At 44.6% G+C, this 70,601-nt stretch overlaps 3 protein-coding genes and 2 long non-coding RNA genes across 13 annotated transcripts; 3 read left to right on the top strand and 2 right to left on the bottom strand.

Annotated features, from left to right (window-relative positions):
* Positions 1-644: 644 nt before the first annotated feature.
* Positions 645-24,471, bottom strand: LOC101175601 (protein FAM160A1). Its single transcript, XM_004079630.4, has 21 exons — positions 24,379-24,471; positions 21,786-21,842; positions 20,886-21,100; positions 19,761-19,953; positions 19,461-19,682; positions 18,752-18,914; positions 16,848-16,959; positions 14,261-14,362; positions 13,951-14,007; positions 13,785-13,871; positions 12,661-12,828; positions 12,498-12,577; positions 12,241-12,413; positions 12,063-12,174; positions 10,323-11,587; positions 8,138-8,316; positions 7,947-8,067; positions 3,711-6,490; positions 2,825-2,902; positions 1,849-1,917; positions 645-1,196 (listed from the first exon to the last, which is right to left on the bottom strand). The coding sequence occupies exons 3-18, from the start codon at positions 20,988-20,990 to the stop codon at positions 6,246-6,248; spliced, it is 3,384 nt and encodes a 1,127-aa protein (XP_004079678.1). The 5' UTR covers positions 20,991-21,100; positions 21,786-21,842; positions 24,379-24,471; the 3' UTR covers positions 645-1,196; positions 1,849-1,917; positions 2,825-2,902; positions 3,711-6,245.
* Positions 8,005-8,433, top strand: LOC111949267. The gene is made up of 2 exons (XR_002875285.1): positions 8,005-8,096; positions 8,189-8,433. It is a non-coding gene; the product is annotated as an uncharacterized LOC111949267 (long non-coding RNA).
* On the top strand, positions 18,373-24,522 carry LOC111949266. Its single transcript, XR_002875283.1, has 6 exons — positions 18,373-18,649; positions 18,764-18,931; positions 19,012-19,085; positions 23,550-23,605; positions 23,678-23,764; positions 24,436-24,522. It is a non-coding gene; the product is annotated as an uncharacterized LOC111949266 (long non-coding RNA).
* A 2,841-nt stretch (positions 24,523-27,363) lies between these two features.
* LOC101175352 (SH3 domain-containing protein 19) lies at positions 27,364-62,944 on the top strand. Of its 9 annotated transcripts, none has more exons than XM_011487245.2 (17): positions 27,364-27,848; positions 34,939-34,975; positions 37,345-37,385; positions 37,901-37,964; positions 39,068-39,200; positions 40,691-40,823; positions 40,900-41,958; positions 42,723-42,800; positions 43,185-43,368; positions 43,528-43,759; positions 43,832-43,999; positions 44,072-44,130; positions 44,199-44,443; positions 44,681-44,709; positions 44,800-44,965; positions 47,875-47,969; positions 48,046-49,118. In XM_011487245.2, exons 1-17 carry the CDS (start codon positions 27,758-27,760, stop codon positions 48,151-48,153), a joined length of 2,922 nt encoding a protein of 973 aa, XP_011485547.1. In that variant the 5' UTR covers positions 27,364-27,757; the 3' UTR covers positions 48,154-49,118. The 9 variants fall into 9 exon arrangements, with proteins under 9 accessions (XP_011485547.1, XP_020567142.1, XP_020567140.1 ...); XM_020711483.2 differs by lacking the exon at positions 27,364-27,848 and adding an exon at positions 30,769-31,552 and having other exon boundaries at positions 43,838-43,999; XM_020711481.2 differs by lacking the exon at positions 27,364-27,848 and adding an exon at positions 30,770-31,552 and having other exon boundaries at positions 43,835-43,999.
* Positions 55,808-67,892, bottom strand: LOC101174867 (tripartite motif-containing protein 16-like). Its single transcript, XM_023966097.1, has 2 exons — positions 67,059-67,892; positions 55,808-57,045 (listed from the first exon to the last, which is right to left on the bottom strand). Exons 1-2 carry the CDS (start codon positions 67,698-67,700, stop codon positions 56,023-56,025), a joined length of 1,665 nt encoding a protein of 554 aa, XP_023821865.1. The 5' UTR covers positions 67,701-67,892; the 3' UTR covers positions 55,808-56,022.
* Positions 67,893-70,601: the final 2,709 nt, after the last annotated feature.

Genomic DNA, 70,601 nt, shown 5'->3' with positions numbered 1-70,601 from the left:
CGGGTCCAGGCAACCCAAAAACCCGTACAGGTCAACCCCTGTACAGGTCTAAAAGACCACGGCTTACGCCAGCAATGCTTGCATGAAGTGCGTAGTGCATTTGTCCACATGATGCATAAGTGTCTGTGGGATGTCCACACAAAGATCTATCTAGTTGTGACAAAGACTTTTAAAACAGACTCAGGTGATGCAAGTACACCTCTGAAAAACCCACCAATCGTCACAGCACCTGAATACTCAACCACTAACCGCAGTTCTTGTACACCTGCTCAGTCCAAGAGTTGATAACGTTCCGGTAGACTTAGTTTTGGATGTCATTATCTTCATTTTATAAAGCAGACTTTTTTTTTGGCCTGTGACCATTAGAAAACAATGCTTGCCACAAAGTTCTGGACTTGTAAAATAAGTTCCTCATATTGTATTTGAAAGGAAAGGTCAGTCTGTCGTCTCTGATCATCCAAAATGGATTGTTTTGAATCCAGTTGAGAATCTTGGGTTTAGTTTGTGTCTTGGAAGCACACCAAAGGGCAGTTAGCAGTTCTAACAAGTGAGTTGTGTTTTTTAATCTTGTTGGGTGATGTTAGCTTCTCCTTTTTGCCGGCAATGTAGCACACTGGTGTGAAAATCACACTTTTAGACTTTTTATGTAATTCCCTTTTTTATTTACAGCTTCTATAGCAAATGTGCTTAAACAAGTTAGTAATTGAACAAGACAAAGCAAATGCTGAACAATAAATAACATTTAATGAAAATGCAGTTGGTTGCACGATGGCGCAGTGGTTTGCGCTCCTGCCTCGGTTCAAGTCTTGAGTGGGGGACCTGAAACAGAACACCAATGGGGGACCTTTCTGTGTGGAGTTTGCTTGTTAGGTTTTCTCTGGGGACTCCAGCTTCCTCCCACCGTCCAAAAACATGCTCCATTGGTTAATTGGTTACTCTACATTGGTGTGAATGTGAGCGTGCACGGGTGTGTGATTGTGGCCCTGCGACAGACTGGCGACCAGTCCAGGATGTCCCCTGCCTTCGCCGCGAGGGGCCGGGATAGGCTCTGGCAGCCCCATGACCCCGAAGGATTGAATGACAATGCCGTTTTTCCTAATGCTATGCTAGCAGGTACAAAGCGGCAGAAGCATAGAGCACGCAGATGTTAGCTTGGTGACCATCTCCAGCTGCAGCATTTTTAATCGGGGAATCCTCTGTTTGGAAAATAAAACACAAGAAAACCAAAATAAGACTCAATGAGAAAACAATGCGATAAATAATGTTGTAGCCTAAACTTGAAAGAAAATTGCCTTGAGAGTTCATTTGGAAGCTAAAGTACATCTGCTACCTATGGATGTTGTGAAAAAGTCAGTGGATGTCATACACGCATTGTTTATTTCACTTCACATGTTATAAAGATAGGAAGGGGATAGAGAAACACCCGACTTGGTGTTTTCCTTATAACGGTCTCAGGGTGTCTTACTTATTGGGGCCAAAAACTCCAAATTCTAAAAGAAAAACCTTTTCAATGTGGCATCAATGTCTGTGGGTATAAAAAGCTGATTTAGCCAGTCAGTCATTCCAAGTTCATCATTCAAACAAGCACGAACACCGATGTTGTATGTTCTGTGTAGATTTACGAAAAAATCTAGTCTTGCTTAGTTATTGTCTGTGGTTCTGAGACATGCCCAATTCAGCTTAAAAAGTTGTTCAGCCAGTGCGTCAAAGATTTTCACATAGTGTGACACCGTCTACATATTTCCATGTATCTGGATACATTTTTATTTTAGTTATCAAAAATATATATGGAGGAGGGGAACTATAATATAATAAAGCATTCAAAATACCACAAGTGGCAGCGGTTACCTGTATATTCTCGGCCGCTACCGATGTGTAGATCTTCATCATCACTGTTCTGCATGTATTCCAGAGTAACTGGGAGGTTAACACAATTACACTGTTATAGTTAAAACTGTAAAATACAAACAACAATGTACAGATTACTTCTTTCATCTGTGTAGATTCAGTTTTTCCTTCAACAAGGAGAGCTCTCACCGGTAAAAGCTGTTACAGACGTTCTTTAAACTACCGGAACTCTTTGAATGTTTAAGCAACTAATGTAATTCCTGTGGATTCTGACGCACATGATGATTGCAGCCCACTCTAATTGTGGAAGAGCGGAACGCCTCAGAACAACATCATGATGCTGGTGAGGAGCAGGAGACGACGTCGTCAAGCTGTCATTACAGCAAATGGTGGAAATACCCGTTATTGACACGATTAATATTGGGCAATCTTTGTTATTGTCTTAATATTTGGGGTGAAAAATATCAAACTAATGAAATCTGTGTTTCTTCTCATTCATTATTGGTAATATCAAAAGAAACTTGAACAAATGTCGTCAAAATTCAGACCAAATAGGAAAAACATTCATGTAAACATCAATGTCCCAACTTGTATATATAGTGTATGTATTTCTTGAGCTGTAACAAAATGGGGTTAATCCATAAAGACCCCAAACACAAAAATATGCCAGATGTCATGTAAATTACATGTAACTGTTAAAGACCTTTTAATCATAAATCTTTAGAGATATAATTTTTTTATAGATGTATAAAAAAATCTAGTCTTGTTTAGTTATTGTCTGTGGTTCTGAGACATGCCCAAATCAACACGAATAAGTTGCTCAGCCACTGCAGCAAAAATGTTCCCATAGTCTGACACCGTCTACATATTTCCTTGTATCCGGATACATTTTCATTTTAGATATCAAAAATGTGTAAGGAGTAGGGGAACTACAATATAAGAAACCATTCAAAATACCACAAGTAGCCGCGGTTACCTGTAGTTTCTTGGCCGCTACCGCTGAATGGATCTTCATCATCACTGTCCTCCATATGTACTGGAATGACCACAGTAACTGAAAGGTTGACAGATTTAAATTCTTTTAGTTATAAATGTAAAATACAAACAACAATGTACCGATTACTTCTTTCATCTGAGTAGATTCAGTTTTTCCTTCAACAAGCAGAACTCTCACCGGTAAAAGCTGTAACAGATATTCTTGAAACCACCGGAACTCTTTGAATGTTTAAGCAACTAATGTAATTCCTGTGGATTCTGATGCACAGATAAATGTGTTTCCAAAGTAAGTTGGAGTGAATGGACAAATACCTTCACTGATTGTCTGTTTGCCCTTTTTCAAATTCAAATAATTTAATATTTATTTGTTTGAAATCTGCTAATGAGCTGTGTCAGCTCAGTGAAACACTTGTCTTCCTTAGGCAGCAGTTTCATTCATTCATATGTAGGTTATAAAGAAAACACTAAGATAAAAAACAAGAGGGATAAATATTAGCATTGATCGTTAATTTCATCTTGAGCTCCCATTTTTGCTGCCAGCTCAGTGAGTGAGTCGGTCATTTTGATTCAAACCAGTTTGGATTATTTTTTGCATTTGGTTTTGTGTGAATTTTAGCATCCTCAGCCTTTTAACTTTTAGTTTTTAAAAATTTGACTTGAATTAACAAACACATGCATTTGTAAAAATGAAACTGTGACAAAGTTAAGACACGAATCAGTCAAAAATGCTAATAATAATTATAACTAAACAAAAAAAATGTTTTTGTTGTTTTTTACGATCTTGTTCTTCGGTCTGGAGCAAAGACGTTGAAAACCTATCATGCGCCCCCGCAGAGTAATGAAGTGAAGCATTTAGGAAGACTTACCCAGAGCCCACAGCAGCAGAGAGACCTTTAGCAGAGCCATCATCACCAGCTTCCCTCTGCAAAGTCCAGACGAGTGTCTGTCTTTGCGTGCACGACCCGGAGGGCTGAATAAGTACGACGCCGCGACAGGAACCAGGCAAACCACATGTGCAAACACATTAGAATCTGTTCCAGTTTACATTACTGCTCGACTACCGGTACATGTTTGACCTTTTCTCAAGCTGACACTCTCAGCTGTTTGATGACAACGTGCATCAATCGCACAAGAAAATCAGAACGAGACCAAGTATGATGATTGGGGTTAAAACGGGGCGTTTATTGCAGAGGAGAAGTTGTCTGAGCCGCTTCAATCAGCAGCAGCACGGCTCACATGTACCGGTGGGCTGTTCACAGATGATGTAACAGTACCTGCTTTGGGTTTTCACGCAACAGGAACACAAACAGGAAGACAGCGCCTACCACAGCATCTGACACTAAACAGGTCTTAGCCTCATGTTGAGTTCACCTCAAATCTCCTTGATTTGGTGAGTTCAGACATCTGACGTTGCTTTTTGACGTTTCCTGCATGTTACCAGTAAAACTAAACTAAGAATTGTTTTGCAATAACCTTGTTCTGTGGAGCTGATAAACAGCCGTTAATAAATTTGAATCTCAATCTGTATAAAATGCAACTGTCAAAGAAATTCAAATACATCAAACCACATAAGATGCAGGAATCTCCCTTAGGCCACAATGTCTAAAAAATGATTAAGAAATGATAACAAATTGGTTTAGAAGTGTCCAAATCAAAAACATGCCTACACTTCTTTAGTAATAAAGTTCTTTTAATGCGTTACCCAACATTTAATTAATGTCCCTTCAGTTCAAGGACATTAATATTCTGCTCATTGATGACTTTTGTTCAAACCAAAACTTTTGTTGAAACTAAAACTCTACATGATGATCCATAACCATGTAAATTTCTGACACATGCTAAGGTGGAGATTTACTGTGCAAACTTTGTGGAACTTCCTCAGCTTAACGCAGGAATATAGCTGAGACTACGGTCACATGTCCCAAAATGCCACCGCGAGCCAACCCAGATGCGAGTTTTTCAGCAAAAGGCATTTGTTGTTGGGGGGCGGCAGTCTCGTTTTTACAGCAGAGGTTTTAAGTAAAAGTTTTAATTTGACGGCGACCGGATAACTTTTTTGTCTTATGTCATTAGCCACCCAGGCACATTTGGAGGTTGCGGAGAGGCAGTCCAGGGACAGGGGTGGCAGGAAGGCAGAGGCGTGTTAAATGACTGATAGGAGGGTCTCCAAGGTCCCCCAATTGTTTGATGATCGGCTCATTTCAGAATGCCAGCCCCTGCCCCTGTGCAGTCGTCCCACTGCCACCTTCCGATTGTTAGAAATCGTACGGTAGCAGCGCAGGCGCTCGACGATGGCTGTTGACGTGGCCCAGGATCCCGGCCACCGTGGGTCCAAATGGAGAGATGACATTGATGCTGCACAAAAGTCATCATGGCGTTGTTAGCACCACAGCGACTCTGACACCTGTGGATTGATGAATTGATGCTGAGAAGAATACGAAGAAGGCAGAACTTAATGATTTCTTGGGAGACACATCTAACAATGTGTAAATCTTTAAATTGAAAAGATTAGATTGTAATGTGTCAAATCTGAGTTTTCGAATGACCAGTGGTTGTTCACTTTCAGATGTTCAAACTTAAAGAGCTTAGCTGTCTGGACAAAGCAGGAAGACTTCTGACCTCCTTTGTCCTACTTTTTCGGGGCAAGAACACGGATACTGGGCAAACATACAGATAATTTTACAGTTAAGTGTTTTTGTTTTTAGGTATTTCCATGCAGACAGTACCACTGTCTCTTGGCTCCATTTAGCAGAAAGTCACTTGCGTGTTTCAAAAGTTGGTTGAGTTTTTTGCTCAAATGTTCATTTGGAAGCAATAACATAGCAACGTTAAGTCAACCCCGTAACATCGGAGCTTTATATCCAGTGTTGACATTCTTTGACTATTGTAACTCTTCAACCGTTTAGACAACAACCTCAAATCCAGCAGATTCTGAAGCAGAGAAAGAAGCTCTGCGCTGATATGCAACACTTTACAATAGTGAAGCCTGTTACCTCTTACGGTAGGTCATAGAGGTTGTGTTATTTTGGCGTCACCGGCAACAGTTTAGGTGTTAAGAGGCTTAAGCCTTAGTCTGAACTGCCAAAATATCAAACTTGTAGACCACTCAGTGAACCCGTAGAGAGAAAATGTTCATGGACGGCCATACTGCAGGCAACAGATCTTAGAAAACACTTAAATAACGCGGAAGGGTAAGTAAGGGTGAGTTCGGTGAGACGCAGGAGTGTTGTACAGAGTTGAACTTTTTTTCAAGTTTTTTAGAAAACAGTAAATGATTTGCACTGATCCCACAAATACATAAAAACTTTAAAATAATCTCACATTTCATAAATAGAACCCAAAATCATGCAGGAAACATCTTCAAGTGGTGCCAGGAACTTTGGGAGAGTCTTCAGTCATGATTAGTCCCCCGACTCAAACTCCTCCCACCAGTCCGGTGTGATGCTTTGCTCCTGAGCGAAGGCCGCCAGCTCCTTCAGGAACTCGGCGAACATTACGATGGCAAACACCCGGCTCTTGGCATGTGGGGGAATGCTGGGGCAGGGGGGCAGGACACTGGGGGGCGGTAGAGGCAGGGCCTTCTTCAGGGAGCCGTTGGGAAGAGATGGACCCAGTACGATAAAACTGCCCTGAGACTCCAGGCACTCTGTGGGTCACGGGAGGAAGAAGACGAGGTTAGGAGGTTCCAACACCGTGCTTACACTAGACAGCAAGTCGGTGCTCCTTTATAGTCACTGTGTTGCTAAAGTATTTGAAGCCACGCCCATACACCCAGCAGATGTGGGACTCAGATAGTTGGACTCAACATCAGTCCAACTCTAGACCTTACTTGAAAAATGATTCAAAAACAAAGTAATTTTTTTTACATTTGCCAAAAGCTTGACAGTCTTAACATGAGGTCAAAACTGCTTTGGTCGACCATCTGTGGGGTTTCTCTAAGGACTCCGGTTTCCTCCTACAGTTCAATAACATGCTAGATAGGCTAACTCTAAATAGTCTGTTAGATGTCCATGTGTGTGACCCTGCAACAGACTAGTGACCTGTCATGGGTGTACCTATTGACCGTATATGAGAACTGGAGCGAGTGAGTGTGACGTCACCTTTAACCCTTGTGCTATCCTAGATGACACCCCCCCCCCCCCCTTACATTGACATGTTCTCCCTACCATGACAAAGGTGGAAAGATTTCATGTAATCCATGGACACCAGTGAGGATCGCAAATCATTGAAGAAAAAAGGTTCAGAGCACTGTCTAGTGGGTCTAGATGACCCAACTCCCAATGGTAAAGTGTCTAGGATACGATAACGGCTAGGAAATGGTTTACTTCAGACTCCAACCAAATGAAATCAATTGAGTCACCTTTTTTTTTTCCACAATACGGACGTTGCCGTGTTGGAACCAGAATTTGTCCAAAAGTGCTGCTTGGTCAGAGTCTGCGTTTCTAAGACAACCACTCTCACCAATTAGGAGTGAGCTTGTTGGAAGGCCACACCCCTACCACGTGTACCGGGCTACAAGTAAACTGTCAATCAAGCATTTTGAATGTTGGAGGTGGGGGCCAGCAGGCTCCACCTACTTTTATTGAAGCATCTGATTGGTCAGTTCATAACTTCAGCTACAGAAAAAGTATGAAGAAGAAAAAAGGATTATCAAAACAATAAGGGCAGCATATATAGATAGATGTCAATGGGATGTTGGCTTCTTGGAGCCAGCAGGTACTTCCTGCTTGGAATGCCAGAGGGGCATGGGTCACTCAATGGTTCCAGAAACCCCGTGACCCTGAAAGGGATGTATGGACGGACGGTCTCCCATCTTTTCGTGAAGAATGTTTTTCATTACAATGTGACCAATAGTTCTGCTCCATTCTATAAATATAGTCTAATGTGAAAGTAAGAGTTTGAAGTTATTGTTGCCATAAACTGTTGTTTTATTTGCGTGACTTCAGTCCATCTCTACATTGTTGCTTTGTGAGCATTATTCTGGATATGATTGAATAGCTGTCCTCTTCAGAAGATGAATTTATGCAGCATATAGTCAGAATGCTGATGTGAGCATTTTTTTCCCTTTGCTGCTCCTGTGTGGTTTCCCTCCGTTTGTTTACCTCTAAATTTGCAGTCTTGGTCTTTAGCCAGCAAGAACCTCCAGGCCTGAGTGACCAGGGCGGGGTAGTCCGGTCTGTCCTCCACATAACGCTCGATCTGAGCATGCACCGACACCAGCACCTACCATAAACGCACGCGTCATTGCACAGGTATCTATGGTTTACCGGAGGCAGGAGGAGCCGCGTGTTACCTGGTGAAGCGTGCGCACGCTGAGCTGACTGTGCGGCTCTGTGCTAAGCAGGAAGGACCGCAGAAGAGGTTGCGGGTACGACACCAGCTGGACCAGGATGCCCGTCAGCAGCAGGTTGACCGAGATGGAGTTTTCCAGAAGGTTCTCCAACCGGGACAATAGGACGCTGATAAAAGGACCTGAAAGACAGATTTACCCTCAGGTGATTTTCTATGGGTTCACACTGATTGAGAAAGTATTGCAGATTTTTTCAAACATTTGTATGATATTTCAACATTAAAGACAATCAAAATGGACTGTTAAATTTGATAAAGATAACCTCGCTAAACACAAACATTTACCTTAAAAGGAAATCAGCAGAGGTCTAGTGAAAATTAATAAAAGTATTTACCCTATAAACCTACAACAATACCAGCCCAGCCCACAACTCAAGAAGCAAAATTCTAGTGAACTTAAAACAGCATCATCATCTTTATCAGACCACTGGGAATGGTTTAAAAATAGATCAGAAGATGATCGCAGAGGGACTTTAAAGTTTCTGAAGGGTCAGATTATGTCCAGAAATCTCTGGTTCCTCTCATGATCTCCTAGATGAGTGTTTTGGCAGTGATCGGTCACTTATTGGGCGGCTCGATTCCTCCTCTGCCCACCCATGTGTGTTGTAGTGTGTACTGAACCCCACTCCCCACCCCATGGCGGCTCTTTCACCATCAGAGTATAAGTATCTAAAGCAATTTTAAGCCTTAAAGACAGCAGTAAGAAGCTAAAAGATGCTTATCATCTTTGTTAGTTTGTCTGACATCTGCCGCTAAAACCAATGTTATTTATCAGGTCTGATGGTAATCAGGCTGGGGTGTGGTTAGTGAAAGACTATAAACATATAGTTACCACAGCTCACTTATGATTTTTTACCAGGGCAACGCACATGGAGTCACGCCCATTAAAACTGTTTTGCGTGTTTTTGGTCTAAACTTTATTTGGATTGTAAATGTAAAGGCAGGAAATTTAAACCTTGTAAAGAGATAAAAAATTGTTTTTCCAGCTCTTTTTGCCGCTTTGTTATTTTATTTTTTACTATCCCAACTTTTTTTTTTGCCTCATCAGAGCCAGGGATGTCCCTATCAGGGGTTTTTGGCCCCAATCCAATTCGAGTCATTTGATTTGGAGTATCTGCCGATACCGAGTCCTGATTCAATACTTTTGCAACACATTTAAAAAAATTGAGCAAATGTAACAACAGATCCAGGTTTTCTCTAATTCTTATTTTGTCAACTTTCTTTTATCATTCAACACGTAAACAGAGCACTTCTGTGAAGCAGCTATTTGTTTTTTAATCCTGTTTTCCCAGAGCTTGCACTTTGTAGACGGCCCCTTGGCGGCCGTTCTCTCTGCCGTGTTTCCGCCGGCATCAGGAGACGCCGCTCCCATTAAAGACACAAAAACCAAAAGTTTTTTCTTTTAAAAAAGCCTTTGCAGGTCGTTGTTTGAGTTCAATCAAACCAATAGAGACACTTGCTGTCAGTTGAGAACCTTTATCAAGAGTATTTGAGCCCCAAAGTCAGAATCTTTCTGTGCGCCTCCTGCTCAAACTAACGCCACGTTCTGCCGCGTTATACGGCATTAAAATGTCGTGATCTGTTCGTGATATCCAGACTTCTAGTAGAGTATTTATCTGTATTAATAGGCTTTGACTAAATAACTTATCAAAATAATGAGAATTCTATAAATATCCAATCCCTGATCGGGATACAAAATCCGATTCCGATCAGGTCTGAAGCCATGTGGTCCGGCTGATCAGACCGGGGCATCCATAACCGGAGCTGTTGCTGGCGACCTCAAAATGACACCTGCTCTTTGAACTATTGTAGCTCTTCTACTGTTTACGCAATCAACGTAATTCCAAACAATCAGGACTTAGTTCTGGCTTTAAAAGCTACTTTTATTTGAGTGAGAATGTGTTGGAATTCTGTTTATTGCAAAAAATGGTCAAAGAGTAACTCAAAGAATGGCAACAATAGCACTAAAACTCCATTGTTAAAAGGTTGAGTCAAGAACACATTACTTATAGGCTTAAGGAAAAGATGGAATAAAAGGAACTTTACCATTAACTAGATCCTTTCCATCTTTATTACAATAAAGTTATGTTAAATTTTTGATTATACTTTTATCATGTATTCATACAGACCTGTACATGGAACTCCGTGTGTCCTGCTACCATTGGCAGAGCTACTCCTCTCCTCTTCCTTCTCCTCTTCCTCCTCCATGGTTTCTCCTTCCTCTTCCGCTTCTTCCCACAGGAAGTCAGTGCTAAACTCGTCCTCCTCCTTCAGTTTTTGCCTCAGCGCTTGGACACGCCTCTGAAATGTCTCATGATGGTCGTCCATGTCATCACAGTCTGGCTCCACCCCCAAAGAGTGCATGAGCTCACAGTACTGAGACAGGAAGCTGCTGTTTTTCGTGGCTTTGCTGCCGGGCGGATTTGGAGAAACGGGTGGGGTTTGTGGCTCACAGTGTCCGTTTGGCAAAGAGTTGGTGTCCAAGCAGAGATCGGACTGCGTGTTGTGGTTTAGCCCCATCTGCCGGGTTGTGTTCTCGCTGTTCTGCTTTAGCTGCTGTCTTTCTTCATCACAATCACCACTTTTGCCGATGATGTGATTCTTTACATTAAAGCTGTTTGTAAAGGGAGGTGGCTCCACCCGCTCAAGTATCGTCTCCAGTTCATCGTTTGCTTCATCGTTCCCGTAACCCTCACTCCTGGTAGTTATCTCATAATCTGTACTCTTCCTCCTCTCATCTCTCCCTTCATCTTCGCTCCTTCTTCGTGTCGACATGATACTGTTGACCGTCTCCATCACCGTCTTACCTTTTGTCGTTAACGCTGTTGATATTGTTGACCCAACATGGAGTCCTTTGGAGCTCCTCCCAGAGGCTTTCTGATTGGCTGCCCTCATTCGCTCCAAAACGGCTGACTTTGCATCCTTCCTGGCAACAAGGTCATAAACCTGAACGTCGTCCTGAAACTCCGACTCCTCCACGTACGAGCCGTGCACCAGCTTGGTCGCCGTGCGCTGCATCTCCTGGATGTATAGTGGTAGCACCTGCGGAGGGGTGGGGGAAAGCTTGCTCCCGCCAGACTCAGCTGCTTCACTCCCGCTGGGTAAACTCGGGGACGGCGACAAACACAGATCTTGACCTGCAAATATGTCGTCCCACTCCAGCTCCGAGGCGGAGCTGGCTCGTCCCGCCCGGTTGGAGACGGCTTCCAAAGAGGATGGAGTTGGGGAAAGAGCTGATGGTGGAGAAGTGATCACCAAAGAGAAGAGGGAGTCGCTCTTGATTCGGTGGATGAGTTCATCTTCATCCTCTATGTCGTCTCCCGGTGTGTCAGGTCGGTATTCTTGAGCCGGCGGGTCGGTGCCGTCATATGGAGCCGACCAGAACCGACAAGCTCTGGACACAAAAACGGCAAAGACAACCACTGAAAACGTTTCAACCAAAGGGCCGCACCATCATTTCCATTTCTAAAGCCCAGTCTGTTCACCATTTAACCACTAGGTGGCTCGTCACACTGTCAAGTCAATTACCAACCAGTTCAGTGTAAAGAGGCCAAATATAAATAGATACGTCTTAAAAGATGTCCATCCATCTTTAGAATCTTCTGACTCCCATTTGGGGTCATGGGGTTGTTGGAGCCTATCCCAGCTATTGTTAGGCAACAGGGCCACACAACCACACACTCTCACATGCACACATAGGGCAACTTAGAGACACCACATGGAAAGAGCCCAGCTGGGATTCAAACCAGAGCCTATTTGCTCTGCAGCAAGAGTGCTAAGAGAGCAACTCTTTGACCAAAACTATAACAAGGTAGGAACGAAACGAGACGGAGGGGTATTTGGGAGGGGTATTAGGACATCACGCTCACCTCTGAGCATTGGCGATGGTGTGGTGAGCGTCCCACAGGTAATGGAGGTAGTTGACGTCCATCAGGAAGTCGGAGGCGCGGCAGAAACCCACGCTGTCGGACACCGACAGATCTGAGGGGCGAGAGTTCAAATGAGCGTCTTTCTTAGGATCTACAGGTGTGTTTTGCCGGTTCTGACCTGCTCCTTTGGGCCAGTGAATGTGCTCCGACTGTGCGTTGGTGCTGTGGAGGTAAACTGGGCACCAGGAGGGCATGAGGAGCAGGAAGGAGGCGGCGCTGGACGAGTAGCAGTCCTTCTGCTTCAAGGAGCGGCGCTGCCTCCTGCTCAGGTGGCTGCAGGGGATCAGATACCTGCAGGGACAAAAAACAAAATGTGGCTCGTTGCTGCCCCCTGCTGGACAAAAACAGATGTTTTTCAAATGCTGCTAGGCTGACCTGAACACCAGCTGCAGCATCACATCTTCACAGAAGAGACCGATCAGAGTCCTGAACAGAGCCAGCGACACCGTCCCCAACTGCCAAGGCCACACACGAGTCAGAGGGCGGGGGGCCGGACGCGGAGTCACGCCCAAATGTCAAAATGTCACGGCGGACGTACCTGGAAGGGAGTGTTGACCCTGCTGATCAGCGTGTCCAGGATGTACACGTTGTCGTGCGTGTGCAGCAGGATGAAGGACAGGAAGGTCTGCAGGAGGGCGGGCTCAGAGATGGAGCGCAGGAACAGGTCCAGGTACGCCGTGGTGGTCATCACCTCCTCCACCGTCAGCTGAGCACACAGAGACTTTTTCAGTCTGAGACGCCGCGTTTATTAATGCTTTATGACCGAACATCAGTCAGGAAAATAACATCAGAGTGACCTGAAACCATCCAGAAAGAATAGAATCAAATGTTTTACTGTCATCAAAATTAAAGGTGATCATCATATCAAAGTGCATTAAGAAAAAAAAGAAAAACAAGATGACCATAATAAAAGTAAAAAATAAATGTATATACATTTCAAAATGCTTTAAACATGTATTTAATTTAAATGTATTTATTTCCTGTTTAGGTAAAGAAATTTCTAATAATCAACATCTATTTTTATGTTTGTAAATAACATTTTGAATTGATTTGCTCAGCTTTAGTGACATTTTGTGACCAGCAGGGTGCGCTGGAGACCACTAAACACTCTAACATCCGGCCTCCCAGAGTCCTCCTGTCGCACCCAAACTTTGAACAACAACAACACTAGAATGAATCTGATATTTGAACAAATATCAGAGCAACACATTTTTGTTTGTTTTTCGTTAAAATAAATTCAGAAGTTGGACACTAAAAAAAGGCAAAAGCTTAAAACGTTCCAAAAAAACAGCTTCCCTCTTTGACTATCGGAGAGTCAAAAACTCTAGAAATAATCTTTCAAATATGTATACATTTAAAAAAAATACTTGAAAAGTATCGGGCACAAATTCTGAAAATTCACACAACCACAAAACAGAAATGATTACAAAGAAGAATTTAGGACATATAGACAAAATGTTTTTTTCTTTAACTGCTTTATGTTTTCTAAAGGACATGATTCTTGGTGAGAATCACCGTCTCACCAAGTTCATGACGGGAGTCTCACCAAGTGAGACTCCCGTCATGAACGCTGAGGGTCTGGCTGAGCAAAGACGGAACGGAAGGTTCCCGCCTTTTTCTTTTTTCGTGGTGTGGTGCTTTCTTTCAGAGGAGGTGTGGTACCTTATGCAGGGCGGGAGCGAGCACCGGAACCAGGAACCCGTCGTAGATGTAGCCCAGTAGCTGGGACCGGATGGAGGGATGAGCCACCTGGTTCAGGGTCACAACAAGGATGGGCTCAAACTCAGAGCTTCATGGTGAAAAGGTGAGCTAGTGCGCCGGACGTTACCTTGGTAACGGCACTGCAGAAGTCCAGCGAGTGCAGGAAGTGGACCAGAGCTGGAACCTGTCGACCCAAACTTCTGTTACCCCCCATGAGTCACAGTCTAAATCCAGCTGTTATTTCTTTAAAATCCTCTTATTGGAGAAAAGCTTCTAAACTTTTACTGACTGTTTTTAGAAGTTGATATTAAAAAGATTTTTACTTCGACACATAAATATAAAAAAAAAGAACGACACCTCTACAGCTTTAGCAGCACTTTTGCCCAGACACATAAATACTTGTTGGCCCCCTGGAGTGACAGCGTCACCATGGTTACCTGCTGCCAGTCAGCAGGGTCCAAGCAGTGCCAGTCCTCACTGTAGACCTGCAGCCTGGTGGGGAGAGACGAGTACAGACCGGACAGACCTGTGGCCAGCACCTGTCCACAAACGCACACAAAAACACACACATTGTTCATGTTTTAGATTGAAGGGACTAAATGTTTGCTGAATCTTTAGTCCTGGTTCACGTCCCGTTTCTGCCCCCCAATGATTTCCGAGTTCAAATATCTGAACCTGGGGAAAACTTTGCGTTGCATCAACTAGTCAGGATATTCAGCTTTGTTTCACAGACACATGGAAGTACCGCTGATATTCATTCAGACGGCGCTCCTGCAGCAGACGGTGAAGCTCGCCGTACTGGGAGAGTCTCTGAATGATGACATGAACCCACATAGAATGCGTGATGTTTTTAGAGCTCTTTAAAATAAATAAACCTGATCTCCCAACGTCATCCGTGTTCTCGTTTGGCGGTAGCCCCTCCCACATGCGGTGGCAGCAGCAGGTTTATAAATACGCTTTTGGACAAACGTCTAGCAAGCGATTTTGACGGCCATCAAAACCGAGGCGGAGGACACAAAGTCTCTCAATTCCATTAGATGTGAACATAGCAGAACCTTTATCCTACTTGAAACATTAGTTTCATTTCTAGTTGGTAACTGAAGGGTGGAGACCAAACTTTGAGCTCTACCTGAAAACTCAACCTGAACTCATGACTTGAGCTGGTTTTGCGACTAGAGACTTGAATTTATAATTTGATTCTCAAGATCTGACTCAATGTATGAGTGACAGCAAACAAAGACTTTTCCTCGAAGGGCCCATATCATTCTATTCTGAAGCCTTTTAGAGTCAACTATATCTCTATATATGATCATATGTTACCTTTGGAACACTAGAGAACAAATTTTTATTGTGAAATATTCACAAATGTTTTACGAGTCCTTTTTTTTTCTACCCAGAAGTAAGACGATTCGCTCACTGAGGCTCCGCCTTCCGCTCCATGTGGGTCCCGCCGTAACATAAAGTTAACCTAGAGTCGGCTTGGCAGCGTGTCTGCGTCTCACCCACGAAAACAAACAACATCAGAACTTTTGCAAAGATGGATGTGCGAATTATGCAATGAAAGCATTTAGCCGATCACCGCTAGCTCCACGGAGAGAGTGGGCGTATGTGTTACTCTGGGGGCGGAGCTGGCAGCGTAGACTCTTCCTGGAAGGGGCGGTTCCTCACTTTGTGACGTAACAATGTGAGAACCCAGTCGTTTCCGTGGGTTGGGTGGGGCTGGTGCTCAGAGATCAGATTTTTAGAGGAATGTTCAGAAATGAATGGATGAAAATATCACTTTGGGGTTGTTTTGTTGTGAGGAATTTACATTATTTATGAAAGAGTACTGAAGGAAAACACTGGATAAAGGCGTGGTCGAGCATTTGAACCTTATTGGTTTGAATAAAAGCAGATATGCAGTCCAGTTGGTTCTGGTCTGGTTCTGATCCGTCTAGATTTAAGCTTCCTTTGGCTTATAAAGGCTGGACGTTTCATCGTCATCGGGATCCTCTCGGGTCTGAACAGCAGCCGACCGCATCAGCTGACTTAGTGGTCAACAGCTGCAGTCTGGACTCTCATCACGGGCCGTCCAATGAGGAGCGGCGTTGTTAATCCCTCTGCGAGGACGGACCAGTCTCACGCTGGTTTACTAATCTGCTCTCCTCTGACAGATTGAGGTCAGGCAGTGTTTGTGGGTTTAGGGCCGACACGCACAGGTGGCACGTGCTGGGCGCTCTTTCATCTCCCCCACATGTGTCCTTTCAAACCCATGACTTAACGCAGGGGGGCGGGGCTTAAAATTAAACTGCAACAAGGCCTCTTCTTCTTCTGCTTCCAGTTTAGAAATCCTGCTTTCATTAAATGCATGATCTTTGCGGAACTTCTTTTGTTTTGCTCTTGCAGGTTATGCCAACGCCCCCTCATAAACTCAAGCCTTTGTTACATAACATCCCATAATAGGATTAAAGCACAGGGGGCAGATGAACGGGGGGAGGAGAGGAGGAACCTCATACATCTACACCAGGGGTCTGGAAGTTCTGAGCCACATGCGTCTCTTTGATTAAAGAAAAAGAAAATGTTTTTCTTTTTAAATAGTAGCATAATTTTCAGACCATGTGGAGCATCAAGTGAAACATAAACCTCAAATAAGTCCAAATTTACTCAACTAACAGTTGAATCACAGTACGTATCACTCCACCAGGCTCCTGACTACAGTACCCATGATGCTCCAGCAATCCATCAAGCAGTGAGGCTTCATAGTTCACCCATTGACTGTATCTGTTAACTGGACCGAAGGAGCGTGATGTCATCAGTAGAAAAAGGTTTAAATAAAGTCCATTCAGTCTCCATTTTTTATGATGCGGATGCCGCCATGTTGGAACCTAATAATAACAATAACATGTTTGCAAAGCTGTTTCGTACTGTGACTGAATGAACTCTGTTTATACAATTTATTTGTGGTCAGGTAAGATTGTAAAAGCTGAGAATAATGAGCAATGATGTTCCCATGATGCAATGTGGTCAGGAGGATGGCTGGCTCACCGGGCAGAAGTAGGTGTTGTCAGCGATGTGCTGAGCGACTCGTTGCTCCGACGCCGACAGAGACATGATGAGCAGCAGAGCCTCTCTGGCCTGATGGCCCACCAGACCCTGGCTGGAGCAGAGAGAAGACCTGTGACCCCACAGAATGCCTGGACCACCACCTCACAACCACCGACCCAAACTAAGGCTCCTCAGCTTTGGGCTGGTTTCGGGAATTTGATCACTTTCCCTGCAAGTTTGCCCCCAAATTCTTCCTATGGAAACTGCTGGAAGCAGTTCTGGGACTGGATACTGGAGGAGGTGGAGGACTGCCTCATGTTGGGGGTTGTTGGCTGGATGGTGGTACTTTCACAAAGGCTAACATTGTGAAAGACTGTCACACAACCACTACACACTTATGCAGACGACAACTGGTCCTACGTGAATATTTACGTGGAAAGAGTGAGAAAAGATGCATCATGAATGAACCACGTGAAAACCACGGAAGTACAAGTAAACCACGCAAAGAACACGTAAGTTGACGTTAAAGCCACATCTGGCCCAAAATTCCTGCTACCGCTACAACATTTGAACGCGATATGTGCGCCGTATCCCTTGTGCTATCTTCTGGGGTCCAGATGACCCCACTACCAACATTAATGTGCCAAGACATGTTAACTTTGGGAATGGGGTCATCTGGACCCCACAAGATAGCTTAGACAACGTTATACAGCGCGAAAAGTCTGTTAGACTTTAGTAGAACGGCCGTGGAAAGCCACAAATTTGTGTCTGAATCTCACAAAAAAGTACGCGCAACTGCGAAAGATTTATGTAATAATTGTGTATAAACTACATAAAAAACACGTAATAATGAAATAAAGTTCTTAGGGTCTGTAGTTACTAACTGCCTTCGTGGTTCTTTTATCAGACACAGGTCATGCTCAAAAATCGCTGACATGTTTCGACGGACGCGTTCCGTGTCGTCATCAGGTGGTTGTGTGTGACGTACGTAAAAACAGTTGATTGTCACTGAGGGGAAGTGACCTGTCAGACTTTGTCAGGTGACTCCACCCCTTTCGGTACACCAAAAAGACAAGTTAGAGCAAAGCAATTAATGCAACGTCATTTACGAAATCCCACGTCATACCTGCAATACAACATGCATCGGAGAAACGGGACGCACCTTCATCACAAGAAAAATAGAACACTAGAAGGAATGTAAAAAGGAAACAGGGAAGAGACAAACAAGAGGAAGACGTCAACAGGCAACATGAAGTCAGCCATAACAAGCCACTGCAAGCGGGAAAACCACATCATGGACTGCGAAAAGGCCAAAGTCCTCAGCACTGAAGACGACAGACACCGCAGACGGATCATGCAGGCGGTGGAGATACCAAAGCCCATACTTCCATGAACCGTGTTAAGGGGCCTTCCTGCTCTCTCACACCTGGAGCAACATCCTCCAGCAGAAAACGGACATCAAGGGGCGGAGTCACTTGTCAAAGTCAATTGTTTTATATACGTCACGCACCAACCACCTGATGACGACTCTGACGAAGACGGAAGACGTCCGTCAAAACATGTCAACGATGCTAAAACACAACCGTGTCTGATAACAGAAGAAACACAAAGTCAAATACAACTTTATTCTCAAGCGGCCAAAAATGTTGAACAACTCAAAAGTGAATTCAACTAAATTCCTGTCGGCTGAAACCCTCGATGGAAATCTGCGCACATCGACGAATGACGAACGAAAGAAACACTCGTGCATTACGCATGGATCACGAAAGAACGACATTTTATACGTGGAAAATGCTCAAAAGGTACGTAGTGGCTGTTTGACACGCCCCTAAGGTAGAGGATTCCTCCTTAACAAGTAATCTGTAATGAATTACTGTTTGGAATAGGAGTATTTGTGTCTGTACCGGTGGATGTAGGGTATCAACAGGGAGAAGAGCAGGAAGTTGGCGGCTCCCTGGTCCTCACTGCTGTGGAAGAACAGCTCCAGCACCGACGGGTCTTTGACCAGAGCCGCACACAGTTGGTTCAGCAGCAGGACGAGCTCCGCCTCCACCACGCTGCCGCTGTCTGCAGGGAGGAGACGGGTGAGGTTCGCTCGCATCCCGGTCAAACAGAAGCACATCAAAACGACGGAGCTCTTTGGAAAGTGTCTGATTCCCTGCAGGAGGAGGACGGCTCACCGCCGGCTAAGGCTGGGCTGATCGATCTGAGTCTCGGAAGTATCAGTACCAGAAGGAAGTATGGATACTACTGCTTTTGATACTTTTGTTGCAGTAAAGACCTTGAATTTAACTACAAAGTTCACCAAAGATCAGCGTCTGTCTCCTGTGTTGCCAGATTGGGCAAAAAGCAGCCCAATTTCAGCAACACCATTTAAATGTGACACTAGTTATTGTTTCCTTTCTTAATATTGTAGTATGTTATTATTAACATACATGTTCTATGTTTGATGCATGTAATTAGATAACAAACATCTCTGTCTTGTGTTTTGTAATACATTTAATTAACAAAAAATCCCCAAAGTAATCAAACATTTCAAGAAAAAGTATTGGCGATACCAGGCCGGTAACTACATGGATCGATACCAGAGTTCCCAGCCCCGCCCACTCCTACCGGCAGCGGCTCCGGCGCAGGAGGCGAGCAGCATCATGAGCGGCCGCAGCACGGGCTTGTGGTGCAGCAGCGGCTGCTTGGCCTGCGACAGCAGCATCTGGTACATCCTCAGCTGCTCCAGCTTCATGTCCTCGGTGAACTGCCTCCTCAGGCTCCACAGGAACAGCCTCTCCATCACGCCCTCCAGAACCACCAACTCCAGGATGGGACCCATGGCTCCTCCTGGGGGCCACAGAACCACAGAGTTAGGAACCCGCGGCGGCCAGAACCCGCGGAGAGGCCGGCTTCACCCGCTCCCACCTCTGCCCGCCTCCTCCTCCATGAGCAGGAACAGCATGTGTTCCACGTAGTTTTGCACGGCGCTCGCCTCGTCCGCCGGGATGGGGCCGAGACGCGGAGCCCCGGATCCGCCGCCGCCATGGTGACCGGAGAGGAAGCTGAAGGCGCCGGAGCTGCAGCGGCTCGGCTCGTGCTTTTCCAGAATCCTGGCAACCTGGTCCAAAGAAAAACCTCATGGCAGCAGTTATGGAGACGCAGGAAACGGGACAACCGGGACGCACACACACACGGACACACACACACACACGGGGAGAAAACACACACACATGCAGAGAGAAAACACATGGAGAGAAAACACACACACAAACAGAGAAAAGACACACACACATACATGCTCTCACGGAGAAAAAACACGCACACACACACATGCAGAGAAAACACACATACGGAGAAAAAACACACGTGGAGAGAAAACACGCACACACACAGAAAACACACACAAACATAAAGAGAAAAAACACACACACACAGAAAACACACACACATGCAGAGAAACACACATGCATACACAGGAAAACACACACATACGCACATTGATGTGCATATAAAGACACAAACGCACAGACATGAAACACTTGTGCACATGGACGAGCAAACACACACACACACACACATATAAACACTACCCCACACAAACGCACATACTTGTGCGCATTCACACACAGAAACATGTTTATATGCGGACACGCACATACACACAGAAACACGCACACATACACACTCACATGTGTTCATATGTACATTTATACACGCACACATATATGCAAATACACACATAAACACAGACATGTCCATGGAAACATACAAATGCACGCAGTCGCAAAAGTACATTCAAAAACACATGCATGCACATGTATGTGCACAAACACATGCAAATAAACACACACATCCAAACATAGCATGAACAAAAAAACACACATACTTACGCACACAAATGCACAATTACATGAACACACATTTACACAACAGACACTGCACCCACATGAAGACATGCATAAACACATATTTTACACACACATATTATGCTCCCATAAAAACACACACATCCATTCACACGCATGCACACACACTAAGGTGCACCGTTACCTGAGCCCAGTGGTTCCTGAACACGATCATGCAGGTCTCCGGGTCCACTCCTCTTAAGGTGAGGGACTTCTTCCGGTTGCCCCCGGCAACCACAGAGGCCATCATCCTGGGAGGCTGCTAACGCCGTCTCCAGCTGTGTGTGAGGCGCCGTCCTCAGATGCTGAGGTCACATGGCTGTCCCAGTCCAGAACTGATCCTGATGGACAGCTGTCAGTCTGAAAGACAAAGTCCAGACGTCAAAGTGTGGACCTGAAACTTTCCCATCAGGCCTCGGGGGGCAAATGTCCCGCAGGTGTTAGCTGCTAAACCTCCAGCATCAGCAGCATAAAACATCACGGGAGGCCTGAGCCTCAACCAGAAGCGTTCACCGTGAGGGCGGGGCTGCACCGCGGCACTGATTCCGACACAACGAGGCTATTTCTGCCCCGCGTCCTTTGAGCTTCACTTCCTTCCAGGTGGCTGCAGGTTTTCACTTTGTTTAATTCATTCTGGAAATCAGCTTTGCTGCTGCAGGAATGTAATCCCAGCAGAGACGTTCATCTGATGACTTTCTTTAAAGAAGTGAACTTTGATCCAACAAGGAAAGTTGTCAAAGTTCAAAAAGGAAGTTTGATGACTGCGTTACTTTCTCCACAAACACACACTTGGGATTGTGTTGCGTTTGTTTCAGGTGTGGGGCGTTTCATAGATACTCTTTTAATTCTGAGGGATTATTTCCGGATTAGCTGGCTGGCGTGCGTCCCAGCGCGGCAGCGCTTTGTGTGTTTGGAAGTGGAGCTGCAGGAGGAAATGAGGCTTCAGAGCTGCAAACAGGAAATCATGGAAAGGCTCCTTCCTGGGCGTTCCAGGAAATTCCAGGATCCTCCTGGAGGTCCTTGAGGCCTGTCTGCAGAGTCTTACCTCTGTGCTGCTGCTGCCGCTGCGGCGCCATGGACACGCGTCCTGCCGCCTCTTGACCTTAAACGAGACAGAGGCGGGTTTCAAACACTGTTCCCACTGAAGTCTGCAGCTCAGATTCCTGCAGAAAGCTGGAGATCTTCATCAGGAGAGGAAGACTGTGACCACAGACTGATAACAGGATGATGACTTCCTGAGTGAGAGGAGGAGCTCACAGACGGACGGCTCCGCTCCACAAACACACACAGTGAATGGAGACGATGACCGCTGCTGAACTCTGAGTTCAAAAGATCAGATCAATGTGGAGAAGCTGAGAGAAAGAGAGAGAGAGAGAGAGAGAGACAGAACGCACGCCGCCTCACCTGAGACGTCTGGACCTTCAGGCTGTGTGTGGCTCTATGTGTGTGTTTATGTGTGTGTTTATGTATATTTGTAAATGTTAACTGTGTGTGTTTATGTGTGCTTAAATATGTCCGTTCTTTGTGTTTTTGTCAGGTGTATTCATGCGTGTACTGTCTTAAAAAAATGTGTTTGTGTATTTTTTATATGTGTGTGTGTCTTGTGTAACACTTTTTTTTTTGCACATGTTGGGATGTTTGCACATGTTTGTTTGTGTGTTGTGTCACATGTGTGTTTTGTCCCAAGTGTGTGTGTTATGTGTGTGCTTTGCGTTACATTAGTGTGTTTTGTCACATGTGTGTGATTGTGTTTTGGCATGTGTGTGTTTTGTGACAGTGTGTATGTGTGTGTTATTTGTGTGTGTTTGCGTGACATGTGTGTGTTTTATTATACGTGTGTGTGTGTGTGTTTCTTGTTACCTGGGTGTGTTTTGCGTTGTGTTACATGTGTGTGTTTTATGTTACGTGTGTGTTTTGTGATATGTGCGTGTGTGTGTTTCGTGTTATATGTGTGTTGTGTAATGTTTGTGTGTTTAATGTTGCATATGTGTATTTTGTGATGTATGTGTGTTGTGTTACATGTATGTGTTTTATGTTACGTGTGTGTGTGTTTTGTTATGTGTGTTTTGTGTTACATGTTTGTTTTGTGATATGTGTGTGTTGTGTTACGTGTGTGTGATTGTGTTGTGTTACATGTGTGTGTTTTATGTTACGTGTGTGTGTGTTTTGTTATGTGTGTTTTGTGTTACATGTTTGTTTTGTGATATGTGTGTGTTGTGTTACGTGTGTGTGATTGTGTTGTGTTACATGTGTGTGTTTTATGTTACGTGTGTGTGTAATGTTGCATGTTTGTGTTTTGCGTGTGTGTGTTACGTGTGTGTATTTTGTGTTATATGTGTTGTGTTACATGTGTGTGTGTTGCATGACATGTGTGTGTGTGTTTTGTGTTATATGTGTGTTGTGTTACGTGTGTGTGATTGTGTTGCGTGACATGTGTGTGTTTTGTGTTTCGTGTTACCTGGATGTATTTTGTGTTAAATGTGTGTTGTGTTACGTGTGTGATTGTGTTGCATGTGTGTGTTTGTGTGTTGTCCTCATCGTCCGTCCACAGACAGAAAAACAAAGGTGTTTGTAAATCAGTGGATAATCTGAGACGACGTGATGTTTAATCCCAGACGGCTGATGACATCACAGTCCAGGATTAAAACACACAGATTGACCTGAAATCCTGAACCATTCCACTGGAACATGATGGAAAGGAGGCCGATGCTTTTTATTCCTGTTTCATGTTGTTCTAATCTGTCAGATGAACTAAGAAAACCTAAAATCGAGGAATAAAAACGTAAATCATCTGTTGGTTCTCCTGCAGGAGGAGGAACCTCCCACTGCTGACTTGTTCATTGATGTGTTTCTGCTGTTGAAAATGTAGGAAAACATATTTATATATTTGTATTATCACTACAATTCTATGAAGTTCTGCTGATGTTCTTCCCACAGCGGTCCTGTTAACGTTAACGAGGTGGAGACGTTCTCCAGGAACCTGCAGGCCTCCAGATTTCATCCTCATGCAGTCAAAACTCTGAGGTGAGCTCTGACTTTTATTTCCTCCGTGTGTCTGCAGACTAAACATGCTTTTGTCTGCAAAACATTTGTCAATAAAGTTTGCAGAAGAATTTTTGACAGATCTGAGCGTCAGATTGGAAAGAGTGGTCGGGATGAAAAAAAAAAAAGCTAAAAGTTTTGATGTTTGGAGAAGTTCAGAGGTCAAAAAAACCCGATTTTACGACAACGAGGAAGTGTTAAAAGCATCCCTGACAGTAAAATCCAGGATTTGATCAGGTTGAAGGGGGGGGGGGGGGGGGGGGGTCTGAACGCAGTCCAACCTTTAGGTCACTGGATGCTGCAGCTCCGAAGCACAGCGGACCTTTCAAAATAAAACACTTTCTATTGTTTACTTATTTCTAAAATCTGCTGCTTTGGGGATTTTTTAATGAAAAAAACTTTCATTTAGCAAAGAATTATTTTCTAAATATTTAACTGAAATTAAAAAATGTCTTCTGGTTGTTTTTTAACTTTTCTCCTAATGTTATTTTGTTTTTTATTTTTAGTAGCAGACCCAGACTAAACTGCGTTCGTGACATATTTTTCATATTTCTGAAGGGCTGGTCAAACCAGCAGTGGGATTACAGGTTTCTTACCTCTGTGGCTCTTTGGACCGGAGGTTCGAACCGAACTTCTTCTTTTTTCTCCCGCAGTTCTGTGAAAAAGCTTTAAATCCGGGCCTTTAGCTGGTTCTGTTGGACCTGTGAACCGGATCTTCAGAGCGCCGACCTGTCCCCGAGGCTCTGAGCGGCTCAGCTGTCAATCAGACTGCCGCTGGCCCAGAGGCCCCGCCCCCTGTGTCATTAGGCCCCGCCTCTGTCGGCACAAGGCCCGCGTGAGGGAGGAGAACAGCTGATCGCTGTAAACAGGGGAACTGATTTTTCTTTAACAATTTTTTATACTTTTAAAAAAACGTTTTGGTAAGTTATTAATTATTCCTCAAAATAAAAGCCTATTAAAACAAAATAAGGAGAAATATTCATTTTATCACAAGTTGCCTGTTTTAAGAACTGTTTCATTTAAACAAATGTTGCTCAAATATAACATACCCCTTTAAAATGCGATTCACACAAAAAAAACGTGTGTACTTCCAGTAGTCTGGAATACTGTTATGTTCTTACATAATTACTATAAAATATTCATTTTAGGATAAAGATGTAAAAACACGTGACTTCAAACAAGCGTTGTTTGCCACATAGATTCAGGCCCCTCTTTAGTACACACAGTCCAACACACACACACACAAACACCACACAAGGGAGGTGGGACCTCTGATCTTCTGTCCTCTACCCCATCCATGGAGGGGGGGTACCGGGCCCTCGGCAGTGGCGGTGTCCCTTGGGTGCTGGCTTCCTGGGCCCGGCAGCCCTCTCTATGCGGGGAGAGGGATCCCTGAGATCCCCTGAGGGGGTCCGTGTCCCTGTGGGTTCTGGTTCTGGTCCTTGTCCTCGCGCGCTGGGCCTTCTCCAAAATCCCAGCAGTGGGTGAGGCTGGCCGGGCCACCTTCACAACTTCTTGGGGACCCCCACTTCTCCCCCTGCCCTGCTCTCTCCTGCACCCCCCGCAGGGTGGGTGGCTGCCTGGAACATGGGGCGAGTCTCCCCTGGGGCCTTGGCTCGTGCCTGTGGTTGGGTTGGGGGGATACTCAGAACTCCTGGGTGGTGGTGGGCTGCTCGTCTGGGGCTGGGGGGGGGGGGGGGGGGGGCTTTCACTGAAATGCCTCACATGTGTTGGTTTAGTATGCGTGTGTGCTGCAGTTGTGTTGTGTTCATGTTGACATGTTTGCATGTGATCATTTCTTAAGCCAACAGGGATGTTGGTAACACACAGTGTGTGGGCAGGCCACGCCCCTTTTAGATCAACCTTTACTCCTAATGATGATAAACTTACAAATATATTTAATATGAATAAAGTTTGGTCTAAATTACAAAAGGGGTTTATTCAAATATACCTCTGGTGTGTCAGAAGATTCATAACCTCCTGTTGTAACAGTAAAATAACACAAGAGGCCTTCAGCTCTCATCTGTACGCTCAGCTGTTGGACAGGACCAGTTTAGAAAAAGAATTATTTTTAAATGAATATTAATGATGTTTATTTTTATTTGTTATTTCTATACCCTCAATTGGAGAGGGCCTTGAGTTTGTTCATTTCATTTTAATGTTTTTGTATTTACTTATTTATTTATTTAAAATAATGAATGTGGCATCTCCATCATTTATTAATAAATTAACCACTTTGATTTCCGGAGACGTTCAGAATGTTATAAAAAATCAGCGGCAGTGACGTCATGCTAAATACTGTGATTGATTCATATCAGGAGGTAAGTTGTGTTGCTTTTTTGACGCACGTGGTTCTATTTTTATTTTTCAATTTAAACGTCCATCTGATTCTTTGTCAAGGGCGACCACTGGTGGTCGAAAGTTGTAACTACATATACATGTCTGATGACCTTACACGGGGTTCAAATCCATTTGACTACATTTAATGTGTACTGTACACAGATTAGCCATAAATCACACTTACATGGAATTCATTTATTTAAAAATCGTATGGATATTTCTGTAAGATATTATAATTTCTTCATTTTCTAATTAGAAAGTTTCTTCCTCGAAAACCTGAATAAAAGCCTGCATGTTTTTAGTTCCATTGTTGTTCTTTGTTTGGTTAAGAAATCTTTAATTCTAGATAAATGAAAAGTCGTTTTTTTTAATCTAACACTGTATTTTCTGAAAAAAATTTGGGTAAATTATCTCCCCCCTGTTGCATTAGTAGTGGAACCTTTTCTGTCATTTAGGACTCTGAAAGTCATTCCTCTTGAAATATTTTGCAAGTTTGTGCAGCTGAAAGGTGAGATGGAGCCGGAGGCAGCTGCAGGTTTGAACTTGACCGGTTTTGAACATTCTCCAGAGAGTTTGACACAGTTTTGAGGCACATGTCGGCTGTTTTAAAAGACGCCACAATCTGTGTTTTGTTAACGTTTTACTAAAATAAAAATAATAAAACTAAACATTTTTGATCAGACCAAACCTTCACATAGTTTTTTCTTTTCCAGAATTTAAACCAGTGTGTTGCAGTTCCTCAAATCACCACTGGAGGCTGGTTTCTAAAGGAAGCAATTATCAGTTGACTCACTAAAAAAAAGGGGGGTCCTCCCTGGTTACCAAACTTTTTTTGTGTGACTAATTTGGTCGGAACCGGAAGTAAGGTATTTAGTCTCTAATCTATCTGAATTTAGTTACAATATGGACCAGAATTTAGTATATTTCCAACATTTCTTTGTTAATTTTTTACACTTTTGTTAGTCCCCTCATTGTGCGTTTCTTGTCTCTAATACTTGCTGTTAACATTATATTAGTCATAAATTCTCTTCATTGTTTATATTATAATTTTCTTTTAAGCCAATTCAATAAGCATTTGTGGGATTTTCTTAAAACTTTATTGACTACAAACACAATTACAAAACATAAGTGGCTCCAAAGCAAAAACAAATTTCTTACATGGAAAAATACTATAAGTTTGCAAACAATGAGAAGAAATAAAGACAAGCATTTGTTTCCCCTTATCTCTTTTATTTCGTGACGTCACAGAGACGCAGCGCGTGCGGCGTTGTCGCGAGCTCGCGCGTCCGAAGGGAATCTTGGGAAAGTCATCAACAGGACTCCGGCGCAGTTTTTTTTCTCCCCTCCGTCCCGCGTTAGAAACTCTGGGTTTTTAGGCGGATTCGCGGTTCGGTAACGTCCAGCCCCGAACCGTGAACCCGTCTAACCGGAGCTGGGAGACGGTAGTCTGCGGTTTTAAGGCGGAAAAGTTGAGGCGGTTTCGGTCGCGAACTTAACTTCCAGAGAAACAGAAACCGGAGGAGAAATGCTGCGGCGGGTGTCGTAAAGAGCTGCGGGCGGCGTTTCACTCTCCCGGACACGGCGGAGGCAGACCGGGGAGTCACGGGGGAAACCGAGGAGGGGACCCGAGCAGAAATGGCCGAGGCTCGGACCGACGAGGAGCAGGAGAGCCTGAGGAGGGAAAGCCGGGAACAAGTGGTCCGACGGCAGCCGGGAAGCTCCGCAGGTAAAACGCAATTCTCCGGTTTGTTTCGCCCCGCAAACACCTGCTCTAGTTTGGGATTCAATAAGGGTCACGTAAACTTTCACTGGAGATTTAACCTAAACTGGATTTATAAAATAAAAGTCTCAAGGAAAAGTTTTGAAATATTTGAAATGTTCCTGTGAAATGTCCCACCTTAGTGTCAAAAGGTTCAAATGTTCAGGTTCAACATAGAAGTTCTGGAAGTTTTTTTTTTAAGTTCAGAAAGTTAAAATTCAAACTAGATTTAGTTTCAAGTTTGTTTAAAAATCCTCAAAGCGATGAGCTAACTGTGATAAAGCAGCACATATCTCCGTTTTAACATGGAAACATGGCGTCTCTTTCACTTCACTTTCTTGTTTATTTATGATCAGTTTTATGTAAGAGTCTCCTTCATGGAGTTAGTGGTGGTTTTGAGGGCAACCACAGCTGATGGGTGTGTCTGTGTGGGTCAGAGGTCACACAGCTGATGTGCCTACTCTGTGGGTGAGTGGAAGGAGGGGGGGTTACCTGAAGACTCTGCCTGGTGACGAAGGTGTTTTCCTACACCTACAGGAAAAGGTGGCGTGCTCCTAAACACCGCCTGGACGTGTTGTTGTGGCGGCTTCGTGCCTGGAGCCTCCAACCACAAATGACGTGAGGAAAAATCGGAGGCTCCGGAGCCACATTTCACCCTTTGACCCCTCCGCTTTGGCTCAGCGTTCCTTCCAGTTACGCTCTGAAAACAACCCTCGATGTAGACGTCCTCACTACACACTTTTCCTCAACATTGGCACAATCTCATTTCTCATTTAAACTCTCAAAGTTCAAACCTTTTATGTCAAATTTGGCCAACCGAAGGAGATTGATGTTCTGGATGCAACGATTCACTCTCCCACTTTTGGTTTAAACCTCAATTGCTATTTATCTGGGGTCACGGTTTTGCGGCTCTCCGGGTCACTGAGCCGTTCGTGACCTTGATATTTCCCCGTACAGGTTGGCCTGTTTTTTGTGTTTAGTAAACACATTTCATCCATAAACATTCAGATCCGTCAGAAAGAAGAGCTGAAAGTCTTGGATTCAGTTCTTCACTAGTTGAGTTTAAGTCCAAGGAACTAAAAATCCAAATTCTTCCCCCGTCCCTCCACTAGTAGAAGCATTAGGAGGGATTGGGGCTCCAAAAACCAGGTTTTTCACCTGGTTGTGCTCTGAAGCACAGAAGTTAACATCTTAATGTAAGTCATGACTTTTACTCGCTAATGGCTAAGATTTTGGAGCATCAAACTCCACCGAATAAGTTATTTTTATGGCGTCTCTTTACCAAAACATTCAAACGCTGTTTACCGCCAACAAATAAAGCCAAAGACACGCATGAAAACTGTTCTGTACTCATAAAAATGTTCTATTTCCTCCAGCCGCATCCTGCTGATGGTTTATAAAAAGCGCCTGTTTTTAAATTTGCTTGTTTTTGTTGCCTCCCGGCGTTTCAGGCCGTATCCTGCGGCGCTGCATGAGAACTCGATCTGGTCCTGCAGACAAAGAAAAGCCTCAGAGCTGCAGAAACCCGATCCGGCGTCCAAACAAAGGCGGCGCAGTGTCAGCTGCTCGTCAAAGCAGCCGCTTCAGATCAGCTGGACCAGTTCAGAGGCCGTTTGCATAGATGGACGTAAAGACGACCGTAAAGCTCTTCCTCCACACGTCGTTTTGGCTTGAATCAAACGAGGATCTAGTTTACTTCTGGTGGAAACATCTGCAAAGGTTGCAGTATCTGCATGAATAATGGCAGCAGCTGAGCGTCCTCCACGCCGCCATTAGACGGGTGGAAACCAGCACTTTCAGGCTCTCGGCGTCAATCCCTTTGTGGTTGTTTTTGTTCAGCTCCGACATGATGGCGGGTTTGAGTCACGCCGCGGTTGTCTGTGGAAAACACGGCTCGAGCTTCACTCACAAACAGTTTCAGAAAACAAACTATCATTATTTCAGGTAAAGAATGAAAATACATCTAATATCGGATCATTTACTGCATTATAAATACTCTGCAACACAGATGTCCCTCATCTGTCGCCGTAGTTATGTTCCAAATACAACCACTAATAGACAAAATCTTTTCTTTTTTAAATAGATGTTTTCCGCTTTCTTCAGACTGTCATAAACATTTTCACACCACAGGTCCCCCTGCATAATGCAGTACCAGTACAGATTCCCACTTTGTGTGACATCATCCACTTTGTTTCAGGAGACTAAAACTGCGTTCACACCGAACGTGATTTACGTCATGAGCGTCCAGTTGAAATGTTTAGTCATTATACAGATGCGATCAGAGGTCCTGTGGTGCATTTAAGAGGCTCTAGCAGCAGTGCATTATGGGCGACTAGGTCTTTGGCATGGACGACAGCACGGAACGTCAAAATTCTGACGCTATTGTGTCAATCAATAATGAAATCAGCTTTTGGCCATGACGGGACTCCAAACCAACATGGAAGACAATCTGATGCTTCACCTCATCAACCGTTTTATATTTTCTTCTTCGCATTTTTGGTAGGGGGGACAGTCGACAAAAATAGGGGACAGTCGACAAACTTGGTCTCAGAGACGGAAGTACCGCTGAAAGCGTCCATCGTTCTGCAGCAGGAGGGAACCTTTTCCGTCTGAATGACCCCATGACCCAGACGCTTTTATACCAACGCTTTTATAGAGCTCTTCACAATAAACTAACCTGATCTCTCAGCTTCATTCGGGTCGGTCATGATGTCATGACGACGCTAAAATCTTTTGACTGTTGCTCCTCCCACACGGGGCGGTACCGACAGGCGTAAGGCAGCTAACTCTGGGCGAACGCGTGACGTCACTGCGACAGTCTTTGGCTTCAACTTTAAACTTTCTACAACACCTTTGAAACCCAAAAAAAATCAATCGTTTACTCAAACTTTAGTAGGTGAAGACTGTCTTTGATGACAAAACTCCACAGATTCCGGTATTTTAGCTGATATTTATGGAGCTTCTATCATTCCCCTAATGAAGTCGTTCAGTTCCTTCTTCCACCAACAATCACAGTTGACTTATTTATTCTGAGCTTTTAGTTCTCGCAGAAACTCACTACAAAGTCAGAATTTCATGGAAAGTTGAGCCAAAGGATCAAACAGTCTTGTTGGAGCTGAAGTTCTTCGGTCAAAGAGGTTTTTAACTTAACAGAAAAGCCAAACTTGCATAGCAAAAACACACAGACCTGACTGTGATGCAGCACATATTACTGGTTAATCTTTGTTTACCCAACTACTAAAGAAAAAACATGGACGCTTTTTAAAAATCTCCACTCCTCTGACCTCCTTTAAGCAAAGACGAAGCGCGGCGGATGATGCGAGCGCCCTGAAATGTGCCGTGCATCTGGATCTCCTGCTCGGAGCTCAGAAAAACATCTGGAAGTGTTAAAACTGTGATGACTCCAGCAGAATCCCCCAACAGCCAACCGCGGCCTCGCTTCCTGGACGCTCTCCACCAATCAGGAGGCCGGCCAGAGCGGACGGGCGGTCCGAGCAGACGCACAGAAAGTGGGAGAAAGGAAGGAAAGGGGCGAGCAGAAAAGATCAATCCTCACGTCTGTAGGAGAAAGGAAGAAAAAGAATATTTTTCAGGACGTTTAGTTCTGGACTGCAAACAGGGCCGAGCCGACCGGGTTATCACTGTGGACCGAGAGGAAGAGGAGGAAGGAGGTAGGAAATGGAAAAAAAATGGCAGATTTACAACAGAAGAACTTTAACTTCATTTCTGGATTCTTTCTCCTCTTTTTAACCATTGAAACAAAGTGGTAACATGTTTCTAGTTCTTAGCCTTTTATCTTCTGCTCGCTGTTAAACATGTAGATAGAGATTCAGTGACCTTCTTTCTTTATGAAGGTTTAGGGCCTTGAAAAAGATCCTTGGGTAAACATTTTTCAGACAGTTTTATCTCTTCTTTGAAAGTCATCTGCAGATTTCTTGCTGTCTCAGCTTCAAGGAATATAACTGACATTGGCGAGATCCATAGTGGACGATATCAACACAGAAGCTTTTTGACATTTTTAGCATCAGTGACGCCCTAAAAACCAGTACCTTTGGAAACCGTCAACAGTGAACATCGTGGACCTAAGAGTTCACCAATATCTGCTGTTGGTGACTCACCCCATCACCAAGTGTTTTGTTCGACATTGAAGATACAAGCGGACAACAACTGGACCTAGCGTGAGCTCTTCGGTCTCTCCTGCACTAAGTCCTGGAAACTTGGTTCAAAGTGTCACGTTGACCGTTTATTTCCTACTGCGTGTTCTCTATAGTGCTCCAGGGACTGAAGTGGAGCGTCCCACATGGAAAAACCATGAATTCATGTCGTCCACGGCGTCCACTTCTGCTGCCTTTAACTGAATTTACTAGTTTGTTAATGTTTCTTCAATAACTGTGTCTCCATTCACTATGAAATTGTGCAAATTGGATTTGCGATTATAAATTCGTCTAGTGGGAACAAGACAATTTTGGAAAAAAAATCACATTTATCGAAAAAAGTTTTTGTGCTTGGAGGAGGGGGATTTTGAGGCGTATTAAATGTAACCAATTTTGCAAAACAGACTTTTTTCAAATTGAATGAGTCATATGACCAACAACTGGATCCCACGCTTAGTCAACAATAAGTACAGAAAGCCAAGAGAAATGGCGTGGCGTGTTCGTTGAGCGTGTCGTGTGGAATTGTCGGAGCCACGGCTCCTCTGTAAAATCACCAACCACCATTTGCCAAAGTGGCTTCATCCGTAGCCCCTCCCATTTGTAAGGAGCTCGCCGCTCCACGGCCTGAAGAAGCAGACGTCTCCTTTGATAGTTGATGATGAGGCAGAAATGTGAATGTATCTGCTGTCAAAGTATTGTCCACATCCGTCACCATGTTTTTGAAGGTTGTGTCCATAACTCCACCCCAAAGGGAGTGGATGTTGGAAATGACATGATTGGTTTGTTTTGTGGATATTCTCTGGAAGTGGCAGAAAAAGTTTAAAGTCTGGGTTTTAAATTTAAAGACGTTTTGAGACATTTTCTCAGTTCAACCCAGGATGAAGGCGGCAGGGATCCAGACGTCTTTTAGTACCACCTGTTGCTGTTTTTAGGGCCACAGGATGGTTGGATTCTACCCAGCTTCTGTCGGGTGGAAGTGGGCGTCACCCTGAACGGTCCTCCTGTCCGTCACATGGCTGTGGCGGTGACGCTCAAGCGTTCATTGTTTCAGAATTCTCCCTCTGCGTCTTCACAGCCATTCCTAACGTTTATGATCTTGCCGCCAAAACTAATTATTTCAAGTTCAAAGTAGGCGTGGACCTTTAGAGAAAGGGACTGGATTTATGGCTGGTTGCTGGTATGTGAAACATGCTCATCGGATCTGTGGTTACTTAGCAACAAAATGGTTTTTGGCAACGTTTTAGACCCAAGATGAAACTGTAGAGAAGAGAAGAGAAGCAGCTCTGGATCCATCATCTGGAAGCTGTTTTCTGCTGAATCTCCTGCAGAGACGAAGGGTTTGGGAGGTGTGCCTCCTCCTCCTCCTCCTCCTCCTCCTCCTCCTCATCCACTCCTGCTGACGAAGCAGCAGAGAGGCAAATGACTCCTTCAGTCTCCACTGACTCTCATAAGAGGAGTTTAGATCTGTGACAGAAACACAAAGGAAGTTTTCATGCCAGTGCTCTGATGGAAGATGCTTTGCATAAAAGGGAGAAAGAACAAAAAGTTCCTCCAGTTTGTTTGGTATTCATAGAGAAGTCTTCTAACCAACAGTGTTTTTGTTTTATGTCATAGTTGTCTGAATGCAGAAACGTACTTTTGCTAATCTTGACTGATGTTGGTAGTTAGCCTTGTTGCCCTACCACTAACTCAATGGTACCTACCACTCTACTCGGGCAATTCCTTACCGTTCTTGAGAAAAAAATGGGGATCAACTTTGTAAATGTACAAAACCTCAACAGAGCAGCCCGACCGTACCAGGTTCTTAACTACGTTGCCTAAATAGGTGATGAATGACCTCAATAGGTTTGACACCAGTTGGTCCACAGGTGCCGCTGCCTTTAGCCTTTTATCCCTAAAACTATTGTAGCTAGAAATTCTCACGTGTGTCGCTGAAGTATGTATAACATTTAAAAAATCTAGCTTTCTCGTACCGGCTGACTTGAAGAGACTTGTAACTGGACCTGTTTTGATTGTATGCTTTAGTCACAACGGTGCGTACAGGTGGGCACAGGTGGGCCGTCTTTGGGCATAAAATGGGCAACATTCATTTTTCCACTGATGTGCTGCAGGCGACACGTCGTGGTGAGAAAGGATGAAGTGGGCGTCTAGATGCAGGCGTGTCGTTCACATTTTTCTTTCTTCCAGCCTCCTATCCACAGCCTGCAGAAGGACCCTGTTAATACTGTTCACATGACACGTTGTGTGGAATTATAGTTTAGGAAATGAGACTATCAGTAGTTAGTGTGGACACCCTAATGCTGCCTTACGGATGCACACATGTTCCATTTGCATGTGTAAATGCCTAAACTCTCACACCTGGAGCAGGGATGTCCAAATCCAGGCCTGGAGGGCCGGTGTCCTGCATAGTTTTCCAACCAACCTGCTATTGAAGCTCCTTATTGGCTAAACACACCTGATCCAGGTAATCAGAAGCAGAAGAGGCGGGGCTTCTGGAAAACCAGCAGGAGGCCGGCCCTCCAGGCCCAGAGTGTGTGCTGCTTACCTGACGAATACTTCATGATACACGTAGCACACACATGACAATGTGGCCGTACAAGCAGGACACACTTGTGCTGCCATGAAGATGCGGCTGCACCTCCACGACCCTCCAAGGGCCAAACAACCACTAAATCCTGTCTGTCACAAAGGAAATGCACTATTAGGTTTACATTAACGGTTGTTTTTGTATTTCAAATTCATCAATATTTTGAAAAAAAAATACTTAAAAAACAGCCTTTATTACATTTTTTAAGAAGATTTTGGAAGATCTTCAACTTTTTTCTGTTGATTTATTCTGACTAAAGACGGAGCGTTTTCTTCCTAAAACATCCCTTTTTATCTCTCTCTCTGTCTGTCCTCAGGTCGCCCGGACAGACGTAAGCCGGAGCAGCGCCACAGGTGAGACGCACCTTCCCTCTTGGTCGTTTCCACGTGTTCGCTGTGAACTGAGCGAGTTTTGCTGAACCGTTCAGACTAAACCAGCAGCTAAAAGAGGCAGAAAAAGCAACTAATGAGGACTTGCTGGTTCCAATTCCGCCCCCCTCTGCTCCTCGCGCCTCCCTGAAGGAATTTGGCTGCTGCCTGGTTGGCATGGCGACGCCCTGCAGAAGTCAGCGGGTTTAAAGAGTGTTTTTATGAGGGGAAACAAAGACTCATCTTTGTCCAGCCGCCTTTCACCTTTTAGAGGGAAACACCAGAACCGCAGGAGGAACCTCTCTGCCTTAGATCCTCATCAGGAGTCAGAATCCAGAGCAGATTCTCTAGACTATCCTGGTTTTGGCTCCTGTGGATCCTCTGGGCTGAAGAAGTCCCTCTGGACGCTGACAGCAGAGTAAAAAAGTCTCTTTTGTTGGTGTTTTAAACGTTAGTTTTCCCTTGGAGTTTTATGTCAAATCCATCCAAACTGCTGCTCAGAGTTGTGGGGAAAACCATCTTTGTTTGTTTTTTAGTATTTAAAGTAAAAATGCAACAAATGTGAACCATCTGGGCTTAAAAATACATTTAAAACATTTTACATTTTCAGATGAAATCTGAATCTGTGAATCACTGTTCTGCAAAAACGGGTAAATCTGTTGGCTAAAAATAGATTTTCTGTTCATTTTTGATGTAATAATTCGGGATGTAAATTTTCCCAAAAGAAAAGCCTCATTTGTACTTTGGTGGGGGGTTAAAGTTAGACCAAATGCTGGCGTTTGATGCAACGACCCAATCAAATTTGGACTAATCAATGTGCATCGATGCTCTTTCTTTAGTGTTGGCAGTGTGGAGGCATTTCATAGACCCACTCCAATGGAAATGAGGATTTTAACAGAACATTTATGAAGAAAAATTAGACTTAAATTTGTGTTTCTGAGTATTTTTTCAATAATTTCTCTTTTCAAGTTGTGAATTAGGAGCAGTTAGAAACAGAAGTCATTTGAAAAGCCTTATAGCGGTGATGTAGAAGCTAAAATGGGCGGAGCACCAGCTCCCTGCTCTGCTCCATTCTGATCATCCACTGTCAGACAAACGGATCCATGAACGTCTTTGTTTTCCTTGTCGGAGCTGGAATCTGGATCAGAACTCTACGGCTGGATAGCTTCAATATTTATCACCATTTTTGTTGCACCAGTAATGTTAAGTTGGGGTTTTGAGGGGCTGTAAGCTAGCAGGAGACAGCATAAACACTTACTCCCCTCCCACATATCAGAGGCAGATTTCACGTGAACTCCTGCCGCTTTGCATAACAATTATTAAAAAAAAGTGAACTTTTATATTTTAGATTCAGTATTTAGCCAAGTCTTGTAATCTTTAGTCAGTTTTGAGAATCCAAGCTTTGTTTTTACCTAGAAAGTTTGACTTTTGTCCACTTCATGTGACTTTTATGTGAGAACTCGCTTCATAAACCAACAACAGATTTCAGATGGAAATGAGACCAATGACTGATGTTTAATGGACTCCTGTGAATCACAGATTCTCTGCTCTGCTGAGTTTAGGGGGTTCAAATTCTCCCCAACTGTTTACGTTTATTTATTCATAACTGCAGTTAAACTGGAGAAAAACAGCTTCTGAGAGAGAAGTTTGTATGTGGAGAACTGCAGCCAGAAGGTTGAACTTCTGCTTCCTGCAGGCTGGAAGTTCTCCATCTAAGCACAAAGACAAACTCCACGTTTGTTCCTGTATGACTTTAAATGTAGCGTTTGGTGGAAACGCTCTGACGTGCAGAGTTTCTCTGTTCCAGTCACAAACTCCCTGAAAAGATGCAACGCAGCAAACGGAAAAGAGTTCAACTCCTGCAGGAGCAGAGAAGCACCTCTCGTCTGCTCACCATGCGCCAATTCTCTGCCCCTAATCTGCCTAGCAACTGCTGTGCTTGCTTTTTAGTTCTGCTCTTATGTTTATCAGCACACAGAGGTGTGATCGTATACAGCGTTTCCTGCATTTCTCTTCTATCTGCTGCTGGTTTTCATAATTTTAGAAAATAAGATTAAAGATGCAACAACCATCATAGAAATACGGTTAAAAATAAATAGAAATACAGTTACAGACGGTTAAAAAAAAACTATTTGACCACAAAGAAAATTGTTGTAAAACTGTTTACATTTTTCTGAGGGATTTTATATTTTTCTATCAAACTCTTCCAGTTCTGCAGGGTCCAGTTGTTTTGTAAAACCCCTTCCCTCTATGAAAACTGCCCCCTGGCTCACGAGTCACACGGCAGTCCCTGCTGTGAACCATCGGCATGTGACCAGCTTCATCTGATGCTTCTCCTCTTCCTCTCTCTGCAGCCAAGGTCCTCTGTCATCCATCAGAGCCGCCATCAAGAGAAGTGAGCGCCGCCGCCACAGCAGAACGTCCACATGAGCGTGGAAACGCCAGAACCGGAAGTCCAAATGAGAAGATTCATGTCTGTCAGAGGAGAAGAAACTCCTGAACATGTTTATGTTTGAGGCTATAAGTACAAAATAGTCTTTTGGTTTTAGACTTAAGGTCCAGAAAAAGCTAGAAAGGAGGAAGATGAAGCGTTTCCATGGTTACGGTGGTCCATGCCACCATAACCAGATGTAGAGAGCTCCATTGTTGCTAGAAAAGCTCCTTTTTTTAAAGTTTGATAACATTTAGAAGGATTGACGAGAATCAGATGACGATGTTTTAGGGGGTTTGAGTCATCAAGGGGGGAGGGGCCAAACAGCAGAGTTTCAGGTGAAGGTGAGCTGTCCCTGTTGGGTTGGAGGAAGTGCAGATCTTCCTCAGATCACGTCATGTCTTTACCACGGTTCTGTTTGTGGTGGTTCTGATTTACCTGGATCTGTTGTTTTTGTAACCCTTGGTTCTCGCCGCCAGGCTCTCCCCGGCCCACCTCCCTCACAGAGACGCCCGCGGACCGAGAGCGCGACAGAAACCGCAGGTAAACCTGCACAGACGCACAAGCGGGTCGCATCCAGGAGATCAGCAGACACTTATCTGATGGTGTTTACATGAAACACGTCCTGGTCCTGCAGGACTCAGCTGACCCACTTTATCCTGTTGACTCTGATCCATATCTCCAATTCATTCTTATGTCGCCTCTTTTTATCAATGTTTTTGGACACATCAGATGTTCCTACAGGATTTTTGCACATTTAGGTGGCGCTGCATTCACTTTAAATGAGTAAAAGCGTATAAATCTTTGTTACAAACTAAAATCCCCAAATCTTTCTTTATGACTCAGAGTTGTTGTTTTTTCTGTTGGGAGATTCAGTTAAATGTTAAAGATGGATGTGGCCGGCGTGTGCCGCCTGCCCTCGCCCACTCCACCCTTACTAACCGAGCTGCCGCTACACGCCCCTCCCCCTCTGCCAGCCTGGTCAGAGCTGCACTTGATGGAAAAAACCAAAGACTTTTCAAAATTCCAGCTTTCCTGGTGGTTTTATCTCCATAGCAACCATTTCGTTTTTTGGTCGCCTTGGGTTGACGGGCAGGCCAATGTGTTTTTTTTAAAGAATCAGCAAAAGTAAACTTTTGGATTTCCTTGACGACGGCGGCTTTCGTAAATGTATTCATGTTGTCTGTTATATTGTTTTGTTCAGCTTGAGCAAACAATTCATGTCTTCAATTTTTACAATTGTGTTTTTGAGAGTTCACCACACAAACACCAAAAATCTAAAACTTTTTTAACCCCAGGTAGTTTATGGTTGATGGTCGAGGAATTTATGAGGCGATAGGTTAAAATCCTTAGGAGGAGTTTAAGTTTATAGCTACTACAAAAGGGGATTTATTTTTTTTAAGATGGCGGCCTTTTCCCAAGGTCAAAGGTCAACTAAGCTTAAATTGTGGTTGTAGACGTAACCTGGTGGAGCGTGTGTACGATTGTGTGAAGATCGCTCGATCAAAAATTGTTTTCTTTTTAGAATCCATTTTTTAATTTGCCCAAAAAGGTTCGATCAAATCATTTTTGCTTAATGTAGCTTTTTTTGGGGTTCATTCAGTTGTTTCTTGATTAAAACGTTCCTCTTTTTTTATTTCTTCCAGACCACAGATCACCATCTTGTCAGCGGAGCCGCTTCCCTCCACTTCCTGGTTTCCCGGCGTGGCAGCGGGAATCCCGCCCCCGCCTCCGCCCGCCGCACAGATCTGGGGAGCCACCATCCCTCCATCCATCCAGGTGAGGTCATGTCTGCATTTGATCCTCAAGCACTTGGACGCTAACGTTTCATGTCACACTAACTTTTGGTGGATTTCCAGTAAATGGGAAAAAGTCGGAGTGCACGGGGGTGGAGCGGTTAGCGCTCTCGCCGCATGGCGAGGAGTCTTGAATCTCAGCTGGGTTCTGTCCGTGTGTCCAGGTTCTCCTCATTCATGTGTGGTTTTTCTAAGGGATCCCCGGGTTCCTCCCACGGTCCAAATACATGATTCACAGGTTCATTGGTTAATCTAGTGTATCCCCAGGTGTGAGTGTGCAGTTGTCTGTGGCCCCGCCCAGAAAGAGCCCCGCCTTCCATCTATAGGAGCTGAGATAGGCTACAGCAACCCAGTGACCCCAAAAGGGATTTAGTGGGATGTGAAGATGGATGGATGGGTTTTTATTTTAGTTTGACCCTTTGACCGTATGTCAGAACTGGACTGAGTGGCCCCTCCCCCCCAGCGCACCAAACAGGAAGTACTTGCTGGTTCCAAGAAGTCAACAGAGAAATAAACAGCTGTTACTCAGTCATTCTATTGATTAGAAGAACCATTCTGGCTCTTGATATTCTTGATAAAACTCTTTTTTTCATATTTTCACTGTAGTTAGCGATTCAACTTATAAACTGACCAATCAGATGCCACAATAAAAGTAGGCGGTCAAACGTTCAAAAGGTTTGACACATTCTGCCGATCCTAGTTTTAAGTGGTAGGGGTGCGGCCTTCCAACAAGCTCACTCCTGATTGGTGAGAGTGGTTGCCATAGAAACGTAGACTCAGACCAGCTTGGACCAATCGCTGCTCACTGACTATGTATGGTTCCAACATGGTGAAAAAAATGGCGACTGAGTCATTTGGTTGGAAGCGTTTTCTGTGAGTGACGTCACAGTTGATAGGAGAACCTGGTTGTTCATGGAGTTGAATGTGAAACGGTCGACGTAATGAAGAATTCTCTGTGGTTGTGAGTCGGTGAGACCAAACGCCATCATGGACGACGGCGACCGCGTCTGTTTCTGACTTGACAAGTTGTGACGTTAAAACTGGAAATCAGACGTTTAGATTTGATGTAGCAGCTTTCACTTCTCTGTTCATTTGCTGCGTTTTCTCAGCTGTGAACCTGAACTGAACCGAACTGAACTCACAGTTCGGATCATGTCACGGTTTAGAGTCACGGGTCGGAATATTTTTCAAAATAAGAAAACAAATCCTACAGTTTATCTGCGGTACACGTATGTGCCGGACCGTGGCTAGTGATCACGGATCAGGGGTGATCCGTTGGAACCCCCCGGAGTGAACCAGCTGATGTTGGGGAGGCGTCGGCTTCCTGCCGGGTTTTCGTCCGTGTTCTTCTTCCTGGTCTTTGGTTGTCTTTGCTGCCAAAAACCTTTGACTTGACAGGGCGGTCCTTAGCTTTGTTCCCCTCATGTTCATCAAGCTTCTGTTCAAACTCCTCCTCATGCTTCTCCTCCTCAGCCGCCTCCTTCTTATGAGGAGGTGATCAAGGAGAAGACGCAGGAGCAGGTACTCCTTCCTTCTTCCTCGCCGTTCCCTTCAATAAACATCGCCACTCAGACGGAGGCGGGGCCTGAACCTGAGCAATCTGGAGGTGGGAGGAGCTTGTCATCTTCAAAAGGTTTTCACCTCCTCTTCATGTCTGAGGTGGGGTTGTTCTCTGTGTGCAGCAGAAAGACCAGGGAGACCGCCGCGGCCTCCGCCCCCCGACAAATCCACCGGTGACATCACCGTCCCCAGCAGCCAATCAGCTCCCTGCTCTCAGGCCCGTGTGGATACGGACTCTCGGGGCTGCGCCCTCCCTGAAACGAGTTCTCCTCCAAGCGCCACTTGTGCGGCTCAAAGTGACCTGCTGGATCTGTGCTTTGCAGCTCCTCCTCACGACGGGGCTGCGGGGCGCCCCAGGCCCCTCCCCCGCTCTAGAGCCGGACTTCAGCCGCTCAGGAAGGAGGTCAAAGTTCAGACTTTGGTGAAGCTTCGGGACGACGGCGCCGCCACATTAGCCAGCCGTGCTGAAGGCTCCGGCTCGCAGCAGGAGGGGGGCCAGGGGAGGTATCTGCAGGAGCTGCTCCAGGCGTTCAGCTCAGACGACTGGGGCTTCCCCGATCACCACGGCGACGGCGGAGAGCCCAGCCAATCAGACAGTGAAGAGAGAGAGGAGGACGAGGAGGACATGGCGACCCTGAAACTGAGGATCCAGGCGTTCGAGCAACAGCAGGAGGCAGAGAGACCTGAGCCGCGACCACGCCCCCGTCTCCAGGGGCAACCAGGCAGGTCGGTCCCCCCCGTGATCGCCCCAAAGCCTAAAACCTTTTCGCCCGCCCCCAAACCGTCAGCCAGGGTTTCTCTGGACGATGGATGCAGGTCTGCGGATCAGGGTCAACCAGAAACCGCTGAAACCAGCAGCCAGGAGTTGAACCCGAAACCCCAAACGGCTGCAGAGGCATCAGCCTCTGGTCCTTCCTCATCAGAACCGGGCCCCATCAGAACCGATAAGAAACCCTCTTTAGCTCCGAAACCGCGGTCCGTAACGGAGACCCCCTCAGCCGCTAGCCCCACCCCTGTTCCTGCGCCGAGGCCGCCGCCCCCCAAGCTCCCCACCTCCTCCCCGCTGAACCCCACACCCCCGCCGAGACCCGCGGCGGCTCCCAGAGCCAGCGTGGGTGCTTCCCCCGCGGATAGGAGAAGCAGCGTGACTCCGGGGGGGTCTCCAACCAGCGTCCAATCAGGTGAGATCAGGGAGGCTCTTAACCCTTTAACACTGGAAACGTCACCGGCGACGGCAGAAATAAAACACGCTCTTTGAACCACCGTTTATGCATTTAACGTCATTCCACGGATGCTGACGCGGAGAAAAAACGCTTTGCACTTTAATGCAACATTTTACCAAAGTTAGGCTGGTTTATCTTGATAAAGTTGATAAAGTGTTGTATATCAGCTCAAAGCGGTTGAATCCGTAATTTACGTGAACGGTCAAAGAGTTACAATAATTTTAAGAACACTGAGGTACATCACCGGCGTTAAAGACTTGATAATGTTTTTATGCGTAATGCTATTTTTAATTGTCATGGTATAGAAACAGGGTGTGAGAAGGTTCTTTGGAATCAGATCTTTATATTTGTGGAAAAAATATACACAAAAACATACATTCTTGGGGAATGATAGAACCGTTTACTTATTCTTGCAAAACAATGATGGAAATGGATTTAATTTGGTGTCTAATCTGAGATTATTCAGGTGATTTAATCCCTTGGAAGGCTTTCAGAGTTGCATGTTTGTGTCGTTAAACACAGACACAATCAATTAAACAGCCCATCATCCTGATAAATTTGTGTTAACTGCAGATCCATGTCTGGACTTGAAATTGAAATTTTGAGAATTTTAAGCCTCAAAAACTGGAGACAAAGTTTCTTTTCTTTTATTGTGATGTGAAGCTGAATTCATGAATCAAAATGGATTCATTTCTGATTTTTCTGTCTCCTCCTCCGCCCAGCGGGGGTGAAAGCAGGAAGTGTCTGCGCCGGCGCCCCAACCAAACCTGCAGCTCCGGCTTCCGCCCGTAGGACGAGCGGTAAGACTGTGCGTTTGTGCGCTGCAGCAGACACACACACACACACACACACACAAACGGCTGGTCTGGACGTGTGGATCTGCAGACATGGACAGGTTCTGTGTGTTTGCATGTGACAGCGGAGTTTTGTGGGACACAAACAGGGAGAGTCGTGTAAACCGGAGAGAGAAAAATGCTCCGATTGTGCAGGAAGAAACAAGTCCTCACTGTTGATGGAAACTGTGTTGTTGTTGTACTGAAAAGCTGAGTGTCTTCAGTGAAAATGTTTCACAGCACTCTCCTACCATCAAATATGGCACGAAGCATCAGCTTTATTATGGAAAACCACAGGAAATGATGAAACGGAGGGAATGTGGGTCACTTCCTCTCACTTTGTGCCCACAGCTCCAAACCTGGCAACCAGAGCCGCTCCAGTTTCACAATCACCTCCAGATCCAAACACTAAACCAACGTCCTCGCCTCCTAAACCTGCTGGACAGGCTCCGCCCACATGTCCCGCCCCCGCGTTGAGGAAAGCCGATAGGACCCACAGCAAGACACCGGCCGCAGACCCTCCTCTTCCTCCACGGTGAGAGAGAGGAAGCCGAAGTTTTCCTGTTTAACTCCTTAACGTTCTTTGAACTAAACCAACCTTTCAACTGTTGTTTTGGTTTGCTAGCGCAAGTTCCTGTATTGAAGGTTTAACCATGCCTGTTAACAAACCCCGCCCCCTTTTCCCCATCTCCAGCCCTGCAGGTGCGAAACCCCTCCCTATTCGACCTCCTCCAATCAAATCCATCCCGAGCAGGCCGCCGCCTCCAGCCGTCAACTTGCACTCCTCGTCCAATCAAATTCCTTCCAAGGCTGCTCCGCCTCCCTCGTCTTCACCCGGTAACACCCGGGCCCAGAAGGGAGGGAAAAGAGGACCGCCTCTGCCACCACGGCCTAAACCCGGACACCCGCTCTACAACAGCTACATGGTGCTCGAACGCTCGTCTGCCCCCACCTTCACTCCTGTTGGCTTTCCCTTCACTCTCCATTGTTGTCGTCAGAAGCAGGAGGTTCTGATCGTCCTGGACGACCCAAACCCGGATCCTTCTGAGCAGGTCTCAAAGGAAACAAAAGACCCCTCCAGCACCCCCCTCATCCTGCCGTCGCAGGAGCTCCTGGACACCCCACCTGAGGACACCCGATCCAAACCGGCCCTAGAGGACCTCCAGGTTCTGCTCCTGACCCGCTCCGTCGTCACGCTGTTCTAACTGTCCAATAACAGACTTTTACCACTTCCCCAGTCCATCCTGCCTGTGAAGCCTGTGGAACTGAAGGACCAGCCAGACCCCGCCCCTGTCAGGTGAGTCAGCTCCACCCCTCCCTCACACGCGCGCACACACACACACGCTGACCTCCGCGTGTCCACAGCGGCCCCCGCTGCGTCGCCAGGTTCGACTACGAGGGCGAAGAGGACGACGAGCTCACCTTCTCCCGGGGCGACGTCATCGCCCTGCAGGAGGTGATGGGAGACGAGTGGGGGCGGGGCCAGATCCACGGGAAATCCGGGATATTTCCCCTGAACTTCACGGAGGTGCTGGAGCCCCTCCCACCGGCGGTGACATCATCACCAGGTGAAAGCGGCAAAGTCACGTTGGAAGAAACCCCAGACTCAGGTGACACGACGACATAATTTCTGTCACTAACAGAGAGAACGTTCTAGTGAGGGATCAAAGATTTGAATGCAATAAAACTGCTGCAGTGGTTGAATAAAACCACAAACTGTTGAAGATTTAACAAAGACTGAAAGATGAATGTTATTTATTGACTTCTCTGTGTCTTTTATTTTGAAGATCTTCTTAAGAAACTTTTTAAAAATCCTTCTAAAGTTTGTTTTTGGCTTTTCTCTTCAGCGTTGACAGAAAGCTCTCAGGACTCAGAGGTGCGTTTGTGTGACGTCTCCTTGTAGGTTTTTTACTCATCATTGTTTTAATACTTTAAGTGTTTTTTTTCTGTTTTCTAATGCCACCAGGGGGAGGAGTGGGTGGTGGCTCTGTTTGACTTTCCCGGTCAGACCGCAGAGGATCTGTCCTTCCAGAAGGGGGCGCTGATCCGAGTGACGGAGCGTGTGGACGCAGAGTGGCTCAGAGGAAGGCTGGACGGCCGAGAGGGCCTCTTCCCGGCATCCTTTGCTCAGGGTAGGATTAAAGAACCTGCCGGTTTATCGCGTCATTGTAGTGAGTTTAGCCCTTCTAAAGCTACGGACTTACGGAACATGTGACAGGTGTTCAAACTGTTGGTACTCCTTGAATTAGAAGAGACGCCATCCACTAGTCGAGTCCCCTGATCGGTTAACGTTTGACCCGGTTTAACTTTGAAAACACATTTTGTACAAAGAGCCTGAAAAGGGTGATAGATACTCGGGTAGCTACACGAAAGCCCAAACCAGACATTCACGTGCATTTACGTCAACTTTTCAATAGAAGTGACTGCTGAAACGTGCGATCAGAAAAGCCGGTTTTCTTAGCAACATAACAATCTGATTCAAAAACGAAAATTTACGGTGTAGGTACCAAAACTGTTCAGCCTGCAATAAGTGTTCGGGGGCCTTTGACTAATGATGACGTCACAGTCTGTTGGCTGTCCGTTGGTCCGACGACGTGTAAAACAGTGATTGGTCCGGACACATTACGAAACAGCAGTAGAAGAAGAAATAGCGAGTTCCGTTGTAAACAAACAAAGCTCTGACATTGAGCGAGATGATCTTCAAAACGGGCTTTTATTATTGTTAAGATTATTATTAAGTACATGTTTTTTAAATCTGTGCGCCCAGTGCTCCATTAGTGGCAGAACGGACCCGGAAGAAAGGTTACGATTAGGTTAATACGTGCTAATAACATTTAGCCAAGCTAACAACATTTAGCCTTGCTAACAACTTTTAGCCGTGCTAACCAGGGCTCCAGACTGCGACCATTTGGTCGCATTTTGCGAACAAAACTTGAGAGTGTGCGACTGAATTTTACATCCAGTCGCACATGTGCTACCAGTAAACTTGCTGCTCCACACTTCCATATTTTTTATACATTAAACGTGGAAGGGGCACGTCAATGATCAATGAAATAATCATTGAGACGGGAGCACACACGCAGACAGACACACACACTTGCACACATACTCACGAGACGCGAGCACACACTCGCGTTTCATTGAGTGAAGCCTGTCTGTGAGGCGGCCAATGTGTGTGAGAAGAATAGGGAAAGCCACTGCAAGTGGCTAAAATGCGTGTAGGGGCCTAGAGATAATCGAGCGCACGTAAAAATCTGTGGTAAGGAAACGGAGACAAATACCATCACAACCTGATATGTGCGTCTGAGCTATGAGCAAACGAACTATTGATTCGTTTTTCCGACCTGCGGCTAGTGTACCAGTGACAGTCTACAGCAGGGGTCTCTAACTCGCGAAGCAAACCACGGTTCTCATGCACGGGTGTTACGGCAGCACACCGTTCCCGTGGGAGTCGGGTCAGCTGAGGAGAATAAATGTCCCACACCTACATGCGTGACAGCTAACGGGGCTTGAACTTTAAACACGTGCGAGCAACAACACGATTTAGTCTTAGACACAGTTAAAACACGTGGGAAAAATGCAACGATAGACGTGTTTAAGATGAACCAGCGCCGCGCCTGGATCGTTGGGGAGACCAGGCTGGGGGGTGGGGGGATGAAGGCGAAGCTAAAGCGAGACTGAAGGAGAACAGGAAGTTGTAGTCCTTTACATTCAATTTAGTTTTAATATGCCTCTCCCCCTAAGTATTATTTTAATGTTTTGTAATGGATGTAGCCTTTTTTTAATCAGTTGGTATTTTAAATTATTTTAATTGATCACTGAACTACAAAAGGACACATGTCCCTCAATGCATTGTTTTGTAGTCTGTAGGGCAGCTTTCAGCCAGTTGAGTACTAAATTTCCAGCTAAGGTTGGTGCCTTGCTTCCACCCTTTCTCGTGAATTTTGTTTTGATTGACAGGTGATGTTAGAGCAAAAACAAAAATATACATATCACATCAGGTGATCTGCGCAGTGTTGCGGCCATCTGGGTGATCTCAAATTATTGTGATTTGGGCTGCACCTATTTGGTGTCGCCAACATGAATTTCCATCCCCTAATGTTTACATACATTTAAGTTTTGTTTGTAACTGTGAAATGACCGACAGGTTACTACGGTAATGACTTTGTTACTAAAAACTTTTTTTATTCTGAATGTATGGTATTTTGTTTACTATTTGTACTGTCATGACAGCGATGGTGATGTCAGTTTACCTGTTGTTGCATCTTCAAAAGTGCAGAATAAAATGTGACACTGAATTAGAAACAGCACATTGTAATTTCTGCATCTATTATTAAAGTATTTATTCGTTATACATTGGAAATTAGTAGATCTGGTTAGCATGTTGATTTACGGTATGCGCCCCTAAATTTTCTGGTTGTGCCCCTAAAATTTTCAGTTAGGGGCCACTGTGCTCCTAGTGAAAAAAGTTAGTCTGGAGCCTTGCGTGCTAACAACTTTTAGCCGTGCTAACAACATTTAAACGTGCTAACAACATTCAGCCAAGCAACAAGATTTAGCTGTGCTAACAAGATTTAGCCACAGAGTAAATTAGACTGGAAAAGCATTAGCCTTTATTTTGTCTGGACCCGACTGGAAACAGGAATTCACATGATTGTTAGCACGGTTTCTCAGGACTGTTCATTCGAAATCTGCCTCCGCTAACACACATTCCGTCCCAAAGCCACGAAGACACAATTCTACCGGGAGACGCGGTTCCAATAAAGACTACAAAGAATAATGTCAGACACAATTTATGAGGGAAAGAACTTTGGGCTACAAAAGGAAACGTGAAATTAAAACATGTGGAGCCCAAGCAGATCTCCACACTACGTAGTTTGTCCAAGTGGGGCTACCGTAGTGTGACGTCATCATTAGTCAAAGACCCCCGAACACTCATTGCAGGCTGAACAGTTTTGGTACCTACATCGGCACGTTCTTTGGGTTTATTTAGGTGTCTGGTGACGTGTCCAGTGTTAACTGAGCTACTTTTTGGTTTCAGCTCAGCCAATCCCAGACCAGCAGAGTCCAGTTGGACGAGCAGCCAAAGCCCTGTTCAATTTTACAGCGGAGCGCGAGGACGAGCTGACCGTGAAGGTATTCTGCCCTTAAAGCTGGAATCGCCCAGTCAGCGTTTTTCTGCCTGCACTGACCTGTGGTGTGCCCCCTGCAGGTCGGGGACGTAATCACGCAGGTGGAGTCTGTAGACACAGACTGGATTTTAGGACTTATGGACGGGAAACGTGGGATTGTTCCTAAAAACTATATTTCTTTTCTCTGATGTGGACGGGGAACGGGACCATGGGAGCTGTTTCCTGCGCGCTTTTATTTTGAAGTGCTGAGCACACGCCTGTTGTTTTGGACCATGCGTTTTATTCTGAAAGTCTCAATAGACTTTTTGTTTTAAATATATTTTTTTCTAACTGGATGAACTTGACTCCTGCACGCACAAACGTCACCACATCCGTGATAAACCTTTACTTAAATGTTTAAATACATGAACCCGAATGAAACTTCAGACACAGAAAGTTTGCTAAAGGTGAGTCTGCACCAGGTCATGTGACACACAGGTATGTTTGTTCCTCACGTTTTCAGGATCTGACACAAATGAAGGGAAAGTGGAAAAACAGCAGGTAATGTTTACAGATCACTAAAGGGATTTTTGAGGTGATTAGAAGGTTTTTAAAAGAAACGTATAAATAAATGTTCAGATCAAACTTATTTGGGTTTTTATCCTCCAAATTAAAATGTTTTCCTAATTATTGGAACATTTTGACATTTTTCTCTATTCAGATCAACTTTTTTATGTAACTATCAGAAGTTTTCATGTTTTCCCCCCATTTTTATGTTTAGCATTAAAAAATAGACAGATGTTCATAAAATCAGTTCACTACACTATAATCAGCTGATTTTTGACATAAACAAACTTTTTTCCCAGACTTTATGGTAAAAATGCGACGCATAACCTTTAATTTAGTCTATTGGCTCTCATTAATGGACTTCAGCCTTAAAGCTTCTGGTTTTCTCCTGAAGAGAACCAACTGGAAGACGGGAAACGTCCAGTGGAACCAGAACATCCAAGATTACTGCTAAGAGACGATTCATTTCCTTTACAAACATTGATGTTATGGCTTTTTCTGTACATTTCATGTTTCATTTTTCATGAACTGAATCTCCAAATTGTTTCTTTTTGGGAAGATTTTCTCCAAAGGAAACTCAAATTCATTAAACATTTTGTGCAAATCATCTCTGGTTCAACCTTAAAAGTTTTTTTTGTTGTTTTCAAAGGAAATGCCTACATTCAGCCACATCACTTCCTGGAACTCTGATTCTCATTTACTTGATTATTCAACATGTTCAAGTTCCTTCTGTTTTACTTGTAAAATTATCCAAAATCCCTTATTGTTTTAAACTCTTTCTATTTAATTCTCACCCAGGATGCATTTCCTCTAAAACCATTTTTGTTTTATTGTTGTGAGTTAATGAAAGGTTCTTTAGAGTCATCAAAACTTTACAGCAAACAGGCTCACTCTGGAAGAAAGAATCAGCCTTCTGCAGATGGTCTCCATGGCAACCGTTGTGTAGCAGTGAAATCCAGCAAAAACTACAATTCCCGGAGTTCCGCCCCTTTACATGTTGTTCCATTGCAAAGCCCCAAATGTCCTCTGTAGATGCACAACAAACAATTTTTTAACTGCGACTTGTGTGACTTATTTCAAGTCAAAAACATTGGAGCTAACTGTTTTGATTGCACATAGTAATAATTTTTAAAGTGCAAAATGATGTTTTAATTTTTACACTAAAACGGTGAGTGTTGCACCGCAAAGGCACCAACATCACTCCATAGAAATCCACTTTTAAATGGACTTAAATACAGTTACAAAAACAACCTTTTTGGTTTGATATTTCTACCTATTGCACATCCACCAAAGACCAGTGCAGCGACACCAAGAACAGTCCTTTCAGTGCAACACTTTATCCATCCAACCATCATCCAACTATCCATCCAACCATCATCCAACTATCCATCCAACCATCATCCAACTATCCAACCATCATCTAATTAACCATCCAACCATCATCCTACTATCCAACCATCATCTAATTAACCATCCAACCATCATCCAACTATCCAACCATCATGTAATTAACCATCCAACCATCATCCAACCATCCATCCAACCATCATCTAATTAACCATCCAACCATCCATCCAACCATCTAATTAACCATCCAACTATCCATCCAACCATCATCTAATTAACCATCCAACCATCATCCAACTATCCAACCATCATCTAATTAACCATCCAACCATCATCCAACCATCATCTAATTAACCATCCAACCATCATCCAACTATCCATCCAACCATCATCCAACTATCCAACCATCATCTAATTAACCATCCAACCATCATCCAACTATCCAACCATCATGTAATTAACCATCCAACTATCCATCCATCCAACCATCATCTAATTAACCATCCAACCATCATCCAACCATCCATCCAACCATCTAATTAACCATCCAACCATCATCCAACTATCCATCCAACCATCATCTAATTAACCATCCAACCATCATCCAACTATCCAACCATCATCCAACTATCCATCCAACCATCATCCAACCATCCATCCAACCATCATCCAACCATCCATCCAACCATCATCCAACTATCCATCCAACCATCGTCTAATTAACCATCCAACTATCCATCCAACCATCATCTAATTAACCATCCAACCATCATCCAACCATCCATCCAACCATCATCCAACCATCATCTAATTAACCATCCAACCATCATCATCCAACCATCCAACCATCATCTAATTTACCATCCAACCATCATCCAACCATCCATCCAACCATCATCCAACTATCCATCCAACCATCATCTAATTAACCATCCAACCATCATCCAACTATCCATCCAACCATCATCTAATTAACCATCCAACCATCATCCAACCATCCATCCAACCATCATCCAACCATCATCTAATTAACCATCCAACCATCATCCAACCATCCATCCAACCATCATCTAATTAACCATCCAACCATCATCCAACTATCCAACCATCATCTAATTAACCATCCAACCATCATCCAACTATCCAACCATCATCCGACCATCCATCCAACCATCATTCAACCATCATCTAATTAACCATCCAACCATCCATCCAACCATCATCCAACCATCCATCCAACCATCATCCAACTATCCATCCAACCATCATCTAATTATCCATCCAACCATCATCTAATTATCCATCCAACCATCCATGAGGCAGCGGTAGGGCGGTCGACCCATGATCGTAATATTGCGGGTTCGATTCCCGCCTTGCACGCCCATGTGTCGAAGTGTCCTTGGGCAAGACACTGAACCCCACCTTGCCTCTGGTGGGAGGTTGGCGCCAGTGTTCGGCAGCGGAGCCGCCGCCAGTGTTTGAATGTGTGTGTGCATGGGTGAATGGGACTGTGAGTGTAAAGCGCTTTGGGCTTTCAAAAGAAGGTAGAAAGCGCTATATAAGTATACGCCAATTACCATTTACCATCCATCCAACCATCATCTAATTATCCTTCCAACCATCATCCAACTATCCATCCAACCATCATCTAATTATCCATCCAACCATCAACCAACTATCCATCCAACCATCATCTAATTATCCATCCAACCATCATCTAATTAACCATCCAACCATCATCCAACCATCCATCCAACCATCATCCAACCATCATCTAATTAACCATCCAACCATCATCCAACTATCCATCCAGCCATCATCTAATTATCTATCCAACCATCATCTAATTATCCATCCAACCATCATATAATTATCCATCCAACCATCATCTAATTATCCATCCAACCATCATCTAATTATCCATCCAACCATCATCCAACTATCCATCCAACCATCATCCAACTATCCATCCAACCATCATCCAACTATCCATCCAACCATCATCCAACTATCCATCCAACCATCATCCAACTATCCGTCCAACCATCATCTAATTATCCGTCCAACCATCATCTAATTATCCGTCCAACCATCATCTAATTATCCGTCCAACCATCATCCAACTATCCATCCAACCATCATCCAACTATCCATCCAACCATCCATCCAACCATCATCTAATTATCCATCCAACCATCATCCAACTATCCATCCAACCATCATCCAACTATCCATCCAACCATCATCCAACCATCCATCCAACCATCATCCAACCATCCATCCAACCATCATCCAACCATCATCCAACTATCCAACCAACCATCCATCCATCCATTCATCCATCCATCCTTTTCTTCTGCTCATGTGGGTTGTTAGGGCAACGGTGTCCAGACTTTTCCTCCAGCACCTCAGGAAATCCTGAAGCATTCCCAGGCCAGTCTAGAGATGTGGTCTCCTGGATCTGGTCTCTTCCCAGTGAAACATGCTCCGCCCTCAGGGAGGCGTCTCTGAGGCATCTGGACTAGATGCCTGAGCCACTTCAGCCAGCTCCTCTGGATGTGGAGGAGCAGCAACCTTCTGGGTGATTGAGCTTCTCACCCCATCTCTAAGGAATTGCCCAGTCAACTCCCAAGATACTTCAGTTCTGCACCCAGGGCAGAAAACTCCACCCACCCAGAGAGGACAAACTACCTTTCTCCGGCCTCAGAGTTGGAGGTGCTGACCCTCAATCCCAACGTTTTGGAGTGTCACAGCGTCTGTTGTTGAGGAGCAGCACCTCCTCCATGGCCGCTCTTGTTCTGTTTCTGCAGAGCTAACCTGTGTTAGCTTAATTGTTTTCTGGACATTTTTTCCACTTCATTCATCTTTTATTTGACCTGGCAGCTCTTGCCAGTTTTCCATTCATTCTTTTAACATTTTCTGAGTTACAATTCTTCAAAATTAGTTTTAGGTAAACAGCTTGAATCTTTTTGCAACTCATTGCTTTATCATAGGTCTGCATCCTCAGCATCAACAAACTCAGGATTTTCTTTAATATTTTTTTTAACTCTCTTTATTACAGATCACAACAAATAAATCATTAGATATACATTTGCACAAGTCATAACATGTTTATTATGTCCAACATATAAGCAATGACAGAATAAACATTTATTTATTTATATTTCCATGTTTTTTTTTATCAAATTTTAACCAAATTAATCTTAAATACAAACTGCATGTTGTAGCTGCAGTCATTAGTGAAAGAATATTACATTGCCTACTGTATTATTATTACCCTGACACATTTCCATGTATTCAACATTATATCGCTTCTGATTGGCTGCAGGGTGTCCCATTAGAAGTGATAATGGACACGTATAAAAGAAGTTTCTTAAAATGACGTTTACCATATATACTAGAGCCCTGCACAGGACTATTTTCTTCATCCCGCCCGCGCCCTTTACACTCCCGCCCGCACCCGCAATATTTATGTCCACTCCTGCAAAACTCATAGAATTTAGTCCCGCACAGTAATAGAGATGCATTGATTTTGTATCGAGATTCATGTCCCTCCTCCAGCCTCATCTTTCCATGCATTCCTCTTTTGTGTAATTTGCAACTTAAATATTAAATATATTTTCCCAAATCCTGTTCGGTTAAAAGTGTGCGTGTGTGCGCGTGCAGACAGACGGCCTGAAGCGCGCTCTTAGTAAGAGGCGGGGCGGGGCGTTGCTCACCCCCAAAACAGGTTAAATGACTGAGGCCATTGGGCGTCTCTACCTGGTGCCTTCACGGAGCTTCTGCACATAAGACTCCAACAGCCGCACAGCCTAACGTAGTCCGCTGATATATATTCATGAGATATTCATTTGCAGGACTGATGAGTAAGCCCTGGCTGCAGCCTGCAGAATGGGTCAACATAGTGGAATGCTGGAATGCTGAGGAATGTGAACATGCTGGGGAATGTTAACCCCGCCCACATTGATTTGATTCACCTTTTTCAGTGCAGTTGTGATTGCAGGAAAGGGGAAGGATCAGTGAAGCACATTTTGTGTCATTGGTAATTGTATGAGGAAGAAAGAGAACAGAGGGGAGGAAAATTTGAATGGTGCAATGTTTTTTTTATGTATCACTCAAAAAAATGATTCAAGCCCCTCTTTCATGTTACAATAAAATTCTGGTTGTTTTATTTAAAAATATTTATTTTAAAAGAATGTATCTACATTTAAATACCTAACACAAAATGTATTAATAGTTTCCCCTATAACTCCAGTAATCTAAAGTAATTGAGTTCAAGTAAGGGGCATGCTGTTGAATGCTGTTTTCCTGTTTCTCTTTATTGTTTTGGCCGTCTCACGGCTACAATTTTTCACCTATTTTAACCATTCAACTATTAAAATGTTCAACTCCGTCTAATGCCTGGTATGACTTTTGGTCCTTCAAATCCTTCGACTTTTCAATAGTGAAAACTTTCGTTCGTTTTTTCCACGTAAAAAACGAAACTGTGGCATGAAATCGTTTAAACTCGTCTTCCCCCAATAAGAGGATACACGACGAGCCTCATTTATGGAAATAATCAATCTATTTATTTATACCGGCGGCCCCATGTTGTCAAAGTAGTGTTAGCTCAATGGGTTAGATAGTGGGTTTATCATGCAGAGGTTCCGAGTGCAAAGCTGACTGTAGACTTTTGTTGCATGATTTTTTTCCTTTGCCTTTCTTGATAAACTTAGTTCAAATAACTCAATTATATTTCATTACATGGAAGAATTTTCTTTGAGGTGGGGTTACTCATATTTATTGGATGGAAATCCTGCCCACAATTAAATTGAGTTCATCCAATGAGTTATTTTTTTGAGTCTGTGAGGCCAGACAGAATTTATTAACTCCCTAATACATGCACATTGAAACTTGTAAAAGGCATAAGAAGACAGGAATCACTGTATAAATTCTCTAATTCAATTAAAAAAAAATTTTACGTGCGCAAAAATTCAATTAAATTTTTTTTTTTTTTAATTTAGTGCAATGAAAAACAATGTAAAAGGGATCATGAATACAAAGAATGCATTAGGAAAATACTAAACTTTAACAAAACAGACTAAACTAAACTGATATTCCTGTTTTTAGACCCCCCCTTCACGGTGAGGAAAAACTCCTTAAAAACCGGTAGGTGGCAATATTGCACATGGAAACTTGTTAAACCAAAGAATAAGACAGGCTCAATGTGGGCGGGGTTAACATTCCACAGCGTGTTCCCATTCCTCAGCATTCCAGCATTCCACTATGTTGTGCAATTCTGCAGGCTGCAGCCAGGGGTAGTTGGGACTGATCGGGGGGGGGGTTGCCGCCCGCTCCCGCCAGCAGCACAATTCAAACCGCCCAATCCCGCGAGATTTGGGTCCCGCGGGACCCAATCCCAATGCAGCCCTTTAATATATACCACTTATACCTGCTGGCTAGTCCTCCTCATTGACTGCGTATGAGAAATGGACAGAGTGGCCCCTCCCCCCCTGGCATTCCAAACAGGAAGTGAAAGAAACGGCTGTTATTCAGTCATTCTATTTGTCAGAACAGCCATTCTTGATCACATGCCTCAATAAAAGTAAGTGGAGCCTGCTGGCCACCGCACTCAACATTTAAAAATAAATTTCGTGTAGCCCGCTTCCAACAAGCTCACTCCTGATTGGCGAGAGTGGTTACCATAGAGACGTTGACGCAGACTGACTCGGATCAATCACATGGCGGCACACGTATTGCAAAAAACTGAACAATTTTCTATGGATGGTGTCACACCCACTCAGTCCTGGTCCTCAGATACGGTCAACGGTTGTTATAAGCCAGCTGTGACAGAGGGGGCTGTACCTGTTACCATATCATATCGTACCATGTATCAAATAGTCCCTCTCTTCTGACATGCATTTAAAAATTAAAAGTAAGAGTAAATTACCATACTAATAATTGAGTTAATTTTTTTTTTTAAAGTGACGACAGTATAAGCGGTTTTATGCACTTCTGATGGTTTCTCACCTGAAATGTCCATACATTTTCTTATAATGGACACTTCATGGTTCAATATCCCCTATGTAAAAAAGAGAAAAAAAATCATACTTTCCAATTTCTTGCTACATTTTGATGTGATGAAGGAAATTCAAAGCTTTGGAATTATTGTGGCATCTTCTCCTCTAAAACGTAAAAGGAGATCCGCGCTTAAGTTTCATAATCTCCGCCGTGGTCCTGCTTGAGCGCAGAAGCCAAAGCCCAACGTGGAGCGGTTTGGTGAACTTGGTCAGGACTCCGTGGAGCAGAGTCATGGTGTCAGAGACGGCATAGAAGAGCAGAAGACCCGCTCCGTGGTCCAGGAACACTCCCACCCTGGAGGAATAAGGACCTGAGACAGACGTGTCTTCACCATTGTGCCAGAATGTATAACTGTCCTCTGAACAGCATAGAGCCCACGACTTCTTGTTAAATCCAAATCTACTGTCGTCAAAGTCACCTTCTCTGCTGATGCTCTTAAAGGTCACTGCAATTTCTACTTGTCCAGTCCACTCCACCTCCCAGTAGCATCGTCCAGTCAGACCCTGTTTGCTCAGAACCTGCCATCTTTTAGTGAATCGGTCCGGATGAAACATATAGAACTCTTTTTCTCTCATCATTGTAACTTTCCGGTTCCCCTCAGAAATTTCCAGCAGCTCATGTGCCGTGTCTGGATCCAGTGTAATTTTACGTGAACATAGCAGGAAGTTCTCTCTGGTCTCCAGCTTTGATGATGAGGCAGAGTCCTGGTCTTGGGTCAGAGTTGGTGAGATGTTTGCTCGTTTGTCCCTCAGGAGATCCTGTAGTTTGTCTCTGGTGTCTGCCACAGCTGCTGTCACCTCCTCAAAATACCTCCGAGGACGAAGGTGGAAGCTGGATGAGTGTGTGGACTCACTGAGTGCAGACAATGAGGGGTATCTCTGCAGGCACTGGCTATGGTCCTCTGTGTGAGAGAGCTGCTCCATCTCTCTGTCTTTGCTCTGCAGATCTCTGATCTCCTGCTCCAGCTTCTCCTGAAGATCCAGGACTCGATTCACTTCGTCCTCCTGCTGGGATCTGATCTGCTGCTTCACCTCAGAGCTTCTGTTCTGGAGGAGACGGATCATCTCAGAGAAGATCTCCTCACTGTCCTCCACTGCTTTGTCAGCAGCAGTGTTGATGTCCTCCACCTCCTGCTGGAACTCCTTCACAGCTTTTGCACAGTCCTGGATCTTCTGCTGGATTTGTTGTCGAGTCTCCTGGAGCTTCTTCTGCTTCTCCATTCTTTCTGTTGCTGCTGAAACCGTCTCATGACCTTTGTGTTCGTCCATCAGACAGAGATAACAGATACTCTGCTGATCAGTACGACAGTAGATCTTCATCACCTCATCATGCAGAGAGCAGATGTTCTGCTGTAGATTCCTGGAGGGGTCGACCAGCTTGTGTTTCTGTAAAGCAGGAGCAACAGAGTGAGGTTGGAGATGTTCCTCACAGTAAGAAGCCAGACAGTCCAGACAGGACTTGACGGCTTTCATCTTCATTCCAGAGCAGCCGTCACAGGACACGTCTTCAGGTCCAGCGTAGCAGAGATCAGATCTGAGTTCAGTCTTCTTCAGCTCCTCCACTAACTCTGCTAACATGATGTTCTTCACCAGAACCGGCCTGGGAGTGAATGTCTCCCTGCACTGAGGACAGCTGTGGTTTCCCCTCTGATCTTCTCCGTCCCAGTAGGTCTTGATGCAGCTCATGCAGTAGCTGTGTCCACAGGGAACAGTCACTGGTTCCTTCAGTAGATCCAGACAGATAGAACAGGAGAATTTGACAGAGGCCATCGTATTTTCTTTCTGCGCCACTTCTCGTCTTCACTGGGAACGCCGTCGTTTCGTTTCCTGTAAACCAGAAACTCAGGTGTGTCAAAGATGGAAAAACAAACTTCAGTTCACCTTTGGAGGCTGATTTCCAGAAGCTCTGTCTGCTCCTGCTCTGTGCAGCCCAGTCATTAGACCCATCCAGTGTGTGTCAGATCGGTGGAAGGGGCGGGAACAGGAACCAAACTTTGACCTTTATGTCATCTGGGGGGGAGGGGTTTAAAATTGTTTTCAACAAGTTAACAACCTGGAGGTTTTTATGTCCACTTATGAGTTTATGGACTCTTTTATCTCAGTTTTAGGTTTAAAAACCCTCCATTTGTTCTGAGGTTTTAACATTCTAGTCCAAAATCCTTTCCATTTAAAAACCCAGTGTGTCACTTTCCTCTTCCTGTTTTTATCTTTTCTGCTGCTACCATCTAGTGTTTGAACTGCAGCCCTGCAAATCACAGGAGACGTCCCGCCTCACATTGCAAACCTTTTTATTTACAAGTTTTCTTCTTTGATTTGTCCCTTTTTGTGTTTTAACATTTCAAAAATATTCACCAAATAATCAAACAAAACTCAACTTTATTCAGCAAAGACAAAGATAATCACACAAAAACTAAAACACCAAACAGATCATTTTATCAGCGCTTACAGTTTTGAATGAGTCACTTTCTTGTCACTTGGTGTCTTATGATGTAACTTCCCTCTTCACCTGCATTCCCACCACCAAGGCAGTGATTTCAGTGAGGAAGAGATTACTGCAGGACTCTATGGCCGCCTTTACACTGCATGGTTCAAGTGACCCAATTGCGATTTTTTCCTCTCATGCGTCACAGATCGGATATGATCGGTGAATGTGTAAGCAGGACAAAAGCGCATGGATTCCGTTTTTCTCAGATCGGATACAGGCCTCTCTCATATGTGGAAATAAATCGGAAACGAATCAGATACGTGCATTTGCGTGTGCCATGTAAGCAGACAAATCGGATATTCCCCAGTAAATGCGAGTCGTACGTCAGTGACATCAACTCAGGACACCACCAACTGAGATCACATGACTTATTAAGGTGCTTTTTGTGCGCTGATTTTGCTGTCAGCGTGTTACCTTTCAGCCTCAGGCTTCAGACCGTAGTCGGAAACCGCTTTTATGTCCGGTCCGGTCCCGGTCGGGACGCAAACGGCAACTAATGAAGCGGGACACCGTTGCTATGGAGAGGGGGGGGGGGGAGCGCGGAGCGGGGGACTGTCGGAGAACCGTAAATTAAAGATAAGGTGTCTCGTCCAAAAGTTTTGGAGTCTTTCTTAACCCACTCTGGAGGCTGAGGGTTCAGAACGGAAAAGAGAACCCCGAGGAAATCTCCCGTGCGTTTCTGACTACGGTCAGAAAAGAGAAGTCATCGCGCAGGAAAGGTTCAACACTTGGATCAAACTGTTCGGACACCACGTCTGCAAACACTTCCTCATTCAAAACTCAGAGAGCCCAGCAACACTCCTTCTTTTCCTCTCCCATGCATCCCCTCTGGAGCGCCCAAGGCAACGCCTCCTTCTGTCGCCGCCTTGCCTCCATGACAACCGCAGTCACAAAAGTCTGAAGGAGGTCCGCGGAAGGCGGAAATACTGCTACGTAGTCCTCAGAACGTCTACGTTTGATAGTTTCAGCATTGTATAGTGTAAATGCAAAAATCAGATACGGGTCACTTTTAAAAGATGATGTAAGCGGGTCGTCAAAAAAATCGGATATAGTCAGAAAATCGGATATGAGGATCAAGACCTGCAGTGTAAATGCAGCCTAAGTTACAAGACAGAAAAAATCTGACACCAGACCACATCTGCGAACTGCTGGAAGTGTTCCTCAACTCCACATATTTCCAATTCATGGGAAACTTCTGTAGGCAGAGGCACGGCTGTGCTGTGGGCTCTCCAATCTCGCCCATTGTGGCCAACTTGTTCATGGAAGGGGTCAAAAGAAGAGCCCTGGACTCGTTCCCAGGTACTTCTCCAAGCCACTGGTTCAGATATGTGGACAACACTTGGGCCAAGATCAAAATCCAGGAAGTGGAGGCGTTCATTGATCATATCAACGCAGTCGACAAGAACATCAAGTTCACAAAGGAGAACACCCTAGCCTTTCTAAACTGTGCAGTGATCATTGGAGATGACAGACAGCTCCAGGCTGAAGTGTACAGGAAGCCTACTCACACAGATCAGTACCTGTTATTTGACTCAAACCACCCTTTACAGCACAAACAAGGCGTCATCAGGACATTACAACACAGAGCCCAGGAGGTGCCCACAAGCTCTGACAGAAAGAAGAGCAACGTATCCCTCAAGCCCTCCAAACCTGTGAATATCCCAACTGGGCATTCACCAGATTCCAACATACAGGGAAGAAGATAAGAAGGAACAAGAGCCGAATGGGAACAGTATTTCAACTCCTTATATCTCAGGCCTGTCTAAAAAAACTAAAAATGATTTTAAGAAAACATAAAATCCGAGTTCATCTCAAACCAGTTAATACTGTCAGACAAAAACTGGTTCATCCAAAGGACAAAATTCCTAGCTACAACCAGAATAATGTGGTGTACTCTATCTACTGCAAAGGGAACTGCAATGAACAGTATATAGGAGAAACCAAACAACCTCTACACAAGCGGCTTTACCAACATCGCAGAGCCAACCCAAGTGGACCTCAGTCAGCAGTGCACCTCTACCTGAAGGCCACAAACCACTCAATCGAGGACAGTGAAGTCTGCATTTTAGCCAGAGAGAAAGGATGGTTTGAGCGAGGAGTGAAAGAAGCCATCTTTGTTAAGAAGGATAAACCTTCTCTTAATAAGAATGGTGGTCTCAGGTTTATTCTTCCATCCATCTACGGCAGTGTTTTGAAACCTAAACAAACCGAACCAGTTCCACCTGGGTTGTGAACAGCTGAAAGAGATGACCATTTTGGGGAGGGAGTCACTGGCTCCCCAACCCCCGGCTGATGACAAAGGACTCTTAACGACCTGAAACCATGAAGGCTAAGTTGACAATACCATCCAGTTTCAGGTCTGACTCCTCCCCCATGAGCGCAAATAAGTATTTGATCACCCTGTGATTTAGTAAGTTCTCCCACTTAGAAAACATGGAGAGGTCTAAAATTTTCATCATAGGTGCATTTTAACAGTGAGAGACAGAATCTGAAGAAACATTTAGAAATCACGTACGATTTAAAAAAAATTTATTTGTATATTACTGGGACAAATAAGTATTTGATAACTTGATTATCAGATAGATTTCTGACCAGCAAAGACCTGCTGTTCTGCTTTGAAATAGTCCAACTCCACTCTGCTCATGATTCTAAATTAGTGGCTCCTGTTTGAGGTGGTTAGCTTGCATAAAGGCACCTGTGCCCCACAATCAGTCAGAAGTCTATCTATCAACATGGACAAAACCAAAGAGCTGTCAAAAGACACAAGAGACAAAATTGTAGACCTTCACAAAGCTGGAAGTGGCTACGGGGCAATTGCCAAGCAGCTTGGTGAGAAAAGAACAACTGTTGGAGCGATTGTCAGAAAATGGAAGAGGCTAATGATGACTGTCAATGTCCCACGGACTGGGGCCCCTCGCAAGATCTCACCTGGTGGGGTATCGATGATGCTAAGGAAGGTGAAGAATTTGCCCAGGACTACACAGGAGGAGCTGGTTAATGACCTGAATAGAGCTGGGACCACCGTTTCCATGGCTACTATAAGTAATACATTAAAACGGCATGGTTTAAAATCACGTATCGCACGGAAGGTTCCCCTGCTGAAGTCAGCCCAGGCCCGTCTGAAGTTTGCCAATGACCATCTTGATGAACCAGAGGAGTCATGGGAGAAAGTCTTGTGTTCAGATGAGACCAAAATAGAACTTTTTGGTCTCAACTCCATTCGGCGTGTTTGGAGGAGGAAGAAGGAGGAGCATCATCCCAAGAACACCAAACCTACAGTGAAGCACGGGGGTGGAAGCATCATGCTCTGAGGGTGTTTTTCTGCACAGGGGACAGGAAGACTGCACTGTATGAAGGAGAGGATGAACGGGGCTCTGTATTGTGAGATATTGGGCAAAAACCTCCTTACCTCAGTCAGAGCGTTGAAGATGGGTCGTGGCTGGGTCTTTCAGCGTGACAATGACCCGAAACATACAGCCAAGAAAACCAAGGAGTGGCTCCGTAAGAAGCATATCAAGGTTCTGGAGTGACCTAGCCAGTCTCCAGACCTAAATCCAACAGAGAATCTTTGGAGGGAGCTGAAACTCTGTGTTGCTCAGCGACAGCCCAGAACCCTGACAGATCTAGAGAAGATCTGTATGGAGGAATGGACCGAAATCGCTGCTGCAGTGTATAGAAACCTAGTGAAGAACTACAGGAACCGTTTGACCTCTGGAATTGTTGACGTAGCCTGTTGGACCTCTGGAATTGTTAATAAAGGCTTCTGAACCAAATATTAAAGTTGTTTAACTCAAGTGATCAAATACTTACTGTATGTAGAGCCCGAGCAGATCTTCACGCTTCGTAGTTTGTCCAAGTGGGGCTACCGTAGTGCGATGTCATTATTAGTCAAAGACCCCCGAACACTTATTGCAGGCTGAACAGTTTTGGTACCTACATCGGCACGTTCTTTGGGTTTATTTAGGTGTCTGGTGACGTGTCCAGTGTTAACTGAGCTTCTTTCTGGTTTCAGCTCAGCCAATCCCAGACCAGCAGAGTCCGGTCGGACGAGCAGCCAAAGCCCTGTTCAACTTCACAGCGGAGCGCGAGGACGAGCTGACCATGAAGGTATTCTGCCCTTAAAGCTGGAATCGCCCAGTCAGCGTTTTTCTGCCTGCACTGAGCTGTGGTGTTCCCCCTGCAGGTCGGGGACGTAATCACGCAGGTGGAGTCTGTAGACACAGACTGGATTTTAGGACTTGTGGACGGGAAACGTGGGATTGTTCCTAAAAACTATATTTCATTTCTCTGATGTGGACGGGGAACGGGACCATGGGAGCTGTTTCCTGCGCGCTTTTATTTTGATGTGCTGAGCACACGCCTGTTGTTTTGGACCACGCATTTTATTCTGAAAGTCTCAGTAGACTTTTTATTTTAAATATAATTTTTTCTAACTGGATGAACTTGACTCCTGCACGCACAAACGTCACCACATCCGTGATAAACCTTTACCTTAAATGTTTAAATACATGAACCCGAATGAAACTTCAGACACAGAAAGTTTGCTAAAGGTGAGTCTGCACCAGGTCGTGTGACACACAGGTATGTTTGTTCCTCACGTTTTCAGGATCTGACACAAATGAAGGGAAAGTGGAAAAACAGCAGGTAATGTTTACAGATCACTAAAGGGATTTTTGAGGTGATTAGAAGGTTTTTAACAGAAGAAACGTAAAAATAAATGTCCAGATCAAACTTCTTTGGGGTTTTTATCCTCCAAATTCAAGATTTTTCCTAAATAACGGAACATTTTGTAAAATTTTCTGTTTTTAGATCAACTTTTTAGTCAAAGGTTTTAGTGTTTTCCCGTTTTTTTATGTTTAGCATAAAAAATAGACCAATCTTCGTAAAGTCAGTTCACTACATTATAATCAGCAGATTTTTGACTTAAAAAATTTTTTTTTTGACTTTATGGTAAAAATTAGATGCATAATCTTTAATTTGTCTCTATCGGCTCTCATTCATGGACTTTTTAATGCAACTTGTGTTACTTATTTAAAGCAAAAACATTGGAGCTGAAATGTGATTTTAATGCTTTCAAACTTTTGAAATATTTCACTGTTAGACGGTCATCCCATAAATCCTATGGAGGGACCACACTCACCGCTTTGAGCCTAAAAGTTGCGTAAAAATGCAATTGGAACTCAAAAATATGCGCAAACAAAATAATTTTCACTCGAGAAATTCTCTGTTCTGTCCCGGCGCCACGCGTTACTCATGTGCCTCACAAGCCAGTCAATCACAGACCCGGACATGAAGGTTGATGCTGATTGGTCAGAAATTCTTCCAATATCAAACAAACCTGATCCGGTCCACGAGATGATTGCAAATGATTTTGATTACACATATTTTTACATTTTAAGAGCAAAAATTGTTTTGGTTGCACATATTTGCAAAATAATTTTTTTTATTTTTACAGTGTGTCAGAACAGTGTGTTGCATCGCAAAGGCACCAAAATCACTTCATATAAATCCACTTTTAAACTGACTTCAAGTTCAGAAAATAAAGACTGATAAATTAATAAACAGCATTTTTGGTTTGATATTTCTACCTGTTTCACATCCACCCATAACCAGTGCAGCAACACCAAAAAACAGTCCTTTAAGTTCAGCACTTTATCCATCCATCCATCCATCCAACTAACCATCCATCCAACCATCCATCCATCCATTTCTTCTGCTCATGTGGGTTGTTTGGGCAACGGTGTCCAGACTTTTCCTCCAGCACCTCAGGAAATCCCGAAGCGTTTCCAGGCCTGTCGAGAGATGTTGTCTCCTGTATCAGCTCTCTTCCCAGTGGGACATGCTCTGCCCTCAGGGAGGCGTCTAGGAGGCATCTGGATTAAATGCCTGAGCCACTTCAGCCGGCTCCTCTGGATGTGAGGGGGCAGCAACCTCGTTCTGGGTGATCAGTCTTCTCACCCCATCTCTAAGGAATTGCCCAGTCAACTCCCAAGATACTTCAGTTCTGCACCTGGGGCAGAAAACTCCGCCCACCCGGAGAGGACAAACTACCATTCTCCGGCCTCAGAGTTGGAGGTGCTGACCCTCAATCCCAACGTTTTGGGGTGTTGTGTTAGCTTAGCAACAGTTAATGATAACAAAATCATGTGGATTAGTTTAGCATTAGCTGAAGGTTGTTCTGGTTTAGAAAAAGATAATTTCTTATCTGGATCACAGCGTCTTTTGTTGAGGAGCAGCACCTCCTCCATGGCCGCTCCTCTTCTGTTTCTGCAGAGCTAACCTGTGTTAGCCTAATTTTTTTGTAGAAATTTTTACCACTTCATTCATCTTTTATTTGACCAGGAAGCTTTTGCCAGTTTTACATTCATTCTTTTAACATTTTCTGAGTTACCATTCTTCAAAATTACAAAATTAGATCTAGGAAAACAGCTTGAATCTTTTAGCAAATTCCCTTCAGTGCTTAATCATAGTTCTGCATCGTCAGTATAAACACTCACACTGGATTTTCTTTAGAAAACACTTTGTTTTAGTTCACTTTGTTACAGATCGCATCATATAGATCATTCGATATACATTTGCACAGGTCATAACATGTTTATTATGTCCAACACGATTAAATTATCAATGACGGAATAAATTACATTCCTTTATTTATATTTTCATGTTTTCTTTTTTTTTACTCAATTTGTGAACAAATTAATCTTAAATACAACAAACTGCATTTTGTAGCTGCAGTCATTAGTAAAATAATATTTTGTTACCTACTGTATTATTGTTACCCTGACATATTTCCATGTATTCAACATTATATCGATTTTGTTTGGCCGCACCTATAGAAGAAGTTTCTTAAAATGAAGTTTACCATATATACCCCTTTTCCCTGCTGGCTAGTCCTCCTCATTGACTGCGTATGAGAAATGGACAGAGTGGCCCCTCCCCCCTGGCGTTCCAAACAGGAAGTGAAAGAAACGGCTGTTATTCAGTCATTCTATTTGTCAGAACAACTATTCTTGATCTTCTACCTGTTTTTAGCATGTTCTTGATAATACTCCATTTTTATCATGATATTGTTACTATAGTCCAAGTTATAAACTGACCAATCACATGCCTCAATAACAATATTTGGAGCCTGCTGGCCACCTCGCTCAACATTTAAAAGCAAATTTCATGTAGCCCGCTTCCAACAAGCTCACTCCTGATTAGCGAGAGTGGTTACCATAGAGACGTTGACGCAGACTGACTCGGACCAATCACTGCTTACTGATGTCGTCTGGCTCCAACATGGTGGCACACGTATTGCAAAAAGCTGTAACTGAATTGTTGGAGACAGAAATGAACAGTTTTCTATGGATGGTGTCACACCCACTCAGTCCAGTTCTCAGATACGTCAACAGTCGTCATAAACCAGCTGTGAAGGAGGGGGCTGTAACCCTTCATACCATGACATCCCTTCTGACGGTTTCTCGCGCAAAGTCCATACATTTTCTGATAATGGACACTTCATGGTTCAATATCCCCTATGTACAAAAGAGAAAAAAAATCATACTTTCCAATTTCTTGCTACATTTTGATGTGATGACGGAAAATTCAAAGCTTTGGATTATTGTGGCGTCTTCTCCTGAAGAACTTAGCTCTAAAACTTCAAAGGAGATCCGCGCTTAAGTTTCATAATCTCCGCCGTGGTTCTGTTTGAGCGCAGAAGCCAAAGCCCAACATGGAGCGGTTTGGTGAACTTGGTCTGGACTCTGTGGAGCAGAGTCATGGTTTCAGAGACGGCGTAGAAGGCCAGGACACCCGCTCCGTGGTCCAGGTACACTCCCACCCTGGAGGAATAAGGACCTGAGACAGACGTGTCTTCACCATTGTGCCAGAATGTATAACTGTCCTCCATACAGCATAGAGCCCACGACTTCTTGTTAAATCCAAATCTACTGCCGTCAAAGTCACCTTCTCTGCTGATGCTCTTAAAGGTCACTGCTATATCTACTTGTCCAGTCCACTCCACCTCCCAGTAGCATCGTCCAGTCAGACCCTGTTTGCTCAGAACCTGCCATCTTCTAGTGAATCGCTCCGGATGAAACATATAGGAAGGACTTTCTCTCATTATTATTACTTTCCGTTTCCCCTCAGAAATTTCCAGCAGCTCATGTGCCGTGTCTGGATCCAGTGTAATTTTACGTGAATATTTCAGGAAGTTCTCTCTGGTCTCCAGCTGTGATGATGAGGCAAAGTCCTGGGTTTGGGTCAGAGTTGGTGAGATATTTGCTCGTTTGTCCCTCAGGAGCTCCTGTAGTTTGTCTCTGGTGTCTGCCACAGCTGCTGTCACCTCCTCAAAGTACCTCAGAGGACTAAGGTGGAAGCTGGATGAGTGTGTGGACTCACTGAGTGCAGACAGTGAGGGGTATCTCTGCAGGAACTGGCTGTGCTCCTCTGTGTGAGAGAGCTGCTCCATCTCTCTGTCTTTGCTCTTCAGATCTCTGATCTCCTGCTCCAGCTTCTCCTGAAGATCCAGGACTCGATTCACTTCATCGTCCTGCTGGGATCTGATCTGCTGCTTCACCTCAGAGTTTCTGTTCTGGAGGAGACGGATCATCTCAGAGAAGATCTTCTCACTGTCCTCCACTGCTTTGTCAGCAGCAGTGTTGATGTCCTCCACCTCCTGCTGGAACAGCCTCATGTCTTTCTCTCTGTACTTGATCTTCTGCTGGATTTGCTGTTGAGTCTCCTCAAGCTTCTTCTGCTTCTCCATTCTTTCTGTTGCTGCTGAAACCGTCTCATGACCTTTGTGTTCGTCCATCAGACAGAGATAACAGATACTCTGCTGATCAGTACGACAGTAGATCTTCATCACCTCATCATGCAGAGAGCAGATGTTCTGCTGTAGATTCCTGGAGGGGTCGACCAGCTTGTGTTTCTGTAAAGCTAGAGCAACAGAGTGAGGTTGGAGATGTTCCTCACAGTAAGAAGCCAGACAGTCCAGACAGGACTTGACGGCTTTCATCTTCATTCCAGAGCAGACGTCACAGGACACGTCTTCAGGTCCAGCGTAGCAGAGATCAGATCTGAGTTCAGTCTTCTTCAGCTCCTCCACTAACTCTGCTAACATGATGTTTTTCACCAGAACCGGCCTGGGAGTGAAGGTCTCCCTGCACTGAGGACAGCTGTGGTTTCCCCTCTGATCTTCTCCGTCCCAGTAGGTCTCAATGCAGCTCATGCAGTAGCTGTGTCCACAGGGAACAGTCACTGGTTCCTTCAGAATATCCAGACAGATAGAACAGGAGAATTTGACAGACGCCATCGTATTTTCTTTCTGCGCCACTTCCCGTCTTTACTGGGAACGCCGTCGTTTCGTTTCCTGTAAATCAGAAACTTAAGTGTCAAAGATGGAAAAACAAACTTCAGTTCAGCTTTGGAGGCTGATTTCCAGAAGCTCTGTCTGCTCCTGCTCTGTGCAGCCCAGTCATTAGACCCATCCAGTGTGTGTCAGATCGGTGGAAGGGGCGGGAACAGGAACCAAACTTTGACCTTTATGTCATCTGGGGGGGAGGGGTTTGAAGTTGTTTTCAACAAGTTAACAACATGGAGGTTTTTATGTCCACTTATGAGTTTATGGACTCATTCAAGATTCAATAAGAAATTTTTTTTGTGATTGTCAGTGAAACAACGAAAATATGTTTGGAGCATCAACAGCAGCCAGTCAGTTCGATTCATCAAATAAATACCCAATAAATAAATAACCAAATTGCAGCATCACTACAAAAGGGATCACAGCAAGGACTAAACAAGAAAAGAATATAAAATAAATAGGACAAATAGGACATTGAGTGTACACGAGATGTTAAGTCAGTGGTTGGTGTGCAGCAATGCAAAGTCCAGTTTCACAGTGTGTTCAGATGAGGAGATGGGGGGGGGGGGACTGTTTAGCAGCCACACAGCCTGACAGGCTGTTGTTCAGTCTGGTTGTTCTGGCCTTCATAGACCTGGACCTCCTTTCTGAGGGCAGCAGATGGAAGAGTTGGTGGGCTGGATGGTGCTGGTCACGAAGGATGTTGTGGACTCTCTTTAGACAGTGGGTGGTGTAGAGACTACTCATCTCTGCGAGAGTGGTCCCAATGATTTTCCCAGCTGTTTTCACCAACCGTTGGAGTCTCTGCTGATCAGCCTTTGTGCAGCGGTGAAACCGCACTAGGAAACCAAATGCCAGAACACTGCTGATGGCACAGTTGTAGAAGTTCACCATCACCTGCCTGGAGATTTCAGCCGTCTTTAGTTTCCTCAGGTAGTACAGGCGTTGTTGGGCCTTGCCCACCACTGAGGCAGTGTGTTGACCCCAGGATAGGTCCTCAGTCATAATGACCCCCAGAAATTTAAAACTGGTCACCCTCTTCACCATCTCCGTGCCAATAGTAAGTGGCTGATGGTCAATAATTTCCTTGGTCTTTGTGATGTTTAGGATTAGGTCATTGCACCATGACGTCAACTGTTGTGCTTCTTTCCTGTAGTCAGTTTCATTATTGTCGTTGATGAGTCCAAGCACTGTAGTGTCGTCAGCAAACTTGACGATGGGGTTAGATGAAGATGATGAGCAGCAGTCATGAGTAAACAGAGAGTAGAATAGAGGGCTCAGCACACACCCTTGGGGGGCCCCTGTGTTGATTAAAACTGTGGATGAAGTGTACTTTCCCACTCTTACACTCTGTTTGCGGTTGGTTAAGAAATCGGTAGTCCAGTTGCACAGTGCTGTGTTGAGTCCAAGGTGGTGTAGCTTGGCTTGAAGCTTGAACGGGGGAATTACATCGAAAGCTGAACTGTAGTCCATGAAAAAAAGCTGTGCATAGGTGTTCTTATGCTCCAGATGCTCCAGTAACCTACTGTATGGAGCACAATGACATCCTCAGTTGACCTGTTCTTCTTGTAATTGAATTGATATGTGTCCAGTGTTGGTGGTATTGCAGCTTTGATGTGTTTGATGACCAGTTTTTCCAGGCATTTGGCGGGAATGGAAGTGACCGCCATGGGTCTGTAGTCACTTAGACATGTGACATTTGATTGCTTAGGAATGGGGATTACAGTGATCCCTTGCTATAACGCGGTTTACTTTTCACGGTTTCGCTACTTCACGGATTTGCATCGTGCATTGTGTTCTGCATTCTGATTGGCTAAAAAGTCTCTCCGCTTCTTCTCGACCTGTGCGTCAATAACGTTGCCGTTTAATATTCACTCATACGTAAAACAGCTTGACAAATTTACATTACGTACGTGCAAATTCTCTTGCAATTTCGAGTTTCTCTAAAACCCATAGAAAAAAGAGCAATCAGGTCCTGGCTCGTACCTGGGGTTGGGGCGGGGGGATGCCCGGAACTCCTGGGTGGTGATGGGGTGCTTGTCTGGGGCTGTGGGTGCCCTTCTCGGGTGGGGCCCTGCGTTGGGCTCTTCCGGTGCAGCGGGGGGGCTGCTCTCCTGGTTGGGCTGGGGCGGCGCTCTCTTTCCCCCGTGCTTCCCTGCTCTCTGGCTCTGGGGGCCTCGCGGCGGTCTTGCTGGTCCTGGCCTGTGTGGCAGATTTGGTCGCTTCGGGGGGCGATTGTCCCCTGCCTGCTGCCGTGTGGCGTTGGAGGGTTCCGGCTGCCGCTGCTGCTGCGGCGGGGGTCTGGGTGTGGGGATGGCTGGGCACTCTCCCTCCTTCTTTTCACATTCCACCATCCATTTTAGAAGAACATAAACACTCACCTGAGCACAGGTGTTAGCTCACCTTTGCCCTGATAGTTTGCATGATTGAATGACTGAAAGATTTCACACTAGTTGGTTTAAAGGCATAGGTATGCGTTCGTGAACACTATCTGTTTCGTGTATATGTTGACATGTGGACATTTTTACAGCTAGCAGTTGTGTTGATAACATTTCAGTGTGTGTGTGGACAGGCCCCGCCCTTTTTGTACTACATTTGAACCTTACCGTAATGGTAAACAACCAGTAAACTTGTCTGCTCCATGCTGCTTCATGGTTTTATCCCCCCCCCCCCTCTCTAACATCCCTCTCTCTATTTCCCCTCTTTCCTTTTCCGTCCAGTCCAACACCAAAGATTTTCAAACATGATTGAAATTAATAAAGTTTGGCCTCAATTACAAAAGGGGTTTATTCAGACATACCTTTGGTTTAGCAAAGACAAAGACAATCACACAAAAACTAAAACACAAAACAG

This window comes from Oryzias latipes, chromosome 18, assembly GCF_002234675.1.
Source record: "Oryzias latipes chromosome 18, ASM223467v1".
Lineage (NCBI taxonomy): Eukaryota > Metazoa > Chordata > Actinopteri > Beloniformes > Adrianichthyidae > Oryzias > Oryzias latipes.
Note: the sequence above shows the minus strand (reverse complement) of the source record. Positions and strands in the feature narration are given on the sequence as shown.

What these genes read in the sequence shown, in the direction of transcription:
- LOC101175352 (XM_023966071.1), top strand. Translation starts at nt 31,279, where the DNA reads ATGACTCCAGCAGAATCCCCCAACAGCCAACCGCGGCCTCGCTTCCTG. An exon ending in CGGCCCTAGAGGACCTCCAG is followed by an intron (nt 44,000 to 44,071) that starts GTTCTGCTCCTG and finishes CCACTTCCCCAG; the next exon opens with TCCATCCTGCCTGTGAAGCC. An exon ending in CCAGACCCCGCCCCTGTCAG is followed by an intron (nt 44,131 to 44,198) that starts GTGAGTCAGCTC and finishes GCGTGTCCACAG; the next exon opens with CGGCCCCCGCTGCGTCGCCA.
- LOC101174867 (XM_023966097.1), bottom strand. Translation starts at nt 67,700, where the DNA reads ATGGCGTCTGTCAAATTCTCCTGTTCTATCTGTCTGGATATTCTGAAG. An exon ending in TGAGGCTGTTCCAGCAGGAG is followed by an intron (nt 57,046 to 67,058) that starts GTGGAGGACATC and finishes TTCCAGCAGGAG; the next exon opens with GTGGAGGACATCAACACTGC.
- LOC101175601 (XM_004079630.4), bottom strand. Translation starts at nt 20,990, where the DNA reads ATGATGGCCTCTGTGGTTGCCGGGGGCAACCGGAAGAAGTCCCTCACC. An exon ending in ACAACACCTACTTCTGCCCG is followed by an intron (nt 14,363 to 16,847) that starts GTGAGCCAGCCA and finishes GTTTGTGGACAG; the next exon opens with GTGCTGGCCACAGGTCTGTC. An exon ending in ATGCTGCAGCTGGTGTTCAG is followed by an intron (nt 12,414 to 12,497) that starts GTCAGCCTAGCA and finishes TTGTCCCTGCAG; the next exon opens with GTATCTGATCCCCTGCAGCC.